We start from the raw sequence: 72,089 nt of genomic DNA on the forward strand, positions 1-72,089 counted from the left end.
CACCGGGAGAGTCTGTTGTGCTAATAACCTCCTGGGCGGGTTGACACACAGATGGCCCACCAAGCCGCCCAGTTCTTGGGGTCAGTCCTGTGCCTTTTGGGGCCTAGACCCCCGTTTTGTTAGCCTCTGGCTACGCTTGTTAGCAGTCTCTGCCCTCCCAGGCACTCTGGCTCCTGTAGGCAAAATGGCGGCGCGTGCGCCGGCCGGGGCAAAAAAAAAAAACTCCTGGCTGGGTTGGCGCCCCGATGGCCACTCGAACAGCCCAGGGCCTGGGTGCAGGCCAACGCCCGTCTGGCTCAGACCCCTGCGGTGTTGGGCCTAGGATTATGTTTGTGTACCTCAGTCTGATCGATCTCTGGAGCCCGAATCAAGATGGAGGTCTCTCCTGACTAGCGGGAAGCCGAGTTCTGAAGTGGCTTCCGTGCAGCGCAAGGCTCCGCAGAACCGCAGTTGCTTGCCGCCCGGCTGGTCAGCGAAGGTCAGTGGTCGTGGGCGCAGGGCCTAACTGGACCCTGTGTCGCCTTGGTTCCACCGCTGATGGCCCTTCAGCTGGAGCAGCCACTGCTACCGCCGCCGCCGCCGCCGCCGCCGCCGAGAATTCTGTAAAAGGTTTTCTGGTGAGAGTTCAGAGATGCCTTAATCTTTGGGTATAAGTAATTAGAACTCATTTTCATACAATGGTCATTTATTAGAATATAGCAATAGGTTCACATCTACATTGCATATCCTGCCTGGCACAAATTCATGACCCAACACTGGTGTCAGGCTTCAGCTTCTCTTCTCAGTCATACGAAGGGATAGTTTCTAAGAGCCAAGTACTTCAGAACCTATCCAATGATCATTTGGACTATAAAAATCATACATTTATTTGGTGAATGTTAGATTCCTTTTAAAGAAAATTAAACTTCACAGACCCAGTGTTGAGAGGTTGAATGCAAAATATACATTGAATGAGCTGACCTAATGCATTTGGTTATTATTATTGTTCATTTAAATACTGCATCTTCTCTGTCAAAGAAAATGGTTTTTATATAACTTGGTTGACATTAAACTCTTTTTGACATAATATAGGCATCAGGTTCAAAAGCTTGGAGTAGAAAATTCTAGTTTTCTTTAAAAAAATGAAAAAACCCACTGTCCTCATATATTACAAATCACACTATGCCTTGAAGCAATGTTGCCATTTCTAGAATAACACTATCAAGTTCTGTCTCAAATAGCTATGATATCAGAGGATGACAGACGTGTTTTTACATTTAGAATTATATTCTACTCATAATCAAGATTAGAGAACTAGATTCATGGATTCATTCAAAAACCATTCCCTAAGTATTGGTTTGTTCTATATAAAGATGAGTAAGGCATGGTGTCTGTGCAGGAAAAGGAGCCAAATTACTACTGAAATACTGAATGAAAATATATTCAGAGATTCTTACAAGACATATGCATAGCTCAGCATTCCAGGCATTTCATGGGACGTTACCCACCATTATCTGAGCTCCTAGGCTCTAGAAATGTTAGCCTCCCCTAGCTTGTATATGGTCCTCCTCAGAAACAAATTCCTCCTCTGGGTATCCCCAGAGATCAAACATTTCTTCTTCCTGAAGAAGGTTACTGTGGAAAGTCTTTCAATAGTCTGAGTAAAGGTGAAAAACAGAAATGTCTCCTTATCTCTCACTCCAGCCAGCTGACTGCTTACATGAATCATATTCATGATAGGGTAGACCTGGGTCCAATGGAAAGGCTAAAAGAACAGGGCTTCTATCTAGATTACAATATGCTCTATGTATAAGTGCAGTGTATATAATTCTGAGAATCTACAATGGACCTCTGAGCCATATACATAAAATCATTAAACAGTGATGATGAATGGTTGGTGTTGCCAATATTCATATGACAGAACACTGAACTATGGGATTTATAAAAATTTGCCTGAACAGTTATGCCTTTACTTCAGGTTCTTTATCAAACCAGCAATATTAGGAGAAAGAAAGAATGGAAGGGAGGGAGAGAGAGTTCTTACTTTTCACTGTTCTCCAAATACAGTATACATTCAAGATCACTGAGATCAGGAGTCATTTCCCAACTTCACATGTGTCGAGGTTTGGCACTTGTCCAACAGAGGATGTGACTGTCCCATTTTGTGTGTGTGTGTGTGTGTGTGTGTGTGTGTGTGTGTGTGTGTGTGTATGTGTGTGTGTGTGTATGTATGTGTGTGTGTGTGTGTGTTTGTGCATGCACGGGTGCACACATGTTTATATGTGTGTGTATGTGTTGAAATACTATCCTTAAAAAAGGAAGTTATTTATAAGCCAACATCTGAGTCTCAGTTGGATTTACATAATCTACAACAGTCATACAAAGTGTCCATCTTAGAATCCCCTTTGATTTTATCTGTATCTGTCACTCTTTGGGATACAATTACATAAGATGATTCTTTTCCTGGAAATATAAGAACTACTGTCTATTAAAATCAGGAAAGGCACAGACAAAGAAAGAAAGAAAAAGACAGAGAAGGGGAAGGATGGAGGGAGGGAGAGAGGGAGAAAAGGAGAGAAGGAGGGAGGGAGAGAGGGAGAGAGAGAGGGAGGGGAGACAGAGAGACAGAGAGAAAGAGAACACAACAACAACTCAAAATGCAGACTAATGGCTCCACTCAGGTGTCACATGATGATCCAATGAATTTATTGAGCTGTTTGCAAGAGCATGGGGGAGGAGTTACTTACAAGAGTATGGAAGCATTACAAGCAGATATATCTGCTAAAAGACTCCATTATGGTGAAATCCTAGGAGAGGTATGTCACTGGAGTTTCCTGTTATTTCATATTGATGAGTTTTTAGTTAACTTGATACAAAATAATGCCATCTGAGAGGAGCGAACTTTACCACATAAAATGCTTAAAACTGATTGTAGATCATTTCCTTCTTTTACAAATGCTGTAGAAAATCCCATCTCACTCTGACTGTTGGCATTAATAGGATTGTGGTCCTGGATGTAAGAGAGAAAACTAAGAGTCACCAGGAAAAAACAGTATTGTTCATCTATGGCCTCTACTTCAGTTTCTACCTCCAAGTTGCTCCCTTCAATCTCTGCCCTTACTGCCCTTCATTATGTAATACAACTCTAAGCAAAAAGAAATTTCATACTCTCCACACTCCTTTTAATAACGATTTTTCTCATAACAAAAGGAACCTAGAAAGGACACACTTGAAGACATGTCCACTAAAGGATATCCAGGTCACAAGTAACTGTGTGTGATATAGTAGAAGAGAAGTAGTATAAGATTTCTTCCTTTCCTTAACATTATAGGTTCACCTCCAACTTATGGGAGGAAATATGGCAATTTCATGGACCAAGAAACATAACATAATGAATTATACAGATCAAATTTTTTGAAAGACACCGAGATCTTAGAAATGTCTATTCACCCAGATCCTTGTTTTAACTTTACTGTGATGTTAAGTACACATAAGAAATACAAGCTTTTTATCTCTGACTCATTACATACTCTGTTATATTCAATATGCAATCCTTGCATGTAAGAAGGGAATCAGTTCTGGTTCAGTAGTATCAGGGACAACGAAAAGCAAATACACTTTGTTAACCTTGAGTTCATGTCCCATGTGTGTATTTACACAAGACATTACATAATCAGACTCATTTGTTTGAAAATAGGTTTAAAGTTATGTGTTAACTCTGGATTGATAGAACTTTGATAAAAGCACAAAAGTCAGTGAAAAATGACAGATTTCAACAGCATTCCCTTTCAGCAAGATGGCTATGAAACAGACTTCAGTTTTGCTATTGATACAGCACATGTAGCCTGTGGGAAATTGCTGGTATGGCCCACTAAATACAACTATTGAACAAATATAAAGATAATCCATGAGGTCATGAAGTAACCATTCTTTTTTTTTTATTTCTTTTTTTTCCTTTTCTTTTTTTTTTAAATTTTTTTATTCGATATAATTTATTTACATTTCAAATGATTTCCCCCATTCTAGCCGCCCCACTCCCCAAAAGTCCCGTAAGCCCCCTTCTCTTCCCCTGTCCTCCCCCCCACCCCTTCCAACTTCCCCGTTCTGGTTTTGTGGAATACTGCTTCACTGAGTCTTTCCAGAACCAGGGGCCATTCCTCCTTTCTTCTTGTACCTCATTTGCTGTGTGGATTAAGTTTTGGGTATTCCAGTTTTCTAGGTTAATATCCACTTATTAGTGAGTGCATACCATGATTCACCTTTTGAGTCTGGGTTACCTCACTTAGTATGATGTTCTCTAGCTCCATCCATTTGCCTAAGAATTTCATGAATTCATTGTTTCTAATGGCTGAATAGTACTCCATTGTGTAGATATACCACATTTTTTGCATCCACTCTTCTGTTGAGGGATACCTGGGTTCTTTCCAGCATCTGGCAATTATAAATAGGGCTGCTATGAACATAGTAGAACATGTATCCTTATTACATGGTAGGGAGTCTTCTGGGTATATGCCCAGGAGTGGTATAGCAGGATCTTCTGGAAGTGAGGTGCCCAGTTTTCTGAGGAACCGCCAGACTGATTTCCAGAGTGGTTGTACCAATTTGCAACCCCACCAGCAGTGGAGGAGTGTTCCTCCCTCTCCACACCCTCTCCAACACCTGCTGTCTCCTGAAATTTTAATCTTAGCCATTCTGACTGGTGTAAGATGAAATTTCAGGGTTGTTTTGATTTGCATTTCCCTAATGACTAATGAAGTTGAGCATTTTTTAAGATGCTTCTCCGCCATCCAAAGTTCTTCAGGTGAGAATTCTTTGTTTAACTCTGTACCCCATTTTTTAATAGGGTTGTTTGGTTTTCTGGAGTCTAACTTCTTGAGTTCTTTATATATATTGGATATTAGCCCTCTATCTGATGTAGGATTGGTGAAGATCTTTTCCCAATTTGTTGGTTGCTGATTTGTCCTCTTGATGGTGTCCTTTGCCTTACAGAAACTTTGTAATTTTATGAGGTCCCATTTGTCAATTCTTGCTCTTAGAGCATAAGCATTTGGTGTTCTGTTCAGAAACTTACTCCCCGTACCGATGTCCTCAAGGTTCTTCCCCAGTTTCTTTTCTATTAGCTTCAGAGTGTCTGGCTTTATGTGAAGATCATTGATCCATTTGGATTTGAGCTTAGTACAAGGAGACAAGGATGGATCAATTCGCATTCTTCTGCATGCTGACCTCCAGTTGAACCAGCACCATTTGTTGAAAAGGCTATCTTTTTTCCATTGGATGTTTTCAGCCTCTTTGTCAAGGATCAAGTGGCCATAGGTGTGTGGGTTCATTTCTGGATCTTCAATCCTGTTCCATTGATCCTCCTGCCTGTCACTGTACCAATACCATGCAGTTTTTAACACTATTCCTCTGTAGTATTGCTTGAGGTCAGGGATACTGATTCCCCCAGACTTTCTTTTGTTGCTGAGAATATTTTTAGCTATCCAGGGTTTTTTGTTATTCCAGATGAATTTGATAATTGCTCTTTCCAACTCTGTGAAGAATTGAGTTGGGATTTTGATGGGTATTGCATTGAATCTGTATATTGCTTTTGGCAAAATGGCCATTTTAACTATATTGATTCTACCGATCCATGAGCATGGGAGGTTTTCCCATTTTTTGAGGTCTTCTTTTATTTCCTTCTTCAGAGTCTTGAAGTTCTTGTCATACAGATCTTTCACATGTTTGGTAAGAGTCACCTCAAGATACTTTATACTGTTTGTGGCTATTGTGAAGGGGGTCATTTCCCTAATTGCTTTCTCAGTCTGCTTATCCTTTGAGTATAGGAAGGCTACTGATTTGCTTGAGTTGATTTTATAACCTGCCACTTTGCTGAAGGTGTTTATCAGCTCTAGGAGCTCTCTAGTGGAGTTTTTTGGGTCACTTATGTAGACTATCATGTCGTCTGCAAATAATGATAGTTTGACTTCTTCCTTTCCAATTTGTATCCCTTTGACCTTCGTATGTTGTCGAATTGCCCGAGCTAGTACCTCAAGTACAATATTGAAAAGAGAAAGAGAAAGGGGGCAGCCTTGACTTGTCCCTGATTTCAGTGGGATTGCTTCAAGTTTCTCTCCATTTAGTTTGATGCTGGCTACCGGTTTGCTGTATATTGCTTTTACTATGTTTAGGTATGGGCCTTGAATTCCTGTTCTCTCCAAGACTTTAAGCATGAAAGGATGCTGAATTTTGTCAAATGCTTTTTCAGCATCCAATGAAATGACCATGTGGTTTTGTTCTTTGAGTTTGTTTATGTAGTGGATTGCATTGATGGATTTCCTTATATTGAACCAACCCTGCATTCCCAGGATAAAGCCTACTTGATCATGGTGGATCATCGTTTTGATGTGTTCTTGGATTCGGTTGGCAAGAATTTTATTGAGTATTTTTGCATCGATGTTCATAAGGGTAATTGGTCTGAAGTTCTCCTTCTTTGTTGGATCTTTGTGTGGCTTTGGTATCAGCGTAAATGTGGCTTCGTAGAAGGAATTGGGTAGTGTTCCTTCTGTTTCTATTTTGTGGAATAGTTTGAAGAGTATTGGTGTTAACTCTTCTTTGAAGGTCTGATAGAATTCTGCACTGAAACCATCTGGTCCTGTGCTTTTTTTTTTTGGTTGGAAGACTTTCTGTGACTCCTTCTATTTCTTTAGGCATTATGGGACTGTTTAGAAGGTCTAGTTGGTCCTGATTTAATTTTGGTATTTGGTATCTGTCAAGGAAATTGTCCATTTCCTCCAGATTCTCCAGTTGTGTTGAGTACAGGCTCTTGTAGTAGGATCTGATGATTTTTTGGATTTCCACAGTTTCTGTTGTTATATCTCCCTTTTCATTTCTAAGTTTGTTAATTAGGATACTTTCTCTGTGCCCTTTGGTCAGTCTGGCTAAGGGTTTATCTATCTTGTTGATTTTCTCAAAGAACCAGCTCCTGGTTTTTTGATTTTTTTGTATGGTTCTCTTTGTTTCTACTTGATTAATTTCGGCCCTGAGTTTGATGATTTCCTGCCTTCTACTCCTCCTGGGTGAAATAGCTTCTTTTTGTTCCAGGGCTTTCAGGTGTGTCATTAAGCTGGTAATGTATGCTCTCTCCATTTTCTTTTTGGAGGCACTCAGGGCTATGAGTTTTCCTCTTAGGACTGCTTTCATTGTGTCCCATAGATTTGGGTATGTTGTGTCTTCATTTTCATTGTGTTCTAAAAAGTCTTTAATTTCTTTCTTTATTTCTTCCTTGACCAAGGTATCATTGAGTAGAATATTGTTCAGTTTCCACGTGTATGTGGGATTTCTGTTGTTTTTGCTGCTATTGAAGACCACTTTTACTCCTTAGTGATCTGATAGGAGGCATGGGATTAGTTCGATCTTATATTTGTTGAGGTCTGTCTTGTGACCAATTATATGGTCGATTTTGGAGAAGGTACGATGAGGTGCTGAGAAAAAGGTATATTCTTTTGTTTTAGGATAGAATGTTCTATATATACCTGTTAAATCTAATTGGTCCAAAGCTTCAATTAGTTTCATTGTGTCCCTGTTTAATTTCTGTTTTCCTGATCGGTCCATTGAGGAAAGTGCAGTGTTGAAGTCACCCACAATTATTGTGTTAGGTGTAATGTGTGCTTTGAGTTTTAATAAAGTTTCTTTTACGAAAAAGGGTGCCCTTGCATTTGGAGCGTAGATGTTCAGGATTGAGAGTTCTTCTTTTTGTATTTTTCCTTTGACCAGCAAGAAGTGTCCCTCAGCGTCTCTTTTGATGACTTTGGGTTGAAAGTCAATTTTATCTGATATTAAAATGGCTACTCCAGCTTGTTTCCTGAGACCATTTGCTTGTAAAATTGTCTTCCAGGCTTTTACTCTAAGGTAGTGTTTGTCTTTGACCCTAAGGTGTGTTTCTTGTAAGCAGCAAAATGTAGGGTCCTGTTTATGTATCCAGTCAGTTAGTCTGTGTCTTTTTATTGGGGCATTAAGTCCATTGATGTTAAGAGATATTAAGGAATAGTGATTGTCACTTCCTATCATTTTTGACGTTATTTTTTAAATTTGATTGCTTAACTTCTTTTGGGTTTGATGAAAGGTTACTATCTTGCTTTTTCCAGGGTGAAGTTTCCCTCCTTGTATTGGTGTTTTCCTCCTATTATCCTTTGTAGGGCTGGGTTTGTAGATAGATATTGGGTAAACTTGGTTTTGTCATGGAATATCTTAGTTTCTCCTTCTACGGTGATTGAGAGTTTTGCTGGATACAGTAGTTTTGGTTGGCATTTGTGTTCTCTTAGATTCTGCATGAGATCTGCCCAGGACCTTCTAGCCTTCATAGTCTCAGGTGAAAAGTCTGCTGTGATTCTGATAGGTCTTCCTTTATATGTTACTTGGCCTTTTCCTCTTACTGCCTTTAATATTCTTTCTTTGTTTAGAACATTTGGTGTTTTGATTATTATGTGACGGGAAGTATTTCTGTTCTGGTCCAGTCTGTTTGGAGTTCTGTAGGCTTCTTGTATATTCATGGGCATCTCTCTCTTTAGGTTAGGGAAGTTTTCTTCCATAATTTTATTGAAGATGTTTGCTGGCCCTTTAAGTTGTAAATCTTCACTCTCATCTATGCCTATAATCCTTAGGTTTGGTCTTCTCATTGTGTCCTGGATTTCCTGGATATTTTGGGTTACAAGCTTTTTGCATTTTGCATTTTCTTTAACTGTTGAGTCCATGGTTTCTATGGAATCTTCAGCATCTGAGATTCTTTCTTCTATCTCTTGTATTCTGTTGTTGATATTTGCATCTCTGTCCCCTGATTTCTTCCCAAGGCTTTCTATCTCCAAAGTTGTCTCCCTTTGAGTTTTCTTAGTTGTTTCTACTTCTGATTTTAGATCCTGGATGGTTTTGCTTAGCTCCTTCACTTGCTTATTTGTGCTTTCCTGTAATTCTTTAAGAGATTTTTGTGTTTCCTCTTTCATGACCTCAGCCTGTTGACCAAAGTTCTCCTGTATTTCTTTAAGTGTTTTTTGCGTTTCCTCATTGTTGGCTTTTGTATTCTCCTGGATTTCTTTCAATGATTTTTGTGTTTCCCTTGCAAGGGCTTCTAACTTTTGATCCGTTTTCTCCAGAATTTCTTTAAGTATGTCCTTCATGTGTTCCTGTACCAGCATCGTGACCAGTGATTTTAAATCCAAATCTTGTTTTACTGGTGTGATGGGGTATCCAGGACATGCTGGAAGAGGAGAATTAGGTTCAGATGTTGCCATATTGCCTTGATTTCTGTTAATGACGTTCCTGCGTTTGCCGTTTGCCATCTAGTTCTCACTGGTGTTAGTTGGTCCCGTCAATGCTGGAATCACCAGTGCAAGCTGCCCCTTCCCAGTTGGCCTCTGGTGCACAGCTTACCTCCTGCACTGCCTGTAGACAGGGTGCTGCTGCCCAGGCTGTTCAGTTCCCGAAGCAGGCACACGAAGGCTCCCGCTGGGGACCGCTGGATTCACCAGCGCACACCGACTTCTCCCAGCTGGCCGCCCGGAAGCCCCTCTAGCCTCTTGCAGGACCTGGAGATGTGGTGCCTCCGCCCAGGCTGATCTCAGTCTGTCCGATATCTCTGGAGTCCGAAACCAAGATGGAGGTGAGCCTCTCCTGACTGTCGGGAGGCCGAGTTCTCTAGTGGCTTCCGTGCAGCGAAAGGCGCCGCAAAACCACAGCTGCTTGCAGCCCAGCTGGTCAGCGAAGGTCAGTGGTCGTGGGCGCAGGGCCTAACTGGACCCTATGTCGCCTTGGTTCCACTGCTTATGGCCCTTCAGCTGGACCAGCCACTACTGCACTGCAGCCGCCACCGCCACTGCCCCTGCCGCTGCCCCTGCCGGCGCTGCTGCCTCGAAGTCACCATTCTTATATCTACTGCTTCCATCCTCACTGATCCAAGCAATGAATCTTCTGTTAATTTGGAGATTTACTCTGTACCTTTTAGTTAATATGATCTTGAAAATATTGTTGGAAAATGAATGGATAAATAGTCATTTGATTTTCAAAAACAGTCATTTTGGACATTTTATTCAAAACTGTAAAAGGTTTCACTGAATATTCAGATGTCATTGAAAATCTCTGCAAAGCAGTAGTTTGGAACAAGAGTCTTATGAAAAAAACTCCAAGGATCTAAGTTTGTTGTCATTCTCACAGATGCCCTGGGTCCCTGTGGGGAGCTGCTAACAGAACTTCTTAAGACACCTTTAGTGTACAGTCTCAGCTTCTGTCCTGGATAGACATATAAAAAGTACAGTGGGGGCTTCTACTCCCCCCTTCCTATATGCCTGTGGTTCTGTCAGAATTTGTATGACATTTGTGGAAAGGGTGAAGAATATGTTGCAGGTGTTGTATTTTGACTTCTGGTTTCAAACATTTAATGAGAAGTTCTAGAGTCAGTTTTACAATGATGTTCTTGGTAAACTGTGTCTTTCATTGTTATTGTGAAATCCTGACTTGATGTTTCTTTGAGTGTGAATGTGGATAGGTGAATATAAAGGCATAGAATGAGATTCTTAATTGTGAGTTGATAAAGTAAAAATAGAAAACAATCAAATAGATTCAAAACAAGGCAAAATATTATAGAGTAACTATTTGAAACACTCCAGAAATTACTAAACAGGCAAAGGGAGACAAGGAAAATTTCTCTTGGTAATCATTTGATCTGCTCTGTCTCAGAAAAAAAAAAAACCCTCCAGGTTTCATTGAATGCTTTAATGACTATAAATGAGAACTCTCGAGACTTATAATTTACTCCCACAACTGTCTTTGCAGCACTGAAAACACATTCCCTTATAAAAGATACTCATTTATAAATTAAAACATTTATCAAAAGCATCACAAAAGATTTTTTTCACAATTAAATAGTATCACAAGAACCAGAAACAGTCAAGGCGACTTGATTTTTCTAGAATTTGAGATGTCTTAGATCCATAAAACTTATGTCTGAAAGCCTTAAAACTTGCTACAAAACGCACAAGTTTTTATTAGTTTATTTAAAAAACCTTTCCATTAAATGAAATATCACCTAAATTAAGAGGAGACAGAGTTTAAATGTTAACTCTCAAGGAAATATCCAGCTATAACTTTGACATACACAAGTTAGTAATATAAGTCTCCCGTAATGAGCATAGCACAGCAGTGATTGAAGAAAATTAGTCATACCTTATTGATTATCACAGTGAATTTCAAGAATCACAAATAAAGAGAATTGCTGATAAATGTATTAAAGAGATTAAGTAATCCATGAAAGCTGTTCTAAGCATGTTCAACCTTCTTTGAATGAATCAAAATATTTCAAATATATGGGTATCACTTTGGAAAACAATGTAATTTTCACACAATTAATATCAGGAATCATAGTTGGAACATTTTAAATTTCTTGTCTACATGACCTCAACTCACTTCCTGAAATCACATGCTATATTCCAGACAAACTCCTTTCACCATTGTGTATTTTACATGTTTTGGAGTACAGGGAGACCCACAACATTAACTGAGATGATGGGGAAGGCACACATATGGCTCATCCAAACCTTCTGGGGCATGGAATTTCCTCGCCCTCTCTTGCCTAATTTGACTTTGTTAGAGGACTCCATTGCAAACCAGACAAACCACTGCCTAAGGTATCCCTATATTGATTTCCTTGATAAACTGTTTTTATTTTTCATGGAAAAATTCTTCACCACTATTTCCAGATGTTTGGTTTCATAAGACATGTATAAAGTGGATTAGAACTCTCTGGCAATTGGCATATACATTATTTCCTTACATCTCTGGGTCTCATTACTGTTAAACAACTTGTCAAATCACTTTAGAATGTGGTCAGTGATTTGAGGGTGTTTAGGTAACTAATAAAAGAGAATTTATATTCTCTTCAAGAACATATAGTAAATGCTACAGACATGTTGAACACCTAAAGAAATAATCAATTTCTTCACTAAAGAGAAATTATATTCTACTTGAACATATTATAGTGATGAAGAACTGTTATATACAGTGTAATAAATGTTACTTATGTGTTATTATAGGTAGACAAATAGGTTGAAGAAATATCCAACAAAGACCAGAGGTAATGTCCCAGAATCCTTGTAAAGTTAAAATGACCTGGCCAATGTACAGAGTTAGATTGATGAATGAAAAGAAGAGAGAGAAAAACAGAAAATTGCAAGAAGTATTGCCAAGAACACCAGACTTAGCAAAGCAAGACTATGACATGACACTCAGGTGGCATTAGTCAGCTTCATGTATGCGTGTTCCGCACACAGCTCCCTTTTAACATTTCTACTTCCTTGTAGTATTTCTTTTGTTTTTTTTTTCGTTTTTTTTTAAATTTATTGATATATTTATTTACATTTCAAATGATTTTCCCCTTGCTGGACCCCATTCACCGAAAGTCCACTCAGTCCCCTTCCCTCCCCCTGTTTTCCCACCCAACCCTTCCCACTTCCCTGCTCTGATTTTATTCTATACTGCATCACTGAGTCTTTCCAGAACAAGGGGCCACTCCTCCATTCTTCTTGTACCTCATTTGATGTGTGGATTATGTTTTGGGTATTCCAGTTTTCTAGGTTAATAACCACTTATTAGTGAGTGCATACCATGATTCATCTTTTGAGTCTGGGTTACCTCACTTAGTATGATGTTCTCCAGCTCCATCCATTTGCCTAAGAATTTCATGAATTCATTGTTTCTAATGGCTGATTAGTACTCCATTGGGTAGATATACCACATTTTTGCATCCACTCTTCTGTTGAGGGATACCTGGGTTCTTTCCAACTTCTGGCAATTATAAATAGGGTGCTGTGAAAATAGTGGAACATGTATCCTTATTACATGCTGGGGAATCTTTTGGGTATATGCCCAGGAGTGGTATAGCAGGATCTTCTGGAAGTGAGGTGCCCAGTTTTCAGAGGAACCGCCAGACTGATTTCCAGAGTGGTTGTACCAGTATTTGGAGCATAGATGTTCAGAATTGAAAGTTCTTCTTGGTGGATTTTTCCTTTGACCAGCAAGAAGTGTCCCTCAGTGTCTCTTTTGATGACTTTAGGTTGAAAGTCAATTTTATCTGATATTAGAATGGCTACTCCGGCTCGTTTCCCAAGACCATTGGCTTGTAAAATTGTCTTCCAGCCTTTTACTCTAAGGTAGTTTTTGTCTTTGACATTTAGGTGTGTTTCCTGTATGCAGCAAAATGTAGGGTCCTGTTTCCTTATCCAGTCTGTTAGTCTATGTCTTTTTATTGGGGAATTGAATCCATTGACGTTAAGAGATATTAAGGAATAGAGATTATTACTTCCTATCACTTTTGATGTTATTTTTATATTTGAGTGATTATCTTCTTTTGGGTTTGATGAAGGAAGGTTACTATCTTACTTTTTCCAGGGTGTAGTTTCCCTCCTTGTATTGGAGTTTTCCTCCTATTATTCTTTGTAGAGCTGGGATTGTGGAAAGATATTGTGTAAATTTGTTTTTGTCATGGAATGTCTTGGTTTCTCCATCTATTGTGATTGAGAGTTTTTGTGGGTATAGTAGTCTTGGCTGACATTTGTATTCTCTTAGAGAATGCATGAGATCTGCCCAGGATCTTCTAGCTTTCATGGTCTCTGGTGAGAAGTCTGGTGTGATTCTGATAGGTCTTCCTTTATATGTTACTTGGCCTTTTTCTCTTACTGCCTTAATATTCTTTCTTTGTTTAGTGCATTTGGGTTTAATTATTATGTGGCGAGAGGTATTACTGCTCAGATCCAGTCTGTTTGGAGTTCTGTAGGCTTCTTGTATATTCATAGGCATCTCTCTCTTTAAGTTGGGAAAGTTTTCTTTCATAATTTTGTTAAAGATATTTGCTGGCCCTTTCAGTTGTAAATCTTCACTCTCATCTATACCTATAATCCTTAGGTTTGGTCTTCTCATTGTATCCTGGATTTCCTGGATGTTCTGGGATACAAGATTTTTGCATTTTGCATTTTCTTTGACTTTTGAGTCAATGGTTTCTATGGTATCTTCGGCATCTGAAATTCTTTCTTCCATCTCTTGCATTCTGTTGTTGATATTTGCATCTATGGCCCCTGATTTCTTCTCAAGGTTTTCTATCTCCAAAGTTGTCTCCCTTTGTGATTTCTTAGTTGTTTCTACTTCTGTTTTCAGATCCAGGATGGTTTTAATCAGTTCCATCATTTGTTTGTTTGTGTTTTCCTGTAATTCTTTAAGAGATTTTTGTGTTTCCTCTTTCATGACCTCTGCCTCTTGACTCAAGTTCTCCTGCATGTCTTTGTTTTTTTTTTTTTTTTTTTTTTTTTTTTTTTTTTTTTTTTTTGCGTTTCTTCTTTATTGGCTTCTATCTCTTGAGCCTTATTCTCCTGCATTTCTTTAAGTGATTTTTCTGTTTCCATTATACGGGTTTCAAGCTTATTCAGGTCCCCCTGTATTTCTTTAAGGGATTCATTTATGTCCTTTTTGTGTTCTTCTAACAGTATCATGATCAGTGATTTTAAATCCAAATCTTGTTTCTCTGGTGTGTTGGCATAACCAGGACTTGCTGATGTTGGAGAGTTTGGTTCAGATGCTGCCATATTGCCTAGATTTCTGTTAGTAGCGTTCCTGCGTTTGCCCTTTGCCATCTTGTTCTCTGGAGTTAGTTGGTCTTGTCTCTGGCCGGTGTTTGGGACTCCTGAGGGGCTCTGGGGCTATTACTGCAACACTATATGGCTGGGTTTCCCCTGCAGCTGATTGCTGATGTGCTGTCTTCCTCTTGGGTGCCCTTGCAGCTCTAGTGTGCTTTGCCCCAGATTGTGTCTGTGAACCAGATGGAGCCCGTTTGCACCTTCAGGGAGTGCTGATGGTGTATGCTGCTGGGACCTTTTCTGCGTGCTGATCACTCTGCTGGGCAGCCCCGATCTCCCAACCGGGTTGGATTACACAAGGCTAGCCTGGCTGCTCAGGCCCTGAGTCCAGGTAGAAGCCTGGGAGGCCAAGATCCAGCAAAGTTCCCCTCGGGCTATGACTGTTAATTGGGTCTGTCAGGTGGCCAGGATGGCGGGCATGTGTGCTCGCACTCCCTGAAAGTGCCGGGAGAGTCTGCTGGGCTAACAACCTCCTGGGCGGGTTGACACCCAGATCGCCCACCAAGCCGCCCAGTTCTTGGGGTCAGTCCAGGGCCTGTTGGGGCCTAGACCCCTGCTTTGTTAGCCTCAGGCTATGCCTGTTACCGACTTTGCCTTCTAGAACTCTCTGGCGTCCTGTAGGCAAAATGGTAGCACGCGTGCTGGCACGGGCAAAAAAACCTCCTGGCTGTGTTGGCACCCCAATAGCCCCCCCGAACAGCCCAGGGCCTGGGTGCAGGCCAACGCCCGTCTGGCTTAGACCCCCTGCGATGTTAGCCTCGGGTTATGTTTGTGTACCTCAGTCTGTCCAATCTCTCTGGAGTCCGAAACCAAGATGGAGGTGAGTCTCTCCTGACTGGCGGGAGGCAGAGTTCAGATGTGGCTTCTGTGCAGTGAAAGGCACCTTAAATCCACAGGTGCTTGCAGCCTGGCTGGCCAATGAAGGTCAGTGGTCGTGGGGCGCAGATCCTAACTGGACCCTGTGTCACCTTGGTTCCACTGCTGATGACCCTTCGGCTGGACCAGCCACTGCTGCACTGCCGCTACCGCCGCCACTGCCACCGCTCCCTTGTAGTATTTCTATACATAGGTTTTGCAAGTATTTTGTTTTTGTCTTTGTAGTTTCCACATACAAAAGAAAACAAACCTCAAGGCTGCCTCTCAAGCCTCATGACCCGAGTTGTATCCTTGGAACTCATGTAAAGTGGAAAAGGAAAAAAAACTCAGTAAAAGTGCCTTCTGACCGCTACACATAAAAAACAAACACAAAAGATTTAAAATCAAACATGGCGCGGTATACAGTTTCTGCTTGTTTGTATGTGACAGTGTCTTGCTGTATACCACATAATGGTCTTGAAATCATGCTTCTCCTATTTCAGCCTCTCTATAAGTAGGATTTTTTTTTTATGTTTGTTCTCTATACTATGGTTTTCAGAACAGTTTACATATTTCAAAATTATTGATACAACTAAAAGAAACATAGACAATTTATTTGGGAGGTGGCTTGTAAGGGAACAACAAAAGTGTGAGACTGAATGTTTTGCTTGATTTTTATAATTATTGCATCAATTTTAGAGAAGATGACCTTATAAATTACTCTTTTTGTGAGTTGAATACTTTTCAAAATCATGACAGACAATGAACAAGAATCTTACCATCACTTAATGACTATGCCAACCTCCAAGCAGAACCACTGCTCTTTAAAACAGTTGATGAATGACCTTATGGATAGACCATCCTAACACACACACCATTTCTTTTCTTTTTTTTTTTTCTTTTTTTTCCTATTTTTTATTCGATATAATTTATTTACATTTCAAATGATTTCCCCTTTTCTAGCCTCCCCCACTCCCCGAAAGTTTTTATTTTCTTTTCTCTTTTTTTTTTTTTTTTTTTTTTTTTTTTTTTGGATTTGGTTTTTTCGAGACAGGGTTTCTCTGTGTAGCCCTGGCTGTCCTGGAGCTCACGCTGTAGACCAGGCTGGCCTCGAACTCAGAAATCTGTCTGCCTCTGCCTTTAGAGTGCTGGGACTACAGGAGTGTGCCACCTCTGCCCAGCTCACACACCATTTTTATTTCCAATTTATTTTTATTTGACTTGATATATTTTTTATTTACATTTCAAATGATTTCCCCTTTTCTGGTCCCCCACTCACCAAAAGTCACATCAGTCCCCTTCCCTCACCCCTGTTCTCCCACCCACCCTTTCCCACTTCGCTGTTCTGGGCTTGCCTTATACTGCTACACTGAGTCTTTCCAGAACCAGGGGCCACTCCTCCGTTCTTCTTGTACCTCATTTGATGTGTGGATTATGTTTTGGGTATTCCAGTTTTCCAGGCAAATATCCACTTATTAGTGAGTGCATACCATGATTGATCTTTTGAGACTGGGTTACCTCACTTAGTATGATGTTCTCCAGCTCCAGCCATTTGCCTAAGAATTTCATGAATTCATTGTTTCTAATGGCTGATTAGTACTCCATTGTGTAGATATACCACCTTTTTTGCATCCACTCATCTGTTGAGGGATACCTGGGTTCTTTCCAACTTCTGGCAATTATAAATAGGGCTACTATGAACATAGTGGAACATGTATCCTTATTACATGCTGGGGAATCTTTTGGGTATATGCCCAGGAGTGGTATAGCAGGATCTTCCGGAAGTGAGGTGCCCAGTTTTCAGAGGAACCGCCAGACTGATTTCCAGAGTGGTTGTACCAGTATTTGGAGCATAGATGTTCAGAATTGAAAGTTCTTCTTGGTGGATTTTTCCTTTGACCAGCAAGAAGTGTCCCTCAGTGTCTCTTTTGATGACTTTAGGCTGAAAGTCAATTTTATCTGATATTAGAATGGCTACTCCGGCTCGTTTCCCAAGACCATTGGCTTGTAAAATTGTCTTCCAGCCTTTTACTCTAAGGTAGTTTTTGTCTTTGACATTTAGGTGTGTTTCCTGTATGCAGCAAAATGTAGGGTCCTGTTTCCTTATCCAGTCTGTTAGTCTATGTCTTTTTATTGGGGAATTGAATCCATTGACGTTAAGAGATATTAAGGAATAGAGATTATTACTTCCTATCACTTTTGATGTTATTTTTATATTTGAGTGATAATCTTCTTTTGGGTTTGATGAAGGAAGGTTACTATCTTACTTTTTCCAGGGTGTAGTTTCCCTCCTTGTATTGGAGTTTTCCTCCTATTATTCTTTGTAGAGCTGGGATTGTGGAAAGATATTGTGTAAATTTGTTTTTGTCATGGAATGTCTTGGTTTCTCCATCTATTGTGATTGAGAGTTTTTGTGGGTATAGTAGTCTTGGCTGACATTTGTATTCTCTTAGAGAATGCATGAGATCTGCCCAGGATCTTCTAGCTTTCATGGTCTCTGGTGAGAAGTCTGGTGTGATTCTGATAGGTCTTCCTTTATATGTTACTTGGCCTTTTTCTCTTACTGCCTTAATATTCTTTCTTTGTTTAGTGCATTTGGGTTTAATTATTATGTGGCGAGAGGTATTACTGCTCAGGTCAAGTCTGTTTGGAGTTCTGTAGGCTTCTTGTATATTCATAGGCATCTCTCTCTTTAAGTTGGGAAAGTTTTCTTCCATAATTTTGTTAAAGATATTTGCTGGCCCTTTCAGTTGTAAATCTTCACTCTCATCTATACCTATAATCCTTAGGTTTGGTCTTCTCATTGTATCCTGGATTTCCTGGATGTTCTGGGATACAAGATTTTTGTATTTTGCATTTTCTTTGACTGTTGAGTCAATGGTTTCTATGGTATCTTCAGCATCTGAAATTCTTTCTTCCATCTCTTGTGTTCTGTTGTTGATATTTGCATCTATGGCCCCTGATTTCTTCTCAAGGTTTTCTATCTCCAAAGTTGTCTCCTTTTGTGATTTCTTAGTTGTTTCTACTTCTGTTTTTAGATCCAGGATGGTTTTGCTCAGTTCCATCATTTGTTTGTTTGTGTTTTCCTGTAATTCTTTAAGAGATTTTTGTGTTTCCTCTTTCATGACTTCTGCCTCTTGACTCAAGTTCTCCTGCATTTCTTTAAGTTTTTTTTGTTTGTTTTTGTTTTTGTTTTTTTTTTTTTTTTTGAGATTCTTCTTTATTGGCTTCTATCTCTTGAGCCTTATTCTCCTGCATATCTTTAAGTGATTTTTCTGTTTCCATTATACAGGTTTCTAGCTTATTCAGGTTCCCCTGTATTTCTTTAAGAGATTCATTTATGTCCTTTTTGTGTTCTTCTAGCAGTATCATGATCAGTGATTTTAAATCCAAATCTTGTTTCTCTGGTGTGTTGGCATAACCAGGACTTGCTGATGTTGGAGAGTTTGGTTCAGATGCTGCCATACTGCCTAGGTTTCTGTTAGTAGCGTTCCTGCGTTTGCCCTTTGCCATCTTGTTCTCTGGAGTTAGTTGGTCTTCTCCCTGGCTGGTGTTTGGGCCTCCTGAGGGGCTCTGGGGCTATTACTGCAACACTATATGGCTGGGTTTCCCCTGCAGCTGATTGCTGATGTGCTGTCTTCCTCTTGGGTGCCCTTGCAGCTCTAGTGTGCTTTGCCCCAGATTGTGTCTGTGAACCAGATGGAGCCCATTTGCACCTTCAGGGAGTGCTGATGGTGTATGCTGCTGGGATCTTTTCTGCGTGCTGATCACTCTGCTGGGCAGCAGATCTCCCAAACGGGTAGGATCACACAAGGCTAGCCTGGCTGCTCAGGCCCTGAGTCCAGGTAGAAGCCTGGGAGGCCAAGGTCCAGCAAAGTTCCCCTCGGGCTATGACTGTTAATTGGGTCTGTCAGGTGGCCAGGATGGCGGGCATGTGTGCTCGCGCTCCCTGAAAGTGCCGGGAGAGTCTGCTGGGCTAACACCATCCTGGGTGGGTTTACACACAGATGGCCCACCAAGCTGCCCAGTTCTTGGGGTCAGTCCAGGGCCTGTTGGGGCCTAGACCCCCGCTTTGTTAGCCTCAGGCTATGCCTGTTACCGTCTTTGCCTTCTAGAGCTCTCTGGCGTCCTGTAGGCAAAATGGTAGCGCGCATGCTGGCACGGGCAAAAAAAACCTCCTGGCTGTGTTGGCACCCCAATAGCCCCCCGAACAGCCCAGGGCCTGGGTGCAGGCCAACGCCCGTCGGGCTTAGACCCCCCGCGATGTTAGCCTGGGGTTATGTTTGTGTACCTCAGTCTGTCCAATCTCTCTGGAGTCCGAAACCAAGATGCAGGTGAGTCTCTCCTGACTGGCGGGAGGCAGAGTTCAGATGTGGCTTCTGTGCAGTGAAAGGCACCTTAAATCCACAGGTGCTTGCAGCCTGGCTGGCCAATGAAGGTCAGTGGTCGTGGGGCGCAGATCCTAACTGGACCCTGTGTCACCTTGGTTCCACTGCTGATGACCCTTCGGCTGGACCAGCCACTGCTGCACTGCCGCTACCGCCGCCACTGCCACCGCTCCCTTGTAGTATTTCTATACATAGGTTTTGCAAGTATTTTGTTTTTGTCTTTGTAGTTTCCACATACAAAAGAAAACAAACCTCAAGGCTGCCTCTCAAGCCTCATGACCCGAGTTGTATCCTTGGAACTCATGTAAAGTGGAAAAGGAAAAAAAACTCAGTAAAAGTGCCTTCTGACCGCTACACATAAAAAACAAACACAAAAGATTTAAAATCAAACATGGCGCGGTATACAGTTTCTGCTTGTTTGTATGTGACAGTGTCTTGCTGTATACCACATAATGGTCTTGAAATCATGCTTCTCCTATTTCAGCCTCTCTATAAGTAGGATTTTTTTTTTATGTTTGTTCTCTATACTATGGTTTTCAGAACAGTTTACATATTTCAAAATTATTGATACAACTAAAAGAAACATAGACAATTTATTTGGGAGGTGGCTTGTAAGGGAACAACAAAAGTGTGAGACTGAATGTTTTGCTTGATTTTTATAATTGTTGCATCAATTTTAGAGAAGATGACCTTATAAACTACTCTTTTTGTGAGTTGAATGCTTTTCAAAATCATGACAGACAATGAACAAGAATCTTACCATCACTTAATGACTATGCCAACCTCCAAGCAGAACCACTGCTCTTTAAAACAGTTGATGAATGACCTTATGGATAGACCATCCTAACACACACACCATTTCTTTTCTTTTTTTTTTCTTTTTCTTTTTTTCTTTTCTTTTTTTTTTTTTTTTTTTTTTTTTTTTTTTTTTTTTTTTTGGATTTGGTTTTTTCAAGACAGGGTTTCTCTGTGTAGCCCTGGCTGTCCTGGAACTCACTCTGTAGACCAGGCTGGCCTCGAACTCAGAAATCTGCCTGTCTCTGCCTTTCAGAATGCTGGGACTAAAGGAGTGTGCCACCTCTGCCCAGCTCACACACCATTTTTATTTCCAATTTATTTTTATTTGATTTGATATATTTTTTATTTACATTTCAAATGATTTCCCCTTTTCTGGTCCCGCACTCACCAAAAGTCACATAAGCCCCCTTCCCTCACCCCTGTTCTCCCACCCAACCTTTCCCACTTCCCTGTTCTGGTCTTGCCTTATACTGCTACACTGAGTCTTTCCAGAACCAGGGGCCACTCCTCTGTTCTTCTTGGACATCATTTGATGTGTGGATTATGTTTGGGGTATTCCAGTTTTCCAGGCTAATATCCACTTATTAGTGAGTGCATACCATGATTGATCTTTTGAGACTGGGTCACCTCACTTAGTATGATGTTCTCCAGCTCCATCCATTTGCCTAAGAATTTCATGAATTCATTGTTTCTTTATTTTGTTTGTTTGTTTTTGTTTTTTGTTTCTTTTCTTTTTTTTCTTTTTTATTATTTTTATTCGATATATTTTTTATTTACATTTCAAATGATTTCCCCTTTTCTAGCCCCCCACTCCCCGAAAGTCCCATAAGCCCCCTTCTCTCCCCCTTTCTCCCACCCACCCCTTCCCACTTCCCCGTTCTGGTTTTGCCCTATACTGCTTCACTGAGTCTTTCCAGAACAAGGGGCCACTCCTCCTTTCTTCTTGTACCTCATTTGATGTATAGATTATGTTTGGGGTATTCCAGTTTTCTAGGTTAATATCCACTTATTAGTGAGTGCATACCATGAGTCACCTTTTGAGTCTGGGTTACCTGACTTAGTATGATGTTCTCTAGCTCCATCCATTTGCCTAAGAATTTCATGAATTCATTGTTTATAATGGCTGAATAGTACTCCATTGTATAGATATACCACATTTTTTGCATCCACTCTTCTGTTGAGGGATACCTGGGTTCTTTCCAGCATCTGGCAAGTATAAATAGGGCTGCTATGAACATAGTAGAGCATGTATCCATATTATATGGTGGGGAATCCTCTGGGTATATGCCCAGGAGTGGTATAGCAGGATCTTCTGGAAGTGAGGTGCCCAGTTTTCTGAGGAACCGCCAGACTGATTTCCAGAGTGGTTGTACCAATTTGCAACCCCACCAGTAGAGGAGGAGTGTTCCTTTTTCTCCACACCCTCTCCAACACCTGCTGTCTCCTGAATTTTTAATCTTAGCCATTCTGACTGGTGTAAGGTGAATTCTCAGGGTTGTTTTGATTTGCATTTCCCTAATGACTAAAGAATCTGAGCATTTTTTAAGATGCTTCTCCGCCATCCGAAGATCTTCAGGTGAGAATTCTTTGTTTAACTCTGTACCCCATTTTTTAATAGGGTTGTTTGGTTTTCTGGAGTCTAACTTCTTGAGTTCTTTATATATATTGGATATTAGCCCTCTATCTGATGTAGGATTGGTGAAGATCTTTTCCCATACAGTGACAGGCAGGTGGATCAATGGAACAGGATTGAAGATCCAGAAATTAACCCACACACCTATGGCCACTTGATCCCCGACAAAGGGGCTGAAAACATCCAATGCAATTCATTCTTTCTACTGGCTGAATAGTACTCCATTGTCACACACCATTTCTTTTTTTTTCTTTTTTTCTTTTTTTCAAATATTTTTATTTTTTTATATTCTTTGTTTACATTCCAAATGATTTCCACTTTTGTCCTTTTAACAGTGTCCTTTGCCTTACAGAAACTTTGTAATTTTATGAGGTCCCATTTGTCAATTCTTGATCTTAAATTCTGGGGAAATCAGTATCCCTGACTTCAAGCAATACTACAGAGCAATAGTGTTAAAAACTGCATGGTATTGGGGTAGTGACAGACAAGTGGACCAATGGAATAGATTTGAAGATCCAGAAATGAATCCACACACCTATGGTCACTTGATCTTCAACAAAGGAGCAAAATCATCCAGTGGAAAAAGGATAGCCTTTTCTTTTTTTTTTTTTTTCACATGACATAACTGAGCTTATTTTTATAGAAACCAGAAATTTCCACTTCAGTGGGTCACTATTATGTTCAAGCAAGATGAAACAGGGCTCTATTCTCCAACACGGAAAAATGAAAATGCCCACCACAGTATGTCCCAAGCCTGTTGGGTCAAGTAAAGGTAACATGTCATAGAATTAGACCTCAGACAGTCACTTAGACTCATGGTGAATGGGTCTTTTTGATCCTCTTTGCCTTGAACTCACTCAGTGAACTTCATCACCATAGTCTTTGCATCTAAACTGTTCTGTGCCTTAACCCTGAGTAACCATGGGATGCTGGGAAGCAAGTGTCCACCTACAGTTCTGGACCAGGGCCGTGGTTGATGGAAACATACAGCCACTTTCCCAGGGTCATAAACCAAAGGTGGCTGCATTTGCTTCCTGACAGTGAAACCCTTTCAGAGGCAATGAGAATTAACACAGGAGGATCTTCAAAGCAACAGGGGAGCCCTGCACCCCAGTGACCCCTCAAAGCACATTCAGATTCATTCTCAGTTTCCACTTCTATGAATTCACCTGAGGACCTAATTGTACCTGAGAAACATCTACCCACAGTAGAGGGAATGCATAATGAGATTCTAGGATCCAGGAGAGGGAAGACACTGGAATCTTTGCAGTCATGGTGGAACATTATTTATTTATTTATTTTTAACAGGGCTGTTTCTTTTTATAAGCACAAACGTGCCCTGAAGCTCTGTCTTTCAGATAGGGAGTCTGAAGGACAGGATTCTTCCAAGCCCTCTGTGTACTTGGATTTCTTGGGCACCTTTTTTTAAATTTTTTAATATTTTTATTTTCTATATTCTTTGTTTACATTCCAAATGATTTCCCCTTTCCCGGATCCCCCCTCCCCATATGTCCCATAAACCTTCTTCTCTCCATCCCTTCTCCAATCACATCCCTCCTTTGTCTATGTCCTTATATTCCCTTCCAATGCTAGATCAATCCTTTCCAGGATCAGGACCCTCTCCATACTTCTACATGGGAGTCATTTGTTATGCAATTTCTGCCTTGGGTATTCAGGGCTTCTGGGCTAATTAATATCCACTTATCAGGGATTGCATTCCATGTGTATTCTTTTGTGATTGGGTTACCTCATTTAGGATGATATTTTCCAGATCAAACCATTTGCCTAAAAATTTTGTGAATTCATTGTTTCTAATTGCTGAGTAGTATTCCATCGTGTAAATATACAACATTTTCTGTATCCATTCCTCCTTTGAGGGGCATCTGGGTTCTTTCCAGCTTCTGGCTATAATAAATAAGGCTGCTATGAACATAATGGAACATGTGTCTTTATTGCATGCCGGGGAATCCTTTGGGTATACGCCTAGGAGAGGTATAGCAGGGTCCTCTGGAAGTCTCATGACCAGTTTTCTGAGGAAATTCCAGACTGATTTCCACAGTGGTGCCTTACAGAAACTATGTAATTTTATGAGGTCCCATTTGTCAATTCTTGATCTTAAAGCATAAGCTATTGGTGATCTGTTCAGGAACTTTTCCCCTGTGCCCATGTCCTCAATGGTCTTCCACAGTTTCTTTTCTATTAGTTTCAGTGTGTCTGGTTTTACATGGAGGTCCTTGATCCACTTGGAGTGAAGTTTAGTACATGGAGATAAGAATGGATAAATTTGCATTCTTCTGCATGATGACCTCCAATTGAACCAGCACCATTTGTTGAAAAGGCTATCTTTTTTCCACTGGATATTTTTGGCTCCTTTGTCGAAGATCAAGTGACCATAGGTGTGTGGATTCATTTCTGGATCTTCAATTCTACTTTACCGGTCCACATGTCACTCACTGTGCCAATACCATGCAGTTTTTAACACTATGGCTCTGTAGTATTGCTTAAAGTCAGGGATACTGATTCTCCCAGAATTTCTTTTGTTGTTGAGAATAGTTTTAGCTATCCTGGGTTTCTTGTTATTCCAGATGAATTTGAGAATTGCTTTCTCTAACTCTGTGAAGAACTGAGTTGGGATTTTGATGGGGATTGCATTGAATCTGTAGATCACTTTTGGCAAGATGGCCATTTTAACTATATTAATCCTGCCAATCCACGAGCATGGCAGATTTTTCCATTTTCTGAGGTCTTCTTCGATTTCCTTCTTCAGAGACCTGAAGTTCTTGTCATATAGATCTTTCACTTGTTTGGTTAGAGTCACACCAAGATACTTTATATTATTTGTGGCTATTGTGAAGGGTGTCATTTCCCTAACTTCTTTCTCAGCCTGCTTATCCTTTGAGTATAGGAAGGCAACTGATTTGCTTGAGTTGATTTTATAACCAGCCACTCTGCTGAAGTTGTTTATCACCTGTAGAAGCTCTCTGGTGGAGGTTTTCAGGTCACTTAAGTAGACTATCATATCATCTGCAAATAGTGATAATTTGACTTCTTCCTTTCCAATTTGTATCCCCATTACCTCCTTATGTTGTCTAATTGCTCTAGCTAGAACATCAAGTACTATATTGAAAAGATATGGAGAGAGAGGACAGCCTTGTCTAGTCCCTGATTTTAGTGGGATTTCTCTCCATTTAGTTTGATGTTGGCTACCGGATTGCTGTATATTGCTTTAACAATGAGGAAATTCAAAAAATCATTAGATCCTACTACAAAAGCCTATACTCAACACAACTGGAGAATCTGGAAGAAATGGACAGTTTCCTAGACAGATATCCGACACCAAAACTAAATCAGGATCAAATAGTTCAACTAAACAGTCCCATAACACCTGAAGAAATAAAAAGGGTCATAGAAAGTCTCCCAACCAAAAAAAGCACGGGACCAGATGGCTTCAGTGCAGAGTTCTATCAGACCTTCATAGAAGACCTAACACCAATACTCTTCAAACTATTCCACAAAATAGAAACAGAAGGAACTCTACCCAACTTGTTCTATGAAGCCACAATTACACTGATACCAAAACCACACAAACATCCAACAAAGAAAGAGAACTTCGGGCAAATTTCTCTTATGAATATTGATGCAAAAATACTTAATAAAATTCTTGCCAACCGAATCCAAGAACACATCAAAATGATCATGCACCATGATCAAGTAGGCTTCATCCCAGGGATGCAGGGATGGTTCAATATAAGGAAATCCATCAATGCAATCCACTACATAAACAAACTCAAAGAAAAAAAAACATATGATCATCTCATTAGATGCAGAAAAAGCATTTGACTAAATCCACCATCCTTTCATGCTAAAAGTATTGGAAAGAACAGAAATTCAAGGCCCATACCATTCATGCAATTTTATAGTTAAAAAAGTTCAACCTATAGTAATTCAAAGTAAGTACTTGTCTGTGGTTAGATATGGAAGAGGGTGGATTGGCATAGACAATGGTGAAGTTTTGGGCAATGGAAATGTTCTATATCTTGATGATGGTGGAGGATACTTGGACACATAAATTGTCAAACTTATCAAAATGTACAGTCAAAGAAGATGTGTACAATCATGTAAGCTATAACTGTAAACTGATTAAGTACTGATAGAATAAACTATTTGTGTTGTTTTAAAAAACACAATAAAATATTATTATGAGAACTTAGCATTTGTGTGAAAATAAAAAAAACGAACATGGCATTTATTTGGAGTTGGCTAACTATTACTGGACTGGGGCCTGCTCTGTTGTATGATTGATTTACATACTCTCTACTGCAGAGAGCTGATTTTCCCCTATATTATCAGATATCAATTGCAAATAGCTTCTTAGTTAGAAGTGGAAGTTGATGAGCATTTTCTACTCTCCATGGTGGAACTTCATCTGGCTTGAACCTGTGCAGCTCTTATGCATGCTGCTACAGTCTGTGAGCTTACAGGAGCTTCAGTCTTACTGGCCTGGTCGACACTGGAAGGCCATCCATCCCCTCTAGCTCTTATACTCTTTCTCCTTTTTCTTCATGTTGTTTTTAAAATACCTCCTAATGATCCTCTAAATTTCACTGACATCTATACTAATACATTTTTCCTCTAATTGTTTTACTTTGGTCGACTGTACTATACTACAAATGTACTCTCCACGAACACTGAGTGTGGATGCACTGAATATACCAGTCTTCCTAAACTAATTCCAGTAATTACATGATTTCCTATGGTAATGTTTGACTCAGTCCTTTAGACAATGCTTCCTATGCAGCAATTCATTTGTGATGTCAACTGTCTTAGCAGGAAATGGAAGAATTTGTTCAGAGCTCTGAAGAAGATGGTGTGGTGGTGTTTTCTCTGGGATCAATGGTTAAAAACATGGAAGAAGAAAAGGCCAACATAGTTTCTTCGAATCTTGCCCAGATTCTACAGAAGGTAAGGTAAAGTGTCCACTAGGTAGACAAATGTATTATAAGTTTATTGACCTCTGATTGAATTACAGTAGGGAAAATTACTGTGAAATGTAAGGTAATGGATTCTTGGTCCTATGCATATCAAAAAGAAAATTATGAATTGCAGAAGATAAAATAATAGTCTGGTTCTGATTCACATTGTTATCTGAAAGATCACACTAGATCAAGTATGGTTTTACATACCTGGCACCTGGCATCCTGGCACTTACAGATCTGAGTTAGGTAATTTTATTCATGTTTACAACAAGTTTTACATTCGACTGGTTCTCCATTGCTCTTCATGTCCCCAGAAAGAACACTCACACAACATAGAATTACATGCAGGCAAAACACCCATATACACAAAATGAAACAAAAATGTCTATAAGGAAGAAGAAAATATCTTCTTGCCAATGTCTGATGTAGAAAAATATAAGAGAAAATATAAAAATGGGTCCTGACCTAAAGTGAGCCAAGGACAATAAAATTATGAACCTATCAGGAAGAACTCTGTTTCCGGCACATCATATGAGCATGTTTTTCTGGATGGTGAAAGAGATTGGAACTTAAGAAAGAGTCATGTGTCCACAAGGATAACATAGGAAGAATCTAGCAGCTCCCACCCCATAAATTGTATTATTGAATGACTTTCAAAAAGTAAGTCTTTGAATATTTGTAATCTATATTTGCCTATTGATCAAACCAATTTTTCCTGTAAAGGAGATTTTTGTTATTTTACTAACACAAGTCATACAGAGAGTAAAACTTGTAGTTTATATTCCAGTTTGTGAGGATAGCTTTTACTTAGAACTAATTTTGATACTAGACATGATATGTATTTAGGACCATGGAAAGCATATGTTAAATTTTCCTATTGACATTTTCCTTAGACAATCATTAAAAATTTTATCTGAAATTAAGTAAATATACTCTCTGGTAAGATAGAAATTATTTTTAGCAATGGTGAATTGTTTCATATGATATATTATAAATCAAAATAAACCTGGCACCCACTTCCACAACACCCAGAGGAAGTTCGCACAAATTCAAGGTGCCCTAAAACAACAAGGATCATAGATGAGGAGACCACAACATCTGCCCCAATACCGGGAGTAACTAGGACCAGCCGGATCCAGGGATATGGGAACCCCCACCCAGTCAGTGGCATTGGTTTCTTCTCGTCTGAGCTGGTGCTGTAAGAAGACCTTGGGCACCGGTTCTGCACCCAGCCCCACAACACCAAGAAGAAGCTTGACACCCAGGTGCTCTAACAGGCCCAGGATCACAGGATCTCGGGAACTTGCCCACACCAGGATTTTCGGATCTCAGAGGCAGCCTGAGTCCCAGGAGCTCTGAGAAAGCCAGGATCTCAGGATCATAGGCTCCCAGAATCACAGGATCAAAGAGACAGCTGGATTCTGAGGAGTTTTGACACAAACAGGATCACAGGAGGGACAGGTTCTATTCAGAGAAAGCATCAGTGGGTAGCACTATAGATAACCAGATGGTGAGAGGCAAGCATAAGAACATAAGCAATAGAAAATAATATTACTTAACATCATCAGAACCCAGATCTCTTACCATAGAAAGAACTGGATACCCCAAGAAACAAGAAAAGCAAGATTCAGATCTAAAATCACTTCTCATGATGGGGATAGAGGACTTTAAGAAGGACATAAATTACTCCCTTAAAGGAATACAGGAGAATACAGGTTATAAGGGAGACACACCTAAAGAGGAAACACAAAATCCCTTAAAGAAATATAGGAAAACATAACCAAACAAGTGAAGGAATTGAACAAAAACATCCAGGATCTAAAAATGGAAATTGAAACAATAAAGAAATCACAAAGAGAGACAATCCTGGAGGTAGAAAACATAATAAAGAGATCAGGTGTCATAAATGCAAGCATCACAAACAAAATACAAGAGATAGAAGAGAGATTCTAAGGTGCAGACGATACCATAGAAAACATTGACACAAAGAAAATGCAAATGCTAAAAGCTCCTACACCAAAATATCCAGAAAATCCAGGACACAATGAGAAGACCAAACCTAAGGATAATAGGTCTAGAAGAGAGTGAAGATATCCAACTTAAAGGGTCAGTAAATATATTTTTCAAAATTATAGAAGAAAACTTCCTTAATCTAAAGAAAGAGATGCCCATGAACATACAATAAGCTTCCAGAACTCCAAATAGACTGGGCCAGAAAAGAAATTCCTCCCAACACATAATAATCAAACATCAAATGCACAAAACAAAGAAAGAATATTAAAAACAGTAAGGAAAAAAGGTTAAATAACATATAAAAGCATACCTATCAGAATTACACCAGGCTTCTCACCAAAGACTATAAAAGCCAGAAGATCCTGGGCAGATATCATATAGACCCTAAGAGAGCACAAAGGCCAGCCCTGGTTACTATACCCAGCAAAACTCTCAATTACCATAGATGAATAAATCAAGACATTCCATGATAAAAACCATATTTACACAACATCTTTCCACAAACACAGCCCTATAAAGAATAATAGATGGAAAATTCCAACATGAAAAGGAAAATGCACCCTAGAAAAAAGAGAGACAGTAATGTTTCAACAAACCCAGAAGAAGATAGCCACAAAAGCATAATTCCACCTCTAACCACAAAAATAACAGGAAGTAACCATCACTTTTCCTTAACATCTCTTAACATCAATGGACTCATTTCCTCAGTAAAAAGAGATAGACTAACAGATGAGATACATAAACAGAAACCAGCATATTGCTGAACACAGAAAATGTACCTCAGTGGCAAAGACAGACACTTCCTCAGAGTGGGGAAAAGGCTCAAACACATGGGAACAGGGGAAATTTTTCTTAACAGAACAACAATAGCTAATGCTGTAAGATCAACAATAAACAAATGTGACGACATAAAATTGCAAAGCTTAGACCTGGGCCTTTGAGTTGTTCAGACAAACTAAACTCTTATGTAACTTTTGGCTACAATGAAATACCCAGTCCATGCTTATGATATTATTCATGTGAGAATATAGGTTCCATAATCTTTTGTAACCCTTAACCCACTCCTTTTCTATTTTAATAGCCAAATTTTTCATTAACTATTGATATTCTGAACAATAGGTAGTAATAGAGTTTTTCATATATATATATATGCATGAAATTTATGTAGAAAGGCTTTTCCCAAATAGTAACCAGAATATGAATAAGATAAGGCTATGTGATTTGTATTATGCCATCTTGATCTATATAATGTAATTATGTTTACTCTTATTAGAATTCATGATTCTTTTTTTTATTTTCTAAATTCTTTCTTTACATTCCAAATGCTTTCACCTTTCCCAGTTCCACCCTCCCCATATGTCCCATAAGCCCTCTTCTCTCCACCCATTCTCCAATCAACTCCCTCCTTTTTCTCTGTCCTGGTAATCCCCTACAATGCTAGATCAAGCCTTTGCAGGACCAGGGCCCTTTCCTTCTTTCTTCTTGGGAATCATTTGATATGCTAATTGTGTCTTTGGTATTCAGAGCTTCTGGGCTAATTAATATCCACTTATCAGTGATTGCATTCCATTTGTATTCTTTTGTGATTGGGTTACCTTACTTAGGATGATTTTCCAGTTCCCACCATTTGCCTAAAAATTTCATGAATTCATTGTTTTTAATTGCTGAGTAGTATTTCATTGTGTAAATATACCACATTTTCTATATCCATTCCTCCACTGAGGGACATCTGGGTTCTTTCCACCTTCTGGCTATTATAAATAAGGCTGATATGAACATAGTGGAGCAAATGTCCTTATTACATGCCAGAGAATCCTCTGGGTATATGCCCAGGAGAGGTATAGCAGTGTCCTCTAGAAGTGTCATGTCCAGTTTTCTGAGGAAACACCAGACTGATTTCCATAGTGGTTTTACCATCTTGAAATCCCACCAGCAGTGGAGGAGTGTTCTCCTGAGTTTTTGACCTTAACCATTCTGACTGGTGTGAGGTGAAAGAAATCTCAGGGTTGTTTTGATTTGCATTTCCCTCATGATTAATGATGTTGAGCATTTAAGGTGCTTCTTGGCCATCCGAAATTCTTCAGGTTAAAGTTCTTTGCTTAGATCTGTACCCCATTTTTAATAGGGTTGTTTGGTTCCCTGGGGTCTAACTTCTTGAGTTCCTTGTATATCTTGGATATTAGCCCTCTATCGGATGTAGGTTGGTGAAGATCTTTTCCCAATTTGTTGGTTGCCGTTTTGTCCTTTTGACAGTGTCCTTTGCCTTACAGAAACTTTGTAATTTTATGAGGTCCCATTTGTCAATAATTGATCTTAGAGCATAAGCTATTGGTATTCTCTTCAGGAACGTTTCCCCAGTGCCCATGTCCTCAAGGGTCTTCCCCAGTTTCTTTTCTATTATTTCAGTGTGTCTGGTTTTATGTGGAGCTCCTTGATCCACTTGGAGTTGAGCTTAGTACAAGGAGATAAGAATGGATCAATTCACATTCATTTGCATGCAGACGTCCAGTTGAATGAGCACAATTTGTTGAAAAGGCTATCTTTTTTCCACTGGATGTTTTCTGCTCCTTTGTCAAAGATCAACTGAACATAGATGTGTGGATTCATTTCTGGGTCTTCAATTCTATTCCATTGTTCCACTTGCCTGTCACTGTGCCAATATCATGCAGTTTTTAACACTATTGCTCTGTAGTATTGCTTGGGGTTGGGAATTCCCCCAGAAGTTCTTTTACTGTTGATAGTTTTAGCTATCCTAGGTATTTTGTTATTCCAAATGAATTTGAGAATTGCTTTTTCTAACTCTATGAAGAACTGAGTTGGGATTTTGATGGGGATTGCATTGAATCTGTATATTGCTTTTGGCAAGATGGCCATTTTAACTATATTAATCCTGCCAATCCATGAACATGGAAGATTTTTCCATTTTCTGAGGTCTTCTTCAATTTCCTTCTTCACAGACGTGAAGTTCTTCTCAAACAGAACTTTTATTTGTTTTAGTTAGAGTCACACCAAGATACTTTATATTGTTTGTGGCTATTGTGAAGGGTGTCATTTCCCTAACTTCTTTCTCAGCCTGCTTATCCTTTGAGTATAGGAAGGCAACTGATTTGCTTGAGTTAATTTCATAACCTGCCACTTTGCTGAAGTTGTTAATCAGCTGTAGGAGTTCTCTGGTGGACTTTTTGGGTCAATTAAGTGTACTATCATATCATATGCAAATAGTGATAAGTTTGACTACTTCCTTTCCAATTTGTATCCTTTGACCTCCTTATGTTGTCTAGTAGCACTAGCTAGAATTTCAAGTACTATATTGAAAAGATATGGAGAGAGAGGGCAGCCTAGTCTAGTCCCTGATTTTAGTGGGATTGCTTCAAGTTTCTCTCCATTTAGTTTGATGTAGGCTACCGGTTTGCTGTATATTGCTTTATGTTTAGGTATGGGCCTTGAATTCCTGTAGCATGAAAGGATGCTGAATTTTGTCAAATGCTTTTTCAGCATCTAATGAAACCATCATGTGGTTTTTTCATTGAGTTTGTTTATGTAGTGGATTGCATTGATGGATTTCCTTATATTGAGCCATCCCTGCATTCCTAGGATAAAGTTTACTTGATCACGGTGGATGATTGTTTTGATGTGTTCTTGGATTCGGTTGGCAAGAATTTTATTCAGTATTTTTGCATCGATATTCATACGGGAAATGGGCCGGAAGTTCTCTTTCTTTGTTGGATCTTTGTCTGGTTTTGCTATCAGCATAATTGTGGCTTAGTAAAACGAGTTGGATTATATTCCTTCTGTTTCTATTTTGTGGAATAGTTTGAAAGGTATTAATGTTAGATCTTCTTTGAAGGTCTGATAGAATGGCTTCTGCACTGAAGCCATCTGGTCTCTGGTCTCGTGCCTTTTTTTTTTTTTTTTTAATGGGAGACTTTCTATGACACCTTGTCTTTCTTTAGGGGTTATGGGACTGTTTAGATGATCTATTTGATTCTGATTTAATTTTGGTGTCTGATATCTGCTAGGAAACTGTCCATTTCCTCCAGATTCTCCAGTTGTGTTTAGTATAGGCTTTTTTTGTAGGATCTGATGATTTTTGAATTTCTTCACTTGCTGTTGTAATATCTCCCTTTTCATTTCTAATTTTGTTGATTTGGATACTTTCTCTGTGCCCTTTCCTTAGTCTGGCTAAGGGTTTATCTATCTTGTTGATTTTCTCAAAGAACCAGGTCATGCTTTTGTTGATTCTTTGTATGGTTCTTTTTGTTTCTACTTGATTGATTTCAGCCCTGAGTTTGATGACTTCCTGTCTTCTACTCCTCCTGGGTGAATTAGCTTCTTTTTGTTCAAGGGCTTTCAGGTGTGTCATTAAGCTGCTAGTATATGCTCTCTCCATTTTCTTTTTGGATGCACTCAGGGCTATGAGTTTTTCTCTTAACACTGCTTTCATTGTGTCCCATGGATGTGGGTATGCTGTGTCATCATTTTCATTAAATTCTAAAAACTCTTTGATTTCTTCCTTGACCAAGGTATCATTGAGTAGAGTATTGTTCAGTTTCCATGTGTATGTGGGCTTTCTGTTGTTTTTGTTGCTATTAAAGACCACTTTTACTCCATAGTGATCTGATAGGAGGCATGGGATTATTTTGATCTTCTTATATTTGTTGAGGTCTGTCTTGTGACCAATTATATGGTCGATTTTGGAGAAGGTACCATGAGGTGCTGAGAAAAAGGTATATTCTTTTGCTTTAGGATAAAATGTTCCATATATATGTTAAATCTAATTGTTCCAAAACTTCAATTAGTTTCACTGTGTCCCTGTTTAGTTTCTGCTTTCGTGATCGGTCCATTGAGGAGAGTGGAGTGTGGAAGTCACCCAAAATTATTGTGTTGGGTGCAATGTGTGCTTTGAGCTTTAGTAAATTTCTTTGATGAATGAGGGTGCCTTTGCATTTGAAGCATAGATATTCAGGATTGAGAGTTCTTCTTGTTGTATTTTTCCTTTGACCAGCAAGAAGTGTCCCTCAGTGTCTCTTTTGATTACTTTAGGTAGAAAGTCAATTTTATCTGATATTAGAGTGGCTTCACCGGCTTGTTTCCTGAGACCATTTGCTTGTAAAATTACCTTCCAGCCATTTACTCTAAGGTAGTGTTTGTCTTGTACACTGAGGTGTGTTTCCTGTAAGCAGCAAAATGTAGGGTCCTGTTTATGTATCCAGTCTGTTAGTCTATGTCTTTTTATTGGGGAATTGAGTCCATTGACGCTAAGAGATTTTAGGGAATAGTGATTATTACTTCCTGTCATTTTTGATGTTATTTTTATTTTTGATTTATTATCTTCTTTTGGGTTTGATAAAAGAAATTTAGTATCTTGCTTTTTCCAGGATGAAGTTTCCCTCCTTGTGTTTGAGTTTTCCTCTGTAGGACTGGGTTTGTGGAAAGGTATTGGGCAAACTTGGATTTGTCATTGAATATCTTGGTTTCTCCATCTATGGTGATTGAGAGTTTTGCTGGGTATAGTAGTTTTGGCTGGCATTTGTGTTCTCTTAGAGTCTGCATGAGATCTGCCCAGGATCTTCTAGCTTTCATGGTCTCTGGTGAGAAGCGTGGTGTGATTCTGATAGGTCTTCCTTTATATGTTACTTGGCCTCTTTCTCTTACTGCCTTTAATATTCATTCTTTGTTTAGTACATTTGGGGTCTTGATTAGTATGTGATGGGAAGTATTTCTGTTCTGGACCAGTCTGTTTGAAGTTCTGTAGGCTTCTTGTATATTCATGGGAATCTCTCTCTTTAGGTTAGGGAAGTTTTCTTCCATAATTTTGTTGAAGATATTTGCTGGTCCTTTAAGTTGTAAATCTTCACTCTCATCTATGCCTATAATCCTTAGGTTTGGCCTTCTTATTGTGTCCTGGATTTCCTGGATGTTTTGGGTTACAAGCTTTTTACATTTTGCATTATCTTTGACTGTTGAGTCCATGGTTTCTATGGTATCTTCAGCATCTGAGATTCTTTCTTCTATCTCTTGTATTCTGTTGTTGATATTTGCATCTATGGCCCCTGATTTCTTCCCAAGGTTTTCTACCTCCAAAGTTGTCTCTCTTTGTGATTTTTTGGTTGTTTCTACTTTTGTTTTTAGATCCTGGATGGTTTTGCTCAGTTCCTTCACTTGGTTGTTTGTGTTTTCCTGTGTTTTCCTGTAATTCTTTAAGAGATTTTTGTGTTTCCTCTTTCATGACCTCTGCCTGTTGACCTGAGTTCTCCTATATTTCTTTAAGAAATTTTTGCATTTCCTCCTTATTGGCTTCTATCTTTTGACACATATTCTTCTGGATTTCTTTCACTGATTTTTGTGTTTCCCTTGTAAAGGCTTCTAACTTTTGATCCATTTTCTCCTATATTTCTTTAAGAGATTTATTTATGTCCTTCTTGTGTTCCTGTAACAGCATCATGACCAGTGATTTTAAATCCAAATCTTGTTTTTCTGGTGTATTGGGGTATCCAGCACTTGATGTTGTTGGAGAACTGGGTTCAGATGCTGCCATATTGTCTTGATTTCTGTTGGTAATGTTCTTACGTTTACCTTTTGCCATCTGGTTATCTCTGGTGTTAGTTTGTCCTGTTGTCACTGGCTGGTGCTTGAACCTCCTGTGATCCCTTAAGGCTATTTCCACACCACTGGATGACTGGGTTTGCCTTGGCACAGATTGCTAATGTGCTGCCCTCCTCCTGTGTGCTGATGGAGATCTGGTGTGTCCTGCCCCAAGCAATGTTATACTTGAGTTGTCTCTGTGGACCAAACCTGGTGCTTCCCGTCTGCTCTGTCAGGGAGCAAAGATGGCAGAGGAGATCCCGCAGGGTACAGGACCCATGCCAGGCTGGCACACAGACAAACCACCACTTTGCCCAAATCCTGGGCGCAGGTGGCAAACCACAGCTCAGCGGTATACATCCCCAGAGGTCTTAGAATCAGGATATCTCAGTACCTGGGGTCCCTTGTCCCATTCTACTGGGAGCCGACTTCTCCACAAAGATTTAATCTCAATCATGGGTTTTTAACCAGCCTTTAATCTTTCAGTTTCCATGTAAAATACATGCAACTTTTATGTTTATAATAAGTCTTAATCAGCTCTAAAGCTGGGCAGACAGCTATCATCTAAGCTATTAGCATCTACTACCCTATCCATAACCCTGAGTTATAAGTCACTATCTTCCATCTGGGATGTTCTCAACTTTAGTTAGCCAGTAGTCCTGGCCATGTTTTCATGACTGACCTACGACATGGTTTCTGCTCTTCTCTCCATCTTCTTCTCTCTTCCTTCAAGCCTGTGAACTATATATTCCACATATCTCCTTCTGTCCAGCTATAGGCTGGAGGCATCTTTATTGACCAATCAGAAATATCACGGAGTGCAAAGTTACATGGTCACTCATGTCTACATGCTGACTCTCTCATCCATGGGGTAACCGTGCCATGGCAGCCAGTATGTATCATTATAACACATAGCAACATACCAAACCTCAACAGGTGATTTGTGGCATATGAAAGACACAGCTTCCTTGTAATTATACAACACCTCTTGCTTTTACAAGCTTTCTACAGCAATGACCCAAGTCTTGGAATACATGTGAAATGCATGTCCTGTTTCTGGCTTACTGTTTTCTTATGCTCTGCACCTTGGATGTTTGTGGGTCTCTAGACCAATAATTATACACTGCAAAATGTTCTATAATGAGAGTTGAGAGATACTTTAGTGTTTGGATATAAGTCATTTGGAGTTCATTTCATACAATGTTCATTTACAAGAAAATAGCAATTGGTTCACACTTACATTACATATTGCATCTGGCACAGATTCATGACCCAATGTTGGTTTCAGACATGAGCATCTCTTCTTAATCAAAACAGAGAAAGAATGTGAATTTGAATGGAAAGGAAAAAAACACAGTATCTAGAGAGGGTGTGTGGGAAAGAAACCATAATCAAAATATATTGCATTAAAAATCTCTTTCCATGCTAGTCAGCATCATAAATGAAGAGGATCAAGCCAAAAGAAGGTTCTGCCTTTACAAATGTCCAATGGTCAACTTTCATGACAGAGTTGGTGTGACCAATAATCACAATCAGTGTGGGTAATCTGAAAATGAGGCAGACAGCCTGCAAAATGAAGGTCCCTCTTTCTAATAAAGAAATCAAATTATAAGACAATATGTAAGGAATACATGTAAGAAATATAAAAGAAATTGCAAATGTATCCCAGCCCCGGGGTGTGAGTGTGAAATGTGATAAGGTAATGCCCTGACTTGGTGAATGCCTCAATTTTAATTGATTAAAAAAGATACCATGAAGGCCAAGTCAGGAGAGTGTGTGTGGAGATGATAAGCCTTGTATCAGATAAAGTGGTGCTGTAGGCCTGAGCTGAAAGAGCTTAAAAACCCTGGTCTGACAGCTAAGGTTTGGCTCTTTCCCAGGAGCCCCATGGAGACTCTATGTGTTGAAACCAGCTCACTCCTAGAGCCAGCCCACTTATTCCAGACACCCCAGCTCTGAACTGAGGCTCTAGGAGGGATCTAAAGCACAGTGAGGAAATGCTGCTGGCCTGCACTTCCATTGGACCTAGGCTACACCACTTATTAGACGAGAGGTGAGAGTGTATGTGTGTGTGAATGAATGTGATCCCTTTTCAGTTTATATTTGTTCATTGTTGCTTATAAATAAATACTAGTGTAACTTGGTTTACTGACTCACAGGCACCTTCTTTCTCTCACTCTCGGCCCCTTCCCTAAACTCAAAGAAGATAGAGTAGTCCACAGTATTTGAACCTGTCCTGGAAAGCGGCCAGAGCTCTGTCTAGCAGTCATAGTAGCTGCACTTTAAATTTGGGTTCATTTTCTAGATGGTTGAATTTGAATACATTCCTAGTCTGAGAACTTCTGACCTTGAAGTCACAAAGCTTTGAATCCAACTCTATGCCGCTAAGGCTAGGAGGAAGGGCAGGTAGAAGACATCAGAGGGGAGCCAACCTCTAGGCTAACCAGAGGGTACTGGTCTCTTTTGAAATCAAACCTCTATGATGCCTCAATAGGCACAGATAAGTAGATCAAAAAGAGACAGGGAAGTTGAAAGTATGATGCCACAAACCCCGGTTGAAAGCTCCTGCAGCTGAAGCTAGGCAGGAGGAAGAGCAGGTTATTGAGGCAAAGAAGTTGACGTCCAAGCCTTATGAGAAAGTGACTGGCAAAAATACTATTGAGATGGGCAGGCAAATTATTTAATGCATTATTGAAAAATCTCCCAAGAAGTAATATTGCCTGGTACTTTAAAAAGAAAACAATAAAAGCATTGTACCACATGGCCTGCAAAATAACATCATGAGTAGACTAAAAAGACTAAGTAATGGTATGAAAAAAAGTAAAATTAGAGGATGAAGGGACCTTAGACTTGGTAGAAATAGTTTGGCAGGATACCAACCTCATAGTTAAGAATAAGACTAAATACAAGAAAGTTAAAATTGGCATCTCATTAACAGAACCACAACATATGGAGCATATTTTAGAGAAAGCATTTCAAAAAGAAATACCTGATATACTCATGAAGACTACAGTCAATTTAGATAAAGATAGACTAATGGGCAAAAGGGTAGCTGTGAATATTACAAAACGATGAATGGCAAATGAAGGAATGCAATCCTTTTAGGAATGCATTAGAAAATGAACCAGTTCTATCATTGCCAGTGACTGCCTCTCAGCTTCAGACACCAGGAAGAGGTTCCAGACATACCAGGACCACTGAGGTGATAATGGAGACCAGAGCATATACCCCACAGGAATTCAATAAATTTAGAACAGACTATGCCCAGAATGGCATGAAGAAATCATCCATTATAGTAAAACTATGGGAGAAGGGAGCAGATATAATAATGTTATCAGATCAAGAGATGTGTAAAATAAGGAACATGGCAGAAAATTCCACTGTATTTGAAGCTCTAGAACATGTGTTAGACAGCTCCTGGGGAGATACACTCCCACTACTTGATTGGATAACTGCAGTTTGGAGACATGCGTTCCCCTCCCTATATTTAACTCAATTTAAGGCCTCAGCAAAATGCAATAGTTTGCAGAAAGCAATTTGGTTAGCAAGAAAATTAGGAATACTCTATTTCATCTACAACCAGGTTCCCACTCCACAGGCTGCACCAATGTTAGCCCAGTTTAGGAAAATCCTGTTAAAAGGAGCTCCACAACATCTCAGGGTGACCCTAGCTGGACCATTGCAAGGATGTCGAACTGTGGCAAATGCCATAGACTTCTTAAAATCATACAGAAAATTAGACTCAGAGAAGGTAGTATTCCTACATATTAAAATAAGAAATATAATGCAGTAAGGACACAGTTTAAGATATAAAACTGTTTGGAAGACAGAATACCATCTCCCACAATTAGATCAGAACCAAGGCAGCCATGGACTCCCACCAGTCACTTGTTTGGGCAAGCTCCTTGAAGACCTTGGGGGATGGCAATGGCCAAGGGACCCCCCAACTAGGAATCAACAATCAAGAGCTGAGCATAGGGGCAATACCTATGAACAGGCTGCCATTCAGGAACAGCTGGAAAGGACAAGGACATCCCTCTCAACCTCAGGGACAGAATTTCTAAAACCCAGAATAGCACTACCCATTATATTACACAACAGCACCACCAGAGTGGTCAAATGGTATTGTACACGGGTAGTGGAATTAATGTATAAATCCTAGACAAAGGACAGATCCTGAATACAGGCAAGATTAGAGGCTACAAAGAAGTAGAAGGAATTGGCAGCAGAGTTAGAACCCTTGTGACTAGACAGGTATATTGCAAGTATATGTTAAAAATTATGAGCTAGATTTTGCTCTGTGCAGTGCCCAAGAAAATGTTATAGAACTACCACAATGCACAAATTGTTTCCAAAAGTTTTGAATTGCAAAAGGCTGCCAAATTTACTATTGGTGCAGTCAAAATTCCATGGGTAGAACTACCTAAAAGAGATACCACCCTCTTTCACACCACAATACCCCATAAAAGGTGGAATGGAGGAAGTGAAAGACACCATACCAATATTATTGGCAGAAGGTATTATAGAACCAAGAAAAAGCATTAACTATAACAGCCCCATTTGGCCAGAAATGGCAAAAGAAATTGAATGGCAAATAGAGATTCACAGTAGACTACAGGAATATAAACAAACTATCAGAGCAGATGCCTGGGCAGTTGCCAGATGTAGAAAATATATTCCTGAGAATCAGAGAGGTGGCACTCAAATGGTTAGCCACAATAGACTTAACAGATATGCTCTTTGGCGTTCCTTTACATCCAAACCCTAGAGAAATCTCCACATTCTCAGGGGAAGGAAAACAATATCAATTAACTAGAGTTCCACAAGGATATAAAACCAGCCCAATTATAGGACACAAGGCATTGAGATGGGCTTTAGATTCATTCCAAACACCAGAAGAAGTAACAATCTTTTCATATGTAGATGACCTTCATTTGATATATGAAAGTCATAAACAAATCATAAACAAATACTACATCCAATAGTACCAGACTTAATTGCACATCTAACAAATAAAGGATGGACCATTAATAAAGACAAAGTAAAGGGACCAGCAGAGGAAGTTAAATTCCTTGGGGTACACTGGTCAACTGGAAGACCATCCACTCCCCCAGAAGTACCTAACAAATTAAGAAACTTACCAAGACATCAGAATAAGACAGAAACCTGGCATTTAATAGGTTTATTTGGTTATTGGAGGCAACATATACAATACCTGCAATTGCTGCTCCAACCATTATACAGTATAGTGAAGAAAGCATCTGACTTCACCTGGAGACTACCCCAGGAAGAAGCAGTGAAAATTATATTAGAATATATAGAACAATTTAGTAATTTAATTTATATCAATGCAGATAATACTGTGATAATAGATAACAGTCCTATAAGGATGGAAAAGACTTACATCTTTTTACAAGCTCCTGGTGTATGTCAATTTGGTCAGGAAAATGAAAATTAACAGAATAGAAAACCAATGGAAAAGACTTATGGTCTAAGGAAGCTTGGATGGAGACAGCTCAAATATGTAAGGAAATAAGGATTAAGGTATATCATATAGATGCCCACCAAAACAAAGATGACCTACAAACCAAATATAATAATGAAGCAAATAGGTTAGCAAGAAAATTTAAGGCAGATTTCCAAAGTGAACAGACAGGATCTACAAAACTTAAAATTAGGAGAAAATGGATCAAAGTAACTCCCTCCAAATAGGCAGAGATTACAAAGAGAAGAAACAGGGAAAACTGCATGATATTGATACAGTGACAGGCAGGTAGATCAATGGAATAGATTTGAAGATACAGAAATGAACCCACATAACTATGGTCACTTGATACTGGACAAAGATCCTAAAATCATCCAGTGGGGGCGGGGGGGAAGATAGCTTTATTAACAAATGGCACTGGATCAATTGGCAGCTAGCATGCAGAAGAATGTAAATCAACCCATTCTTATCAACTTGTACTATGCTCAAGTCCAAGTGGATCAAGGACCTCCATATAAAACCAGACACACTGAAACTAATAGAAAAGAAACTGGGGAAGACCCTTGAGGACATGGGCACAGGGAAAATTTTTCTCAACAGAACATTAATAGCCAAAGTGCTAAGATCAAGAATTGACAAATGGGACCTCATAAAATTACAAAGAATCAACAAAACAAGAAGCTGGTTCTGTGAGAAAATCAAGAAGCTAGATAAACCTTTAGCCAGACTAACAGGAGGACACAGAAACAGTATCCAAATTAACAAAATCAAAAATGAAAAGGGAGAAATTACAATAGAAACTGAGGAAATTCAAAAATCATCACATCCTACTGTAAAACCCTATATTCAACAAAACTAGAAAATCTGGATGAAATGGACAATTTTCTACACAGATACCAACAGCCGAAGTTTAATCAGGATCAGATAGGCTATCTAAATGGTCCCATAACCCCTAAAGAAATAGAAGTGGTCATTGACAGTCTCCCAACCAAAAAAAGCACAGAACAAGATGGTTTTAGTGCAGAATTCTATCAGATTTTCAAAAAAGAACTAACACCAATATTCTTCAAACTAGTCCACAAAATAGAAACAGAAAGAACACTACCCAACTCATTCTATGAAGCCATAATTTTGCTGATAACAAAACCACAAAGATCCAAAGAACAAAGAGAACTTTAGGCCAATTTCCCTGATGAATATCGATGCAGTACTATTCAGCCATTAGAAACAATGAATTCATGAAATTCTTAGGCAAATGGATGGAGCTAGAGAACATCATACTAAGTGAGGTAACCCTGACTCAAAAGGTGAATCATGGTATGCACTCACTAATAAGTGGATATTAACCTAGAAAACTGGAATACACAAAACATAATCCACACATCAAATGAGGTACAAGAGGAAAGGAAGAGTGGCCCCCTGTTCTGGAAAGACTCAGTGAAGCAGTATTCGGCAAAACCAGAACAGGGAAGTGGGAAGGGGTGGGTGGGAGGACAGGGGGAGAGAAGGGGGCTTGCGGGACTTTCGGGGAGTGGGGGGTTAGAAAAGGGGAAATCATTTGAAATGTAAATAAAAAATATATCGAATAAAAATATTTAGTAAAAAAAAATACTCAATTAAATTCTTACCAATAGAATCCAAGAATACATCAAAACAATCATTCACCGTGATCAAGTAAGCTTCATCCCAGGGATGCAGGGATGGTTCAATATATGGAAATCCCATCAATGTAATCAACTACATAAACAAACTCAAAAGAAAGAAACCACACGGTCTTTTCTTTAGATGCTGAAAAGCATTTGACAAAATTCATCATCATTTCATGTTAAAAGTCTTGGAAAGAACATGAATTCAAGACCCACACCTAAACATAGTAAAAGCAATATACAGCAAACCAGTAGCCAACATCAAACTAAATGGAGAGAAACTTGAAACAATCCCACTAAAATCAGAGACAAATAAGGCTGCCCTCTCTCTCCATATTTATTCAGTATAGTAGTTGAAGTTCTAGCTAGAGCAATTAGACAACAAAAGGAGGTCAAAGGGACAGAAATTGGAAGGGAAGAAATCAAATTATCACTATGATAGTATATTACATGACCCAAAAGACACCACCAGAGAACTCCTACAGCTGATAAACAACTTCAGCAAAGTCGCCGGATATGAAATTAACTCAAACAAATCGGTAGACTTCTTATACTCAAAGGATAAACAGACTGAGAAAGAAAGTGGGAAATGACACCCTTCCCAATAGCCACAAACAATATAAAGCATCTTGGTGTGACTAACCAAACAAGTAAAAGATCTATATGACAGGAACATCAAGACTCAGAAAAAAAGAAATCGAAGATCTCAGAAGATGAAAAATCTTCCATGCTCATAGGTTGGCAGGACTAATATAGTAAAAATGGTGATCTTTCCAAAAGCACTATACAGATTCAATGCAATCCCCATCAAAATCCCAACTCAATTCTTCATAGAGTTAGAAAGAGCAATTCTCAAACTCATCTGGAATAACAAAAACCCCAGGATAGCTAAAACTATTCTCAACAGTAAAAGAACTGGGGAAACCAGTATTCCCAACCTCAAGCAGTACTACAGAGCAATAGTGTAAAAACTGCATGATACTGGTACAGTGACAGGCATGTAGATCAATGGAATAGAATTGAAGATTCAGAAATGAACCCACATACCTATGGTCACTTGATCTTTGACAAAGGAGCTACAACCATCTAGTGGGAAAAAAGTCTTTTCAACAAATGGTGCTGGTCCAACTGTAGGTCAGCATGCAGAAGAGTGCAAATTGGTCCATTCTTATCTCCTTGTACTAAGTTCAACTCCAAGTGGAGCAAGGACCTCCACATAAAACCAGACACACTGAAACTAATAGAAAAGAAACAGGGGAAGACCCTTGAGGACATGGACACAGGGGAAATTTTCCTCAACAGAACACCAATAGCTTATGTTCTAAGATCAAGAATTGACAAATGGGACCTCATAAAATTACAAACTTTCTGTAAGGCAAAGGACACTGTCAATAGGCCTAAACAGCAACCAACAAATAGGAAAAAGATATTTACCAACCCTAAACCCAACAGAGGGCTAATATCCAAGATATACAAAGAACTCAAGAAGTTAGACTCTGGAGAGCCAAATAACCCAATTAAAAAATGGAGTACAGAGATAAACAAAGAATTTTCACCTGAGGAATATGGAATGGCAGAGAAGCACCTAAAGAAATGTTCAACATCCTTAGTCATCAGGGAAATGTAAATCAAAACAACCCTGAGAGTGCACCTCACACCAGTCAGAATGGCTAAGATCAAAAACTCAGGAGAAAACAGGTGCTGGCGAAGATGTGGAGAAAGAGCAACAGTCCTCCACTGCTGGTCAGATTGTAAGCTGGTACAACCACTCTGGAAATCAGTGTGGCGTATCCTCAGAAAACTGGGCATGATAATACCGGGGGACCCTGTTATACCACTCATGGGCATATACCCAGAGGATTCCCCAGCATGTAATAAGTATACATGCTCCACTATATTCATAGTAACCCTATTTATAATAGCCAGAAGCTGGAAAGAACCCAGATGTCCCTCAATGGAGGAATGGATGCAGGAATTGTGGTGTATTTACACAATGGAATACTAGTCAGCTATTAAAAACAATGAATTCATGAAATTCTCAGACAAATGGATGGAACTAGAAAATATACTAAGTGAGGTAACCCAATCACACACACACACACACACACACACACACACACACACACAACCACAAGGTATGCACTCACTGATAAATGGATATAAGCCCAGGAGCTCAGAATACCTAAGAAACAATTCACATATCAAGTGATGCCCAAGAAGGAAGGAGAGGCTCCTGTCCTGGAATGGCTTGATGCAGCAGTGTAGCAGAATACCAGGACAGGGAAGTGGGACAGGGTTGGTTTGGGAAAAGGAGGAGGGGAGATGCCTTATGGGACTTTCTGGGAGGGGGGAATCAGGAAAGAGGAAATCATTTGCAATGTAAAGAATATATTTAATTAAAAAACAAGAATTAAAAATATGTAGCAGTAGGGCTTGAGGAAAGTGGGTAATTACTAGAAAGTTCCAGAAAACAGGGATGTGAAGGTTCCCAGGACCCAATGGGGATGACATTAGCTGAAATTTCCAACAGAAAGAAGAAAGAATCTGAAAAGAACCACCTCAGGTAGTGTACTGGCTAGTTTTGTGTGTCAACTTGACACAGGTTGGAGTTATCACAGAGAAAGGAGCTTCAGTTGGGGAAGTGCCTTCACGAGATCTAGCTGTGGGGCGTTTTCTCAATTAGTGATCAAGTGGGAAGGGCCCCTTGTGGGTGGTACCACCTTTGGGCTGGTACTCTTGGGTTCTATGGGAGAGCAGGCTGAGCTAGTCAGGGGAAGCAAGCCAGTAAGAAACATCCCTCCATGGCCTCTGCATCAGCTCCTGCTTCCTGACCTGCTTGAGTTCCAGTCCTGACTTCCTTTAGTGATGAACTGCAATGTGGAAGTGTAAGCTCAATAAACACTTTCCTCCCCAACTTGCTTCTTGGTCATGATGTTTGTGCAGGAATAGAAACCCTGACTAAGACAGGTAGAGAGGCATGGCCTCCAGTTGAGAGATGGGGGCCACCCACCCACCTCAAAATTTTTTAACCCAGAATTGTTCCTGTCTAAAGGAAACACAGGACATAAATTGAACAGAGGCTGGAGGAAAGATCATCTAGAGACTTCCCACCTTGGAACTCATTCCATCCACAGACACCAAACCCTGACACTTTTGCTGATGCCAAGAAGTTCTTGCAGACAAGGAGACTAGTATGGCTGTCCTCTGAGAGGCTCTGCCAGTACCTGACTAAGGCAGATGCTGACACTCACATTCAACTATGGGACTGAGCCCAGGGATCCTAATGGAAGAGCAGAGGAAGGACTGAAGGAGCTGAAGGAAAAATGATATGAACTAGCAGGACTCTCAGAATTCCCAGGGAGTTAATCAGCAATAAAAGAGTATACATGGGTGGATCCATGGCTTCCGAATGTAGCAGAGGATTGTATTATCTAGCATCAATTTGAGGGGAGGCGCTTAATCCTGTGGAGGCTTGTTGACCCAGTGATGGAAAATGCTAGAGGAGTGAGGCAGGAGTGAGTCGATGGGTACAGAAGCATCCTCTTAGAGCTAAAGGGCAGGGAGGCAGATAGGATGGGGACCTTGTGGTAGGGAGACTGGGGAGGGGACAACACTTGAAATGCAAATAAATAAATAAATAAATAAATAAATAAATAAATAAATAAATAAATAAATAAGCAACAGTAAAGTACCAACAGTGGGCAACAAAACAAGGTCTAAATAAGTTTGACACCAATAATCATGTTAATATGGTAGTGGGTAAACCTCCCCCTGGCCCTAACAATACTCAAAACGATTATATGAGTTCAGGAGAAACAGTCCTGTCCATGATATAAGGTCCAAATTATAATTTTCTTTAACTCAAAGGATAATGATGATTGAAATATTAATTTGCTTTACTCTAATAGGTTTCTCTAAAATACTGGATTGCATACTTACACACCAATCATACACTTAACTTTAAGTTCACGTGAATTGTGATTTGATGCTGAAAGTTATAGTTGCCATAGAAGTTACATATCTGTAATGTAACATTCATGTTACTCCCATGTAATGTTTTTCTTCAACTCCTATATGTAACATATCCAAATCCACCTTCAATGTTTAATTTCATTTTATTCTGTGGATATATACATTGTATACTATGCTTAAAACTTCGACAAGTTACATTTCTAAAAGAATTGAAATGAAAATTTTAACAGATCTGGTGGTATATGCCTCTTGGTTAAGCAGTGTGGAGGATTAAGCAGAAGGGTTGCACATTTAAGACCACCCTGGTTTACATAGCAAAGAAACATGTAGCATAGCAAGGAATTAAAAAACAAAAAGCAAAGGATACAATAATGCCTGTCCTGAAACATGCACTAATTTATCTCTGTTCCTATCATCATAATTACCTTCAGGATAATTCTTGTTCATTTAGTGTTCCATAAAAACACAATGAATGAAAGAATGAATGAATAAATAAGTAATAAACATTTTATCACCCCCCCAATAATGCACATTTTAGAAGATTAAAATCATGAAGGATTGTCTATGACTTCCTCCAGTTCATTGAGCAAATCTGTTCTTGACAGAGTTCTGATAGTCAATGTAACAGCTGCTCCTTTGGCCAGCATGTGAGCAATATTATCATGTTGTTCTCCAAACAAAGGAATGTCAATCATAGGGATTCCATGATAGATCACCTCATAAAGGCCATCAGCTACACCATGAGTTATAAGGACTTTGGTTCTTGGATGACCTAGAATAAGATAAATTCAGGTTGTCATTAATTAACATTGTAGAAATATAAAGAGAAATGTATACTATGAGTAACCAAAAAGAGATGATTCTACATAAATATTCTTTAACTCATAAGCTACACTGAAATATTTTTGTCTCAGCACATGAAATGAAATTTACAGAGAACTATTTTTTTCAGATTTCAATGTGAATTCAGAGTTGAATTTTGAAATACTCATTTCCAGTTGAACACATAAAGTCCATAGTAGAATCAATGAGTTATCTTGTTATCTTAAATTATCCATTCACTAAGTGTAATATAAGTATAGGAATCAGAGAGAGTCAGTCATGATTTTGAATTTGTTTTTCAGAGCCTTACCAAGGAAGTCATACTGGGGAAGCCACTAGGAGACTCTAGTTTTGGGTCCTGTGGTTGGTGGGGTTTCACCATCAAATATCTTAACACCCGTTAAATGTTAGATAATCTATGGTGATGGAGCCAAATTTAACATTATAAATACTGATCAGGTTATATTTAAGAATATAAATGTAGAGGCATATACATATTTGAATGAAACAACACTCAGTGAAACAGGAGGCTATGGGTTTGAAACAGAGCAAGGATGCATGGATTTTAGAATGTTTGCAGGGAGGAATGCAAAGTGAGAAATGATGTCATTATACTTTCCAAAAGACATTTTAGTATTTTAATTTTAAAATGTTAAAATTTTAATATTTTCAAAATGTAGCATTTTTTAGTTTAGAGAAAAAAGATCTAAATATCACTTAGGATATTTGAGTAGGATAGATGAGAAACTCAGAAGAGATGAGCAAGGAGAACTCTTAAAAGCCTGAGACACTAGTGAGCAAGAACTTTCTGTGTTTATTTTTACATTCATACAGGCTGAACATAAACATTACTTTCCAAGAAAAGGTATGTAGAAAAATAAAATCATTAATGATATATGAAAATATTAATAATTTGCCACCGTGACATAATTCAACTACAAAGAAGTTGGTATATATAAAATATAATTTATATTTTATATATTTTTATAACTTTAATATTCATGTTTTAATATCATTACATTTTAAAATACATCTGAATTTACTTTTATTCAATTGTTCTATGTTATTTTTAATAAATTTCATAGTTTTTTTGTCTTTGTGTATTCTTAAATGATTCCCACCCACAATTATCTCTGCTTTAGAGTTCTTGGAAAAAATTGCCAATGTGTTGATCAACAAAAATATGAAATCATCTGACCCATCCAGAAGTAACCTTGCATTAATGTAGTGTTGGAATTGACAAGGATTGGAGGCATGGGAATAGAATTCAGAGTGCTGTGAAAATACTACAAGAAAGCAGGACAATATTCTTGTCACCTCAGTTTCTTCAAAACAGAAGATTGTTCATGATATGAATATATGTCATCTTCCACGGTGAAAGAGATAGGAGTGAGAATATAAATACTCCTTCATATGCCTGTATATAAATACATGTTTTGTCATACGTGTCTTGTCCTTGTGATTTGATATAGCTTAAACTCATGTGATCTTTATTTATATACCAGTTATGAAACTTTAGACTATGCATTGTCTGATGCTGTAAATAAAGGTGGATATTTCCTGAGATTTTAGTCTGCCTCACTTGTCAACTCCATTTTATCAAGTCTCACAGTCTCTGGAGCTGTTACAAGCTGAATGGGGACCTAACATTGAAGACACTCACAGTAAGAGTCATAGGGAAGGAACTCGAGAAAGTTCTGCTTTATGTTGAGCTTGTGCATCATTTGTTAACAAAAGGACGAGCACACTTATCAAAGTCACAACTACTAGAATGATTTCAAATTGCTTGTGATTGTAATTCATAGTTTGCAGAACATGGCACTTAAATGAAGAAGTATGAGATTTTCTGAATATTTAAAAAGCATGTAAATGAGAGGGAAAGGATCCTCTCTTTGGTCACTTGGTCATTAATAGAGACTATTATCTATACTTAAAGAAGATAAAGATGTTAATAATCAATGATGGCCAATACTTTACAGGAATATAATAAACAGGATGAGCATACTTTAAAATTGGTAAAATGTGTAAAAAAATATTTCCATGTATGGGCACATTCAAAAGTAAAAAAAATAGTGCTATTAATAACTATCCAGGTGATCAATTCCTCAGTGATATTACTGGAACCTTCAAATGTGTACAGGCATTGCATAAGATGATCCTATAGCATGGGATAAAGAATTTGATTTCCAATCTAATCTTGAATTTCCCCACTTTTCAAAGAGGATTTAGGAAAGCCTATGAAAAGTCTAACATTACAAACTAGGCAAACTAATGTATGGTGTTGAAAAGGAATTCATTGATCTATTTTTCCATGGCCTCATGAGCTGTGCTTGCTGCTTCTCATAAAATTTCAATAAAGTCAAAATGATTATCAGGAATTAGATATGGATATTATGAAAGATTTTAAGAAGGACCTAGTGTTCCATAAAGTAATGATTATCATTTTCATTGGAGTAATAATGCGCAATGATTGCCATATGTTTCACGCAATTGCTAAAGTGGTTTTTAGCCCTTTACAATCTCTTCAGTGGCAAATATGGCTTTCAAATAAAGTCCATGAAAAAGTTTGCCAACTAGAAATGAGGGACATCCTAGAGATGTCACAATGAGATGCCGATAGGGATTGGTAGATGAGCATCAACAGATTATCAGTTGCATAATATACCTTCTTCAGCCCCCTTGAATGTTGGGTATGTAGCTATCTGTGACTGACTACATGAAAATTGATAAGGAATCTGACTTCAGGTATAGTAATATACAGAATATACAAGGTTCCTTAGAGCCTTACGGTGATTTCATAGGAAGATTCAAGGATGTTATTGAAGAACAAGTAAAATGAGAACAAATTCAAGAGTTCTTATAAGACTTTTACTTTTTATAATAACAATGAAGATTGTCAAAAGTTAACAAAGCCTCAAAGAGAGAAAAATCTTATGAACTCTCTGAAGTTATGAAGATACGTAGGGACCTATTATCACAGAACAAATTAGCTGCTATAGGAATCTTTGCTGTGCAAAAGCTGATGTTTGGCAAGTGGCCACTTAAAGGTAAATTGTAAATTGTCTTTACAACAATTGAATGATCAGAATAGGGGGAGGGAAGAGGGCTTATGGGACTTTTGGGTAGAGGGGATCGTAGAAAGGGGAAATTATTTTAATGTAAATAAAGAATATATCAAATAAAATATCAAAAAAAATTAACTGCTCAGAATCCATATGGCCTATATGAGAGAAAGTAAAACATTGGGCTAAGGGATGCTGATTTAAATGTGATTATGTGACAACAATAGCAATATGAGTCAACAATAGAGAAACCTGATGAGGGAACCCTAAAAGCTCTACAATATAAAAGTTTATATATGAAAATAGCATTTATGCCAGCTGCAGATTGTAACCAATCTATTCTTTTGTTACAAACTACTACTCAAGCAAGTTCTCTTTTGATATTCTTTGTCCTAAAGTATTTCCATTTTCCCTCTTCAATGTCATTTTAAGTGTCAAACAGGTTTTTGCAGACCTTACCTGCCTGGAACTATTGAACTATTGGATGATAATAGTTTATCCATGAAAGGACTTGTTGACAGTTCATAAGAACTTGTTGACAGTTATACAGGGAAAATAGCAGTCATGATCACAGTACCTTCTAATTCACAATCTAAAGATAGAGGAAAATTTTCACAGATACGATTATTGTCTATAAAGTTTCTTCATGAAAAAACTTGATCCATGCAGGAGGATTCAATAGTACAGAAAAAAGTTCAGAGTTAAGAACCCTATTAAAGGAATACAATACACTATAAAAATATTAATAGAATTGTTTGAACTTTGGAACTGATGATGATGTTTTAGTCATTGAATAGTAGTTATCTGAATGGCATTTTATAGTTCAACTCTGATATATTAAGAACTATGAATTCTAATAAGAATAAACAAAATTACACTATATAGACCAAGATGGCATAATGCAAATCACATAGCCTTTCTTACTCATATTCTGATTACTATTTGGACTATGTTAAAAGCCTTTCTACATAAATCAAATGCATATAGATATATATTACAAACTCTACTAAAACCTATTGTTCAGAATCTCAATAGCTAATGAAAAATTGGGGATATCAAAAAGGAAAAGGAGTGGGTAAAGGGTTACAAAAGATTATAGAACCTATATTCTCACAAGAATAATATCATAAGCATGGACTGAGTAATTCATTGTAGCCAAAAGTTACATAAAACTGTAGTTTGTCTGAACAACTCAAAGGCCCAGGTCTAAAGGAAAGTTATAGGCTCCTTACCAGTAGTCAGATGACAGTAGAATGATGGGAACATAAATCTGTCCCTTTTCTCCATGGAATTTTCTTGGTTTTGTAGTTAAAAAATAATAGTGTAAGTGGAGATGATTGATTGACTTATGAAATCTTAATGCCACCATGTGGCCAATAGGAGCTTTACAGCCTGAATCTACACTGACAGCTATTGCTAAAGATTGTCCTACAAACCAGGCAGTGGTGGCTCAGGCCTGTAATCCCAGCACTTGGGAGGCAGAGGCAGGTGGATTTCTGAGTTTTAGGCCAGCCTAGTCTACAAAGTGAATTCCAGGACAGCTAGGGCTACACAGAGAAACCCTGTATCAAAAAAAATTGAAAACTGATTTTATACTATATGTAAATCTTTATTATAAGATATATATAACATTTTCTGTTCCTTCACTCAATCCTGAAGAATCCCAGCTTTGATATCAATTGACTTTATTACCTCAAGTCATGGCAAAAATTTACTAATGTATCAATATCATATAGGAATGTTTTAGAGCTGTGAGGCAGGCCTTTCCTCAGGTTTATAGTATTCATTACATGAATGACATCCTGTTAGGCAACTCCAAAGAGAAAGAGCTATAATGTGTATATGACATGATTCAGGAGGTGTACATAAAATCAGTTTTATTATTACACTTGAAAATTTATACAGATCAGACATGTTATAATATCTCAGATACCTGTTAACAAGAACAACTTTTTCATGTTTTTTATTTTGGTTTTTATTCATTTGCTTTGTTTATATTTCAAAGGTTATCCCCTTTCCTCAATATTTCTCAAAAAAAACCCTATTCCATCCCCCATCCCCCAGCTTATGAACCCCCACTTCCCACTTTCCTGACCTGGCATTCCCCTACACAGGGGCATTGAGCCTTCACAGGACCAATGGCATCTCCTCTCATAAGAACACCTATTATTACCCACAAAAATGTCAGACAGGACATTTAAAAACACTCAACAACTTTCAAATATTATCATAGCATATTTATTGCTTACATGCTACCTTAAAAATATATTGCTTTATTTTTATGTGCATTGATGTTCTGACTAAATGTCTGTGCAATGGTACCAGATCCTCTAGAACTGGGATAATAGGCAGTTGTGAAATAGCATTAAGTCTGTAGTAGAAAAAAATAAAATCTTTTGCAAATGATGCAATATTTATCATATGATAAGAATTCCTCATAATCATTAAGACCAGGTCATAAGTGAAAGAGCAAACATAACATTAAAATAACAACTATTTTTCTTTTTATCAGTAATAAATTTATTTATTTTTTACTCTCCATATTTTATTTCCCCCCAACACCCTTCATCCATCCTCTGACTGTTCCACATTCCATACCTCCTCCCAAACATCCTGTCTTCATATGAATGTCACAACCCTCCTCCCTACCAACCCTGACCTCTAAACTCTCTCGGACCTCCACTCTGTTGAGGATTAGGTGCATCATCTCCAAATGAACTCAGACCCAGCAGTCCTCTACTGAATGTGAGTTGGAGGCCTCATATCAGCAGGTATATACTGCCTGTTTGGTGGTCCAGTGTTTGAGAGATCTCAGGGGTCCCAATTAAATGAGACTGCTGGTCCTCCTACAGAATTGCCCTTATCTTTGGCTTCTTTCATCCTTCCCTAATTCAACAACAGGTATCAGCTGCTTCTGTCCATTGGTTGGGTGCAAATATCTGCATCCGATTCTTTCAGCTGCTTGTTGGGTCTTCTGGAGTGAGGTCATGCTTGGTCACATTTTGTGAGTGCTCCATAGCCTCAGTAACAGTGTCAGACCTTGGACTTACCCTTGAGCTTGAGTCTCCATAAATCCTTCTGCTTTTCTAGCTGGAGGACTGCAGTCTTCACAATGACTGCACTATTCCCTCCCCTCCCCTATGCTTTCATTATTTACATTTATTTTTACGTTTACCTGAAGTGACACATCTTCAGGAACTCAAACGTATTTATCTACAGAACATTCTCCACTGCCTTAAGACAGGACTGTGAAGTTTAAACAATTTGAGAATTTGAAGCCTGGTTGGCTGAAGTAATTTGGGAAAGGATATGCATATGGCCTTGTAGATGTTTCCATTCAAAGATTATGGATTCCTTTCAAGCTTCTCCAGGACTGGACCATGAAGGATAAAGGTGGAGAGGGAGGGAGTAGAGCAGTCACTGTGAAGACAGCAAGCCTCCAGGTAGAAAGCGAGAAGGATTTGTGGACCAAACCATCAGAGGACCAAGTCTGCCCTCTTAGTGCCAGGTAAACACCATATACACCAAAGGGAGAAATAACACAGACCTTTTTGCTTTTTGTGTCTTCTTTGACTGTTGTGTCCATGTTTTCTATGTTATCTTCTGAACCTGAGATTCTCTTCATTCTCTTATATTCTGTTTGTGATGCTTGCATCTATGACTTGAGATCTCTTTTCTAGCTTTTCTAGCTCCAGGGTTGTCTCCCTTTGTGATGTATTTTTTCTAGTTAAATTTTGAGATCCTTGATGCTATAGTTTATTTCTTTAGCCTGTTTGATTCTTTTCATGTAATTCAATAAGGGATCTTTGTGTTTCCTCTTAAGGGCTTCTAGCTGTTTATCTGTGTTCTCCTGTATTTCTATAAGGGAGTTATTTATATCCTTCTTAAAGTCTTATATCATCATCATGAGAAGTGATTTTAGGTCTGAATCTTGCTTTTCTAGAGTAATAGTGTATCCAGGACTTCCTATAGTGAAATAATTGGGTTCTGATTTGTAGAGAGCCATAATTGGGGTGTCATGCCACCTGACAGAAACTGCACCCTCCCCCCAGCTTTTGAGCAGGGCTAACTACTACTTCTCAGTCTTCGAAGTTCTGGCCCATTGTTCTCCAAAGAACCTGCAGCAGAACCTGCAGCTTACTGTGAATACCTAAGAGGCCACTAGCTAAAACCTGATACTAGCTGGGGTGGAACACTGGGATCAGCCTTTGATCTGCCAGACCTACAGTTTCCAGAATCAAGCAAGCTACCCACTGAGCAGTGTGGAACAGTGGAGCCAACACCCTCAGAGCAGACTTTTGACTTTGGGAGGAGGGTCTCACCCCAAAACCTTAAATTGTCAGACCCCAAATAAAGTTTGAGCCTTGAGCAGGAATCTTGCCTTGGTTCCATGTTTCTCTTGTCACCCTCTTTCCTGTCCCCAGCTTTCCTTACAGGGAACCCTAACCATTTGTATGTAGCCATGGGCGGATACACTAATGATGCCAAATGACCTTGGTTTCTGTTGCCTATGTTCTTATGGTTGCCTCCCACTATCTGGTTATTTCTAGGGCTAACTGTCCTCACAATATCAGAGGGTAGCCTGTCCTTCCTGTGATCCTAGTTATCTCAGCCTGCCTCAGAGATAAGCTGTCACTGTGATCCTATGATTCGAGCATCCTGTGATCCCGATTTCCTGGGTGTGTCTGAGCTCCTTGGATTCAAGCTGCCTCTGGGACAGAGATCCTGGTGTGACCAAGCTCCTGGGATCCTAGGATCCTGGGATGCTGTAATCCTGTGCAAGTTAGAGTACCTGGCAGTACAGCTTCCTCTGGGTGCTATGGGACTGGCTGCAGAGTTTACACCCAAGGTCTGCTCAGGGTCCCAGCCCAGACAGGCCAGAAGGAACCCATGCCACTACTCTAGCAGAGTTCCTGTGTTCCTGGGTTGAGCTAGTGCCAGTTCCTCGAGGTGATGGCACAAATGTTAGGTCCTCCTCAACTCTGATCCTATAATTCTGGGCATGTTAGAGTGCCTGGTAGTGGAGCTTCCTCTGGGTGTTAGGTGTGCTCAGGGCCCTGCATCCCAGGGATGCAGGGATGGTTCAATATATGAAAATCCATTAACATAATTCATTATATAAACAAACTCAAAAAATTACATGTTCATCTCATTTGATGCTGAGAAAGCCATTAAAAATACAACATTTCTTCATGTTAAGAGTCTTGGAGAGATCAGAAATTCAAGGCTCATATCTAAACATAATAAAACCACCACACAATATACCAACAGTCAATATCAAATTAAATAAAGAGATATTTGAAACAATCCAACTAAAATCAGGGACAACACAAGGCTGCCCACTCTCACTGCATCTATTCAATACAGTACTCAAAGTTCTAGCTAAGGCAAAAATAAAACAGAAGGAGATCAAGGGGATACAAATTACAAAAGAAAAAGTCAAGGTATCAATATTTGTGGAAGATATGATAGGATACATAAGTGACCTCAAAAACTATATCAGGGAACATCTACAGCTGACGAAAAACTTCTACAAAGTGGCTGAATATAAAATTAGTTTAAACAAATGAGTAGTATTAGTAGACACTTAGTAGACACCATCAATAGAATGACAACCAACAGATTTGGAAATAGTCCTAACTAACGTCATATCCAATAGAGGGTAAATATTCAAAATATATAAAAACTCAAGAAGCTAACTTCCACAAAACCAAATGACCGAATTTAAAAATGAGGCACAGAGCTAAGTAGAGAGTTCACAATAGAGGATTGTCAAATGGCCAAGAAGCACTTAAATGTTCAAAATTTTTGATCAACGGGGAAATGCAAACCAAAACAATCTGGGGATTCCACCTTAAAACAGTCAAAATATCTATGATCAATAATTCAGGAGACAGTATATGCTGGCAAGGATGTGGAGAAAGAGGACCACCCTTCCATTGCTGGTGGGATTGCAAACCTGTAAAGCCATGCTGGAAATCAATCTGGGGTTCCTCAGAAAATGGAAAATAGATCTACTTGACATCCCAGCTATACCACTCTTGTGCATATATCCAAAAGATGTCCCACCATACCAAAGCAACATGAATACCACTATGTTCATCATGGCCCTGTTTGTAATAGCCAGAAGCTGAAAACAACTCAGATGTTCCTCAGTGGAAGAATAGATACAGAAAATGTGGTTCATTTAAACAATGGAATACTATTCACCTATTTTAAGAAAGAGAACCACATGAGTTTTTCAGGAAAATGGATAGAGCTTGAAAATATCATCCTGATTGAGGTAACCCAGACCCAAAAGGACATATACTGTATGTACTCATTAATAAGTGGATACTAGCCAAAATGTACAGGATATCTAGGATACAATCCAGAGAACTTAACATTAATAAACAGAAAGTCCCAAATGAAAGTGTTTAAATCCCCCCTTGGAAAGGGGAATAAAGTAGTCATTAGAGAAAGAAGGAGTGAGGCATTTGGGTGGGAGAGTGAAGGGGAGGCGAAAATGGGATAGTGAGGGGGAACAGACAGAAGAAAAGCCCAGAGGGCCATCTAAATGAATGGACATATGAACCCTTGGGGGTTTGGAGATGTTGGGACCCTCTAGAAAGTACCAGAGATCCGGGAGATGAGAGACTATCAGGACTTAATGGATTGACCTTAGATGAAATGCCCAACAGTGGGGAGAAGGAACTGAAAGAATCCACCTTCAGTAGATAGACAGGGCATCAAGGGGAGGAATGGTGTTACCAAGTCACAGTCAAATTATTTGACCCAGAAGTTTTCCTATCTAAAAGGACACCAGGAACAAAAATGGAGAAGAGACTTCGGGAAAGGCAGTCCAGTGACATGCCCAACTTGGGATCCATCTCATGGGGAGGCACCAAGGCCTGGCTCTATTCATGACAGCATGGATACAGGGAATTTCTTAAGAGCAATATAGGCTAGATTAAAATCTTGGCAGCCTTCATCAATTATGATTCTGTGTTCTTATTAATTCAGTAATTAAAGATACACTTGAAAAAAAAAGTAAATATATCAAATAGTTGGTTCACTTTACATGGACCTTAGTAGTTAATTTCAGTTCCAAGTGGAAAAAAAGTTAGTTCTATATAAACCAAAGGAAAGTGCTCAAATTAATGTGATCACTATTCAGCCTTAAAAGATAGCCCTAAACCTATAGAATTTCCACAGTAGATAATCTACAGTTTCTATCATTCCATAATTTTCTTATCTGCACTGTCAAGTAAAAACCTTTAAAAACAAATTGGAAACAGTAAAAGTTCAACTGTAACAAGTAGCTGCTGAGATGCAAACTTTGAGTGACATTATTCTAGACTAATTTAGAGACCAAATGAAGCTCAATGGAAAGGAAGACCAAATTATGACACTTTGGTCCTTCTAAGAAGGGGGAATAAAATACCCATGGGAGGAGATAGAGAGAGAAAGTGTGGAGCAGAGACTGAAGGAAAGACCATCTAGAGAGTTCCCCACCTGGGTATTCATCCCATATACAGTCACCAAACCCAGACCACCAAACCTATTGTGGAAGCCAACAAGCACTCGCTGACAGGAGCCTGATATAGCTGTCTCAAGACAGGTTCTGTGAGTACCTGACAAATACAGAGGTGGGTGCTCTCAGCCAACCATTGGACTGGGCACAAGGTCCCCAATGGAGGAGCTAGAGAAAGGACAAAGTAGATGAAGGAGCTTGCAGCTCCATAGGAGGAACAACAATATGAAACAACCAGTAACCCCAGAGCACCCAGGGACTAAACCACCAACCAAAGCTTCCAGGTGCATATGGAGCAGAGGATGGCCTTGTTGGACATCAAAGGGAGGAGAGGTCCTTGGTTCTGTAAAGGCTCTATGCCCCAGTATAGAGGAATGCCAGGACAGGGAAGTGGGAAGGAGTGCTTTGGTGAGCAGGGCGAGGGGGGATGGGATAGGGTGTTTTCAGAGGGGAAACCAGGAAAGGGGATAACATTTGAAATGTAAATACAGAGAATATCTAATTGAAAAAAATAAAAATTAAATACTTGCACATAAACTACACAGAGACCTGTCTTTATTACCCTGGAAATAGGGTTTGCAAACTGGCACAAAGATAGGCAAGTAAATTAATGGAACAGAATTGAAGACCCAGAAATGAATCCACACACCTATGGTCACTTGATTTTTGACAAAGGAGCTAAAACCATCCAGTGTATAAAAGACAGCATTTTCAGCAAATGGTGCTGGTTCAACTGGTGGGCTACATGTAGAGAAATGCAAATTGATCCATCCTTATCTCCTTGTACAAAGTTGAAGTCTAAGTGGGTCATGGACCTTCACATAAAACAAGATACACTCAAACTAATAGAAGAGAAAGTGAGGAAGAACCCCGAATACATTAGCTCAGGGAAAAACTTCCTGAACAGAACATCAATGGGTTATGCTCTAAGATCAATAATTGATGTTTGGGACCTCATAAAATTGCCAAACTTCTGAAAGGCAAAGGACACTGTCAATAGGACAAACCAGAAACCCACAGATTGGGAAAAAATCATGACTAACCCTACATCTAATAGAATGGTAATATCTAAAATATGCAAAGAACTCAAGAAATTGAACTCCAGAGAAACAAACAAACCTATTAACAAATGGGGTACATGTATAGAGCCATATTGGGCTGTCATGCCACCTGACAGGAACTTGACATTGTCCAAGGTGAAGTTCCTCTCCCAGCATTTGAGCAGGAATTCCTGTGCTTGCCATAATCCTGCTCCACCTAGGGTGGAGCCCTCAGACCAAGGTGCCTGTTGTTCTCCTAGGACCTGCAGTTTCCTGAGAGGCACTAGCCACCTGACACTAGCCAACTGCAGAGTAAGTGAGCAGGTTCTGTGAGAGATTCCAGCCTTTGGGGGAAGGGTCTTCCCCCACCTATTTATATTTGGAGACCCCCATTAAACTAATTTGAGCCTTGATCAGGAAATTTGTCATGGCTTCATGTTTCTCTTGCCACCCTGTTCTATCCACAGGTTTCTTTCCATGTAACCCGGTAACCCATTTGATGTAACTGGTACAGAGCGGAAACAGATTTCTCAACTAAGGAATCTTGAATGGCTGAGAAGCACTTAAGGAAATGTTCAATATGCTTAGTACTCAGGGAAATGCATATCAAAGCAACACTGAGATTGCACCTCACACAAGTCAAAATGACTAAGATCAAAAACTCAGGGGACAGCAGGGGCTGGTAAGGATTTAGAGAAAGAAGATCACTCCTCCACTGCTGGTGTCATTGCAAGCTGGTACAAACACCCTAGAAATCAGAAAATTCGAAATAGTTCTACTAGAGCACTCAGCTGTACCACTCCTGGGCATATACCCAAAAGATACTTCAACATATAATAAGGACACATTCTTCATTATGTTCAAAGCAGCCTCATTTGCAATAGCCAGAAGCTATAAATAACCTAAATGTTCCCCAATAGAAGAATGGATACAGAAAATGAGGTAACTCTTTGTCATGAGATTCTTAGTAACTTCTTGTCAAGCTGTTTACTACACGTATACCACAAAATATTTGTCCTATACTTAAATTGGTGAATTATATTGGATTACATGACTATATTGATGAACAAAGATACAAAATTTTTTTCATCCATTATATGGAAGAAATTATGATCAGCTATGGAAATTAATATGTTTTTAATTCCAAATAGAGGAGAATTCAGAGACCAATCACATGATGATGCCATTTGCTTTGTGAGATATTTTAAAATATTCTAATATCTATGTACCAGTACTAATTGAACATGAAGTCATCACTTCTTGGCTTTTTTAATGTACTCCATCATAAGAGAGACATTAAGCATTTTCATGTAATCAGAAAAAAATAAATTCATTCTTTGCCTTTTTTCCCTATCACCATAGTAAAGATCATTTTCTTGTCATCTTTGAGCAAAGCAAGTTATATTTTAACCTCTGGACTAAAGCTTTTTAGATAAAAGGTGAAGCAATGACAGATGGGAACACTCTGTGAACAGAAGAACTTTGATTTTCAGGATGTCTATCAAGTGGATTTCTGCTCTGCACCTGCTGCAGATAAGTTACTGCATTAGATCTGTGAACAGCGGGAAGGTGTTGGTGTGGCCCATGGAATTCAGTCATTGGATGAACGTAAAAGCAATATTGGATGAACTTGTACATTGGGGCCACAAAATCAGTTCTGAGACTTTCAGTTTACTATGTTCTTGATCCAAAAAAATCGCCTGCACTTAAGTTTGAAACTTTTCCTACTTCTGTCAGTAAAGATGATCTGGAAAATTATTTCATAAAGCTTGTAGATGTGTGGACTTATGAGATTCTAAAGGATACATGTTTGCCATATTCTCCTTTACTGCAAAATATGATACATGTATATTCTGATTATTATCTAAGTCTTTCTAAAGACATTGTTCAAAACAAACAGCTCATGACAAAACTACAGGAAACCAAGTTTGATGTCCTTTTGTCAGATCCTTGTTGCTGCCTGTGGGGAGCTGATAGCTGAACTGCTCCAGAATCCTTTTCTGTACAGTCTTCATGGCTCTCCAAGCTACACAATTGAAAAGTCCAGTGGAAGATTTCTACTCCCCCCTCTTATGTACCTGTTATTCTGTCAGGATTAGGTGGCCAAATGACATTCATAGAAAGGGTAAAAAATATGATATGCATGCTTTATTTTGACTTTTGGTTCCAGATGTTGGCAAGAAATGGGATTCATTTTACAGTGAATATTTGGTTAATCTACAATTTTTCTAAGTAGCTTAAAAACATAAGTTTCACGTGTATGTAAAACTTGATGTCCATGAAATACAAGGTGAAGTAGTCTTTAATATGTGATCAAATGTGTAATGATATTAGCTATCAAACTCACAAACTCTTTTTTTTATTCGATATATTTTTATTTACCTTTCAAATGATTTCCCCTTTTCTGGCTCCCCACTCCCCGGAAGTCTATTAAGCCCTCTTCCCTCCCCCTGTTCCCCCATCCTCCCCTTCCCACTTCCCTGTTCTGGTTTTGCCCTACACTGCTCAAGCCCTCAAAAATCTCCTCTGTGCTTGGACCCTTTTCTCACATCTCCTCCTTTTTAATTTTTTTTAAATACAGAATATCCAGAGTTATTTTGATTTAATGTGTATTCAAATTCATTTGTCTTTGGATGCTTGAGTATCCACAGGTTCACAGGTGAAAACAGATGCTATCACCAGAAGGAGATTCTCAGGTGACCTATGGTACCATTTAACTTCTTCCTTGGTGCACAGGGTCTTTAATTAGCCTAAAGTAGACAGACTTGACTTCTGATGGTACAGTCAACAAACACTTTTTACCTTTTAGCTGGAATATTGCTATCTTCATGATGACTGCCACAATTTTCTCACCCTCCACCTTTATCCTTCATGGCTCAGGGCTAGAGGAACCTGAGAAGAATTCAAAGTTTTATTGGAAACATCTGCAATGCCAGATGCGTATCCTTTGCCAAAGGTCTTTGTAGCCAAAAGAGTTTGAAAGGTTCAAATAGTTGAAATCACAGAATCCAGTCTAAAATCAGTGCAGAATGTTCTGTAGAGAAATAGTTTTGAGGTCTTGAATGTGTATTGCCTTCAGGTATATTTAACAATAAGAGTAAATAAGGAAAGTACAAGGATATTTTTTGGCGTTTCCCACTATTTTTTTCTTTTTAAATAATTGTTTTTTTAACATTCTATGTGTTCTTTCATTTATGCCTTGGACATGATGATTATAAACAAATCTTACAATATGATTAATATTCCATCATTTGAAGACCTTTTCATTTTTTTCTACTACAGGCTGGCCCATTGTCAGTTTCAATTGAAGTAGGCACTCCCATATCATCAAAAGTTTAGATAAGAAAAGAGTATATTGAAAAAGCATTCCCTGTGTATACAAGTAGAAGCCAAATAATTTAGAATATATAGCAATACACACATGCAGGTTCAGTATCCAAGACAGAGAAGAGAATAGTGAATTATATCTACCATCCATAATTCACTAATGTATTTTTCCTCCTTTGTTAACTTTAGCTGTAAGAATATGATATTGTAAGGGAGAACAAGTAGGACATCCTTGTACAATCGGTCTCACTTATCTATGTGGGAAGTGGTATTGTACATGAACTCAAACAGAATTGTTGTGCATGTGGTGATGTTCTGTTGTGGGTTGCTTATTTTGTTCTGTAGTAGAACCAGGGAGTTGAGAGTGTGCACAAGAATGAGTAATAAACAAAGGATGAGTGCTGGACTGAACTAGTTGCTATAGATTGTGTAGTGGGAGTACTGTAGGATGTGAAGATGAAATTAAGTTTCCTATTTTACTATAACAATCTGTGTTTGAAAGTTGAAAACTCCATAGAGTGCTGTAACTCTCTTTAAAATTGATTTTTAGTTAGGTGTAAGATAATAGAGCAAGGAATATATCCATATAATTGTTGACAGTAAATCTTCCCTTGATTTATTAATTGAGCAAGAAGAGAAAGACAAGGAGTTAGTATTTTATGGCCCTTATGGTATACATGGAACCATTCCAAAGGTTTATTTACTTGTGCTTTAGTATGTAGAGGAGACAACTTAGTGAAGAAAATACGTGTAAGGCGGTAAAGGACCCACAAGAGAAAAATTATCTCTTTTAGTTTGGATTCAAATAGCTGTAATACTTTTGATTCTTGATATAAAATCAAGGATTATCCAATGCCATTTCATCTTTCAGAATTTTAAATAGATTGGTTAATCCAAAATCAGGTATTTTCAAAATAGTATATTAGCGATTAGTAATCCCTAGTAATTTTGAAATTTGCTGGTTGTTTCTATTTTTTTTTTGGTTATTTTATTATTTCATTTTCAAATGTTAGTCCCTTCCCTGTTTCCCCTCTGGAAACCTGCTATCCCATCCCCCGTCCCCCTGCTTTTTTTTTTTTAAATCATTCCATTCAATTACATCTCAAATTATAGCCCAATTCCTGGTTACTCCCCCACAAGCCCCCCATCCCACAACCTCCCTCTGCTCCCTCCCCTTTGCCTCTATGAGACTATTTCCCTACCCACCCATCCTCTCCTGCCCCAACTCTCTAGCATCCTCCAATGCTGGGATATCAGACCTCTATAGGACCAAGGACCTACCCTCCCATGAACAAACAGTAGCTTATCCATGAAAGGAACCATGCTTCTTACAGTAGTCACTGATGTAAGTTATATAGGAGAAATTATGGTCCTGGTTACAGTACCTACTAATTCACATTTAAAAGCTATAGGTAAAATTTATACAGTTATTATTATTATCATATAGCACTTCATGAAGAAAATGTGCTTCATGAGAGAGGATTCTGTAGTACAAATAAGACTATAAGTTAAAGCCCTCTAATAAAGGAAAACAATAAATAATTAGTGGATTTAAAAATAAGAGGGGAGATCAGCAGAGGGAGAGACTCCCTGGTGCCATCTTCCCTGCTTGCCAGGGCAGAAAGGCAGCACCAGGTACTGAGATATCCTGAGAATAAGAGCTCTGGGGGTGCAAACCACCAGGGGTCTGCCTGTGCACAGGACCTGAGCACATAGCTGGGTAATCTGCCAGCTGGCCTGTCATGGGGCCTGTATCCTATGTGGAGATCAGCAGAGGGAGTGACTCTCTGCCACCATCTTCCTTGCCTGCCAGGGCAGAAAAGCAGCACCAGGTACTGAGATATCCTGAGTTTAAGAGCTCTGGGGGCGCAAACCGCCAGGGGTCTGCCTGCACCCAGGACCTGAGCACATAGGCAGTTCATCTGCCAGTTGGCCTGTTGTGGGGCCTGTGTCCTACTTGGGGATCAGCAGAGGAAATGACTCTCTGCTGCCATCTTCCCTGCCTGCTGGGGCAGAAAAGCAGCCCCAGGTACTGAGATACCCTGTGTTTCAGAGCTATGGGTGCACAAATCACCAGGGGTCTGCTTGTGCCCAGGGCCTGAGCACATAGGCGGTTCATCTGCCAGCCAGACTGCCATGGGGCCTGTGTCCTACATGGGGATCAGCCAAGGGAGTTACTCTCCAGTGCTACCTTTGCTCCATGACAGAGCAGCCAGGGAGTACCTGGTTCACTGAGACAACCCAAGTATAACATTGCTTGGGGCAAGACTCAGCAGGGTTCCAATGACATAAAAGAGGAAGGCAGCACATCAGTAATCTGGGCCAGAGGAAACCCAAGCATACAGTGTCATGGAAATAGCTCTAAATGTCCACAGGAGGTTGAAGCACCAGCCAGTGACAATAAAACCATCTAACACCAGTGAGAACTACATAGCTAAAGGCAAACTTAAGAATGTTACTAACAGAAACCAAGGCATTATGGGAGCATCTGAACCCAATTCTCCAACAACAGGAAGTCCTGGATACCACAACACACCAGAAAAAGAAGAGCTAGATTTAAAATCACTGGTCATGATGCTGTTACAAGAACACATGAAGGGCATAAATAAATCTCTTAAAGAAATTCAGGAGAAAAATGATCAAAAACTAGAAGCCCTTACAAGGGAAACACAAAAATCACTTAAAGAAATTCAGGAAAATATGGGTCAAAGATAGGAGCCAATAAGGAGGAAATGCAAAAATCACTTAAAGAAATACAAGAGAACCTGGGTCAACAGGTACAATTCATGAAAGAGGAAACACAAAAATCTCTCAAAGAATTACAGGAAAACACAAACAAGCAAGGAAGGAACTGAACAAAAACATACAGGATCTAAAAACAGAAGTAGAAACAACTAAGAAATCTCAAAGGGGGACAACTTTGGAGATAGAAAACCTTGGGAAGAAATCAGGGGACATAGATGCAAATATCAACAACCGAATACAAGAGATAGAAGAAAGAATCTCAGATGCTGCAAATACCGTAGAAACCATGGACTCAACAGTCAAAGAAAATGCAAAATGCAAAAAGCTTATAACCCAAAATATCCAGGAAATCCCGACCACAATGAGAGAGCCAAACCTCGAGATTATCGGCATTGATGAAAGTGAAGATTTACAACTTAAAGGGCCAGCAAATATCTTCAACAAAATTATGGAAGAAAACTTCCCTAACCTAAAGAGAGAGATGCCCATGAATATATAAGAAGCCTGCAGAACTCCAAGCAGACTGGACCAGAACAGAAATACCTCCCATCACATAGTAATCAAAACCCCAAATGTACTAAAAAAAGAAAGAATACTAAAGGCAGTAAGAGAAAACAGGCAAGTAACATATAAAGGAAGACCTATCGGAGGAATTATACCAGACTTCTCACCAGAGACCATGAAAGCTAGAAGATCCTGGGCAGAACTCATGCAGACTCTAAGAGAACACAAATGCCAACCAAGACTACTGAACCCAGCAAAACTCTCAATCACTATAGATGGAGAATATTCCATGACAAAACCAAATTTACCCAATATCTTTCCACAAACCCAGCCCTACAAAGGATAATAGGTGAAAAATACCAATACAAGGAGGGAAACTATACCCTGGAAAAAGCAGGATAATAACCTTCTTTCATCTAACCCAAAAGAAGATAACCACACAAGTATAAAATTAACATCAAAAATGATAGGAAGCATCAATCACTACTCCTTAATATCTCTGAACATCAATGGACTCAATTCCCCAATAAAAAGACATAGACTAACAGACTAGATAAGGAAACAGGACCCTACATTTTGCTGCATACAGGAAATACACCCCAGTGTCAAAGACAAAAACTACCTTAGATTAAAAGGCTGGAAGACAATTTTACAAGCAAATGGTCTCAGGAAACGAGTCTGAGGAGCCATTCCAATATCAGACAGAATTGGCTTTCAACCTAAAGTCATCAAAAGAGACACAGAAGGACACTTCTTGCTGGTCAAAGGAAAAACACACCAAGAAGAACTCTCAATCCTGAACATCTATGCACCAAATGCAAGGGCACCCTCATTCATAAAAGAAACTTTACTAAAGCTCAAAGCACACATTGCACCTAACACAATAATTGTTGTTGATGTCAGCACTCCACTATCCTCAATGGACCAATCAGGAAAACAGAAACTAAGAAGGGACACAGTAAAACTGAAGCATTGGACCAGTTGGATTTGACTAATATTTATAGAACATTTCACCCTAAAACAAAAGAATATACCTTTTTCTCAGCACCTCATGGTACCTCTTCAAAATTGAACAAATAGTTGGTCACAAGACAGACCTCAACAAATATAAGAAGATTGAAATAATTCCATGCCTCCTATCAGATCACTATGGAGTAAAAGTGGTATTTAATAACAATAAAAACAACAGAAAGCCCACATATACATGGAAACTGAACAATACTCTACTCAATGATACATTGGTAAAGGAAGAAATAAAGAAAGAAATCAAAGATTTTTTAGAATTTAACGAAATTGAAGGCACAACATATACAATTCTATGGGACACAATGAAAGCAGTGCTAAGAGGAAAATTCATACCTTTGAGTCCCTCCAAAAACAAACGGGAGAGAGCATACACTAGCATAATGGCACACGTGAAAGCTCTAGAACAAAAAGAAACTAATTCACCCAGGAGGAGTAGAAGATAGGAAATCATCAAACTCAGGATTGAAATCAATCAAATGGAAACAAAGAGAACCATACAAAGAATCAACAAAACCAGGAGCTGGTTCTTTGAGAAAATCAACAAGATTAGCCAGACTGACCAAACGGCACAGAGAAAGTATCAAAATTAACAAAATTAGAAATAAAAAGGGGACGATAACAACAGAAACAGAGGAAAGTCAAAAAATCATCAGATCCTACTACAAAAGCCTATACTCAACAAAACTGGAGAATCTGGAGGAAATTGACAATTTCCTAGACAGATAAGAAATACCAAAATTAAGCCAGGACCAAATAGATCACCTAAACAGTCCAATAACCCATAAAGAAATAAAGAGGGTCATAGAAAGACTTCCAACCAAAAAAGCACAGGACCAGATGGTTTCAGTGCAGAATTCTATCATACCTTCAAAGAAGACCTAACATCAATACTCTTCAAACTATTCCATGAAGTAGAAACAGAAGGAACAGTACCCAACTCCTACAAAGCCACAATGACAGATAACAAAACCACACAAAGATCCAACAAAGAAAGAGAACTTCAGACCAATTTCCCTTATGAACATCTAGGCAAAAATACTCAATAAAATTCTTGCCAACTGAATCCAAGAAAAAATAAAAATGATCATTCACCATGATCATGTAGGCTTCATCCCAGGGATGCAGGGATGGTTCGATATACGGAAATCCATCAATGCAATCCACTACATACACAAACTCAAAGAAAAAACCAAATGCTCATTTCATTGGATGCTGGAAAAGCATTTGATAAAATTCAGCAAACTTTCATGCTTAAAGTCTTGGAAAGAACAGGTATTCAAGGCCCATAAACATAGTAAAAGCAATATACAGTAAACTGGTAGCCAACATCAAACTAAATGGAGAGAAGCTTGAAGCAATCCGACTAAAATCAGGGACTAGACAAGACTGCCCCCTCTCTCCTTATCTTTTCAATATTGTACTTGAGGTACTAGCTCGGGCAATTAAACAACATAAGGACGTCAAAGGGATACAAATTGGAAAGAAAGAAGTCAAACTATCACTATTTGCAGATGATATGATAGTCTACCTAAGTGACCCAAAAAACTCCACTAGAGAAATCGTACAGCTGATAACTTCAGAAAAGTGGCAGGTTATAAAATCAACTCAATCCTTCAATCAGTAGCCTTCCTATACTCAAAGAATAAGCAGGCTGAGAAAGAAATTAGGGAAATGATACCCTTCCCAATAGCCACAAACAGTATAAATTAACTTGGTGTGACTCTGACCAAACAAGTGAAAGATCTGTATGATGAGAACTTCAAGACTTTGAAGAAGGAAATGGAAGAAGACCTCAAAAAATGGAAAAACCTCCCATCTCATGGATTGGCAGGATTAATATAGTCAAAATGGCCATTTTGCCAAAAGCAATATACAGAGTCAAAGCAATACCCATCAAAATCCCAACTCAGTTCTTCATAGAGTTAGAAAAAGCAATTCTCAAATTCATCTGGAATAACAAAAACCCAGGATAGCTAAAACTATTCTGAACAACAAAAGAAATTCTGGGGGAATCAGTATCCCTGACCACAAGCAATACTAGAGAGCAATAGTGTTAAAAACTGCATTGTATTGGTACAGTGACAGGCAGGCAGATGAATGGAATAGGATTGAAGATCCAGGAATTAACCCACACACCTATGGTCACTTGATCCTTGACAAAGGACCTGAAAACATCCAGTGGAAAAAAAGATAGCCTTTTCTTTTTCTTTTTTCTTTTTTTTTTAATTGATATATTTTTTTTATTTACATTTCAAATGATTTGCCTTTTTCTGGGTCCCCACTCCCCGCAAGTCCCATAAGCCCTCTTCCATCCCCCTGTTCTTCCATCTACCCCTTCCCGCTTCCGTGTTCTAGAATTCCCCTGTACTCATGCACTGAGTCTTTCCAGAACCAGGGGCCACTCCTCCATTCTTTTTGGACATCATTTAATTTGTGGATTATTTCTTGGGTATTTCCAAGTTTTTAGGTTAATATCCTTATCAGTGAGTGCATACTATGATTGATCTTTTGAGACTCACTTAGAATGATGTTCTCCAACTCCATGCATTTGTCTAAGAATTTCATGAATTCATTGCTTCTAATGGCTGAATAGTACTCCATTGTGTAAATATGCCAAATTTCTTGTATCCACTCCTCCGTGGAAGGACACCTGGTTTCTTTCCAGCTTCTGGCTACTACAAATAGGACTGCTATGAACATAGTGGAGCATGTGTCCTTATCGCATGCTGAAGAATCCTCTGGTTATATGCCCAGGAGTGATATAACAGGGTCCTCAGGAAGTGTCATGCCCACATTTATGAGGAACCACCAGACTGATTTCCAAAGTGGTTGCACCATCTTGCAATCCCACCAGCAGTGGAGGAGCATTCCTCTTTCTCCACATCCTTGCCAACACCCGCTGTCTCCTGAGTTTTTGACATTAGCCATTCTGACTGGTGTGAGGTGAAATCTCAGGGTTGTTTTGATTTGCATTTCCCTAATAATTAATGATGTTGAACATTTCTTAAGGTGTTTCTCAGCCTCCAAATTTCTTCATGTGAAAATTCTTTCTTTAGCTCTGTACCCCACTTTTTTTTTTTTTTTTTGTCTTTTTTTTTTATTTGATATAATTTATTTACATTTCAAATGGGGAAATCATTTGTACCCCACTTTTTAATGGGGTTATTTGGTTCTCTGGGTTCTACCTTCTTGAGTTCTTTGTATATATTAGAGATTAGCCCTCTGTCGGATTTAGGGTTGGTGAAGATCCTTTCCCAATCTGTTGGTTGATGTTTTGTCCTTTTGACAGTGTCCTTTGCCTTACAGAAACTTTGTAGTTTTATGAGGTCCCATTTGTCAATAATTGATCTTAGAGCATAATCTATTGGTGTTCTATTCAGGAACTTTTCCCCTGTGCCCATGACTTCCAGGGTTTTCCCCAGTTTCTTTTCAATTAGTTTCAGTGTGTCAGGATTTATGTGGAGGTCCTTGATCCATTTGGAGATTCCACTGGATGCTTTCAGCTCCTTTGTAGAAGATCAAGTGTCCATAGGTGTGTTGGCTCATTTCTGGGTCTTCAATCCTATTCCATTGATCTGAATGCCTGATATTGTACCAATACCATGCAGTTTTTATCACTATTGCTCTGTAGTAAAGTTTAAATTCTGCGATACTGAATCCCCCTGAAGTTCTTTTACTGTTGAAAATAGTTTTAGCTATCCTGGGTTTTTTGTTATTCCAGATGAATTTAAGAATTGCTCTTTCTAGCTCTATGAAGAACTGGGTTGGGATTTTTATGGGGATAGCACTGAATATGTAGATTGCCTTTGGCAAGATGGCCATTTTAACTATATTAATCCTGCCAATGCATGAGCATGGAAGATTTTTCCATTTTCTGAGATCTTCGATTTCCTTCTTCAGAGATCTGAAGTTCTTGTCATATAGGTCTTTCACTTGTTTGGTTAGAGTCACCCCAAGATACTTTATGCTGTTTGTAGCTATTGTGATGGGAGTCATTTCCTTAATTTCTTTCTCAGTCTGCTTATCCTTTGAATATATAAAGGCTACTGATTTGCTTGCGTTGATTTTGTAGCCAGCCACTTTGCTTTCTTAGTTGGATCTTTGTGTGGTTTTGGTATTGGTTCAACAGGAGGTCTACATGCAGAAGAATGCGAATTGGTCCATCCTTATCTCCTTGTACTAAGCTCAACTCCAAGTGGATCAAGGATCTCCACATAAAGCCAGACACTCAGAAACTAATAGAAAAGAAACTTGGGAAGACCCTTGAGGACATCACTACAGTGGGAAAGTTTCTGAACAGAACACCAATAGTGTATGCTCTAAGATCAAGAATAGACAAATGGGACCTCATAACACTACAAAGTTTCTGTAAGGCAAAGGACACCATCAAAAGGACAAATCAGCAACCAACAATTTGGGAAAATATCTTCACCAATCCTACATCAGATAGAGGGCTAATATCCAATATATACAAAAAACTCAAGAAGTTAGACCCCAGAAAGCCAAATAACCCTATTAAAAGTGGGGCACAGCTTAGTACAAGGAGATAAGAATGGATCAATTTGCATTCTCCTGCATGCTGACCTCCAGTTGAACCAGCACCATTTGTTGAAAAGTCTATCTTTTTTCCACTAGATGTTTTCAGCTTCTTTGTCGAAGATCAAGTGACCATAAGTGTGTGGATTCATTTCTGGGTCTTCAATTCTATTCCATTGGTCCACTTGCCTGTCACTGTGCTAATACCATGCAGTTTTTAACACTATTATTCTGTAGTATTGCTTGAGGCCTGAGATACTAATTCCCCCAGAAGTTCTTTTATTGTAACCTTCTTTCATCAAACCCAAAAGAAGATAACCAATCAAATATATAAGATAACATCAAAAATGACTGGAAGCAATAATCACTATTCCTTAATATCTCTTAACAACAATGGACTCAATTCCCCAATAAAAAGACATAGACTAACAGACTGGATATGTAAACAGGATCGTACATTTTCCTGCATACAGGAAACACACCTCAGTGTCAAAGACAAACACTACCTTAGATTAAAAGGCTGGAAGACAATTTTA

The 72,089-nt window shown here is 38.9% G+C and overlaps 1 pseudogene; it reads left to right on the plus strand.

The window, feature by feature from the left end:
• The first annotated feature begins 9,773 nt into the window (after positions 1 to 9,773).
• LOC127696723 (UDP-glucuronosyltransferase 2B1-like) lies at positions 9,774 to 28,194 on the plus strand (annotated as a pseudogene).
• The last annotated feature ends 43,895 nt before the right edge of the window (positions 28,195 to 72,089 follow it).

Source organism: Apodemus sylvaticus, chromosome 11, assembly GCF_947179515.1.
Source record: "Apodemus sylvaticus chromosome 11, mApoSyl1.1, whole genome shotgun sequence".
Classification (NCBI taxonomy): domain Eukaryota; kingdom Metazoa; phylum Chordata; class Mammalia; order Rodentia; family Muridae; genus Apodemus; species Apodemus sylvaticus.